We start from the raw sequence: 72,089 nt of genomic DNA, 5'->3' as shown, positions 1-72,089 counted from the left end.
ATGGTGTGCAAATTGAAGAAGAGCCTGTATGGCTTGAAACAAGCTCCAAGGCAGTGGTATAGAAAGTTTGAAAGCTTCATGCACAAGGAAGGTTTCCAGAAGTGCAATGCTGATCATTGTTGTTTCATCAAGAGGTACAAGTCCAGCTATGTCATTTTGCTACTTTATGTTGATGACATGTTAGTAGCGGGATCAGATATGACAGACATCAGAAATTTGAAGATACAGTTGTCAAAAGAATTTGACATGAAGGACTTAGGCCCAGCAAAGAAGATTCTTGGAATGCAAATCACGAGAGATAAGCAAAAAGGAGTTTTGCAGTTATCTCAGGCAGAGTACATCAACCGTGTTTTGCAGAGATTCAACATGGAAAAGGCCAAACCAGTCAGTACTCCTTTGGCCAGTCATTTTCGTCTATCCAAGGACCAGTCTCCTCAAACAAAAGAAGAAGAAGAGATTATGGCTAAGATTCCATATGCTTCAGCCATTGGAAGTTTGATGTACGCAATGGTCTGTACGAGGCCAGACATTGGCCATGCAGTGGGAGTTGTAAGCAGGTTTATGGCAAATCCAGGAAAAGCTCATTGGGAAGCAGTTAAATGGATTTTGAGGTATCTACAGGGCACAACAAAAAAATGTCTGTATTTTGGAAAAGTAGATCTAAAATTACAGGGCTACGTAGATGCAGACTTTGGAGGTGAAGTCGATCACCGAAGAAGTACCACCGGTTATGTTTTCACTGTCGGAACTACAGTTGTTAGTTGGATGTCGCGGATACAAAAAATTGTTGCTTTATCAACTACAGAGGCTGAGTATGTAGCAGTGACAGAAGCCAGTAAAGAATTGATATGGCTTCAGGGATTGTTGGCAGAGTTGGGATTCGCTCAAGAAAGGAGCGTTTTACACAGTGATAGTCAGAGTGCAATACATCTGGCTAAGAATTCTGCATTTCACTCCAGAACCAAGCATATTGACATACGCTATCATTTCATCAGATCTCTGCTTGAGGATGAGGTGCTAACGTTAAAGAAGATTGTGGGAAGCAAGAATCCGGCAGATATGCTAACGAAGGTGGTGACCATAGACAAACTAAAGTTGTGCTCAACTTTAGTCGGCTTACTAGAATAACAGACCGAAGAAGACTACTGTATTGATCAAGGTGTGAGAACATATTGAAATCTGTCCTCAAGTGGGAGATTGTTGAAAAGTCAAAAAGTGTGGCTGAAATCCTGCAAGAAATGGAGCAAAGTATGGCCATAGGACATGGAGCAAAACATGGGGAAAGTTGCGGAAAGTAAGTGGCTGCAATTTTTATTCAAAAGGCCTTTGGAATAGTGCCCATCCTTCAAGTATAAAAGGGGCATTTTGCAGCATGCATTTGAATCATCACATAACACAACACTTCAAAGCATTCTCGGCAGAGTTTGCAAATTATCACCAGCGAGAGCTAGAAAAACTAAGAGAGAATTAGTTTAGCTTCTGGGTGTAATTGGGTTGTGGGTTTTAAGTGACTGTGAGAGAGTTTTGTAAGCATCAGTGTACTTTTATTATCTCCTATTAAAAGATCTGCAGTAGTCTGGAGACGTAGGCATTATTGGCCGAACTCCGTTATCAATTTTGGTGTGTCCAATTATTCTACTTTTATTTCACTTTCACAGATCCGACTTTATGGGAAAGCTCTGCGTATTTTTCCCAACATTAACATCTTATGAGAGTGATTTCATTCTTTTAAGATATATCTTGTGGAGTTTTGTTTATTAATATTTTATGAAATTAGACAAACATAACCCAACATGTAAAATATCAACATTAAAATATATTAACATAATCTGTAATTAATCCACGTATCTCGAAAAGATATTACTTTAACAAATTATACAGTAATCACAATATTTTAAACTTTTCTAAAGACAATAAATGTATTTATAGATTTATTGTTTACATAGAAACTTCAGTATTATGAGAGATTTATTTTGAGAATTTGGAAATTTTATTTACACTTGGATGTTTTTGTATTCATATATTTGTATTTTGTAATGTTTGGATCTTTGACTTTCTAAGTATAAATATTGTGTGTTTAAATATTTGCTTTAATAATTTTGATATTATGTAAATTTTCCGTGATATAATTATTGTTTTAAGTTATTAATAAATGTGTTAGATCGTATAAACAATAAAGATGGTAAATATAAGTATCGTTTTTTAAAAAATTTACATTTATTTACTCAACTATAATCATTTATTAATTTAAATAATGAATACAAACATGAGTTCCGATTATATACAATAAAGTAAATTGAGACATAAACAATAAAGATTAATTAAAGTAGTTAAAAGTATTTAGGAATAAAAAAATATTTAAAGTTATACAAATTAATATTATTGAAATTAAATTTCATACTTCACGTGCATATAAAAAACACATACATACTTCACGTGCATATAAAAAACACATATATTTTTCATCAATATACTTACGTCAATTTACAAGTTTACTCAAATCCTGATCCCTTAATGTTCATAAATCACAAGCTTAATTTTTTCAATCATCAACAATTTTAAAGCAAAGTTTTTCTTGAAGTTTTCAGAAGAATAATTTTTAACAAATTCAATTCTTTTAATTATCTCTTTAATAATTTATTGTTTTACAAACCCAAACAAATCACTCTTCGATTCTTATTTATTACATCATAACTTGAATAAAATATTTCTTCTTTCTTTCTATAACATTCACGATAGACATTAATTTAAACTATGAATTTCACTCAAACAATATTCAAGATTTTATTTTACTTAAATATATTTTAATTATCTTTTATACACAAAAAATTAAATGGAAAATACATAATACGGGCTGAAATATTTTCTGTGAAAGCAATTACGAAAATTTGCACCTGATTCGTAGATAAACAATTTGCTTGAAATGATATTAACATCTTAATTATTTATAATAAAAAATAAAAAAATATTTTTTTTATCAAATTCCCGCGCATGTACGATACTAGTAAAACAACATGTGAAAAACAAGTAGAGTATATATAAAAAATTGAAGATGTTTAATTTTGCATTAGTAAAGAAGAGAAAAAGGTAAGTTTAATAATTAAGAAAAAAATGTATGGTGATAAAATGGACATGAGGAAGAGTTAAGTGTAATGGTGTGATTAATGATATGGTAATTGGTAGGTCTAGGAGCTAGAAAAGAAGAAGAAAAAGTCAACCTAAAGAAGAGACATTTGAAATAGAGGCTACCCTACATTCCAAACAAAAGAAAACACGAAAACTAGGAAGAGCCGAAAGTTTGTGTTTGCATTCACACTGGACTTTGCACGCCCCACGCAACAAAAACAACTGTCCAAAAAGTGAACGTTGAAAAATAGGAGGGATCGGTGGGTGGAGGAAGCAAAATCAAAACCACATCTTATATATCTATTTAATAATAATAACAATAATAATAATAATAAAAAAAATATTTTTTTAACAATTTTCTTTATAACTTTTTACAATCGCACGGGTAGTTTGTAATTAATCCGTTTCAAATATACAAATAAATAAAATAGTGATAGATAATTCACACGAATAATTTATAATTAATCCGTTTCAAATATACAAATTAATAAAATAATAATAAATAATTTGTTATTAAAAAATTGTTAAAAGAAGTTATTAAAATATCACAGTTCTAATAAGCATATCAAAACTGTGAAATTCAAATAATGTTCAAGCAAGCAAATAAATGTGGAATATAATTTATGTGAAAGGTTAAGTTTAAAACTTAAAGGTAAGGATGATTTATAATCAAATATTTTCTTTCAATAATCTTTCCATCACAAATTCATGACGGATCATTAAATATCAAAATAAAAAAGGATCTCATATACAAAATGTTAAGGATGTTAATTGACCTGAAGTGAAAACTAGGAAGATAACGTCCTTTGGTATTAATTTTACTTTGAATGAGTACTATTATTATATGATGTAATCTTTTTTATATATCTTTTCAAGTTTTTCTACATGGTGAGATGTTGTACAATACATATTTTTATATTTTTATTTACACATCAACATTTACAATTTAAAAATAATTCAATTTTTGTAATTAAATATTATTTTGATTTGATTATAATTATAATTATATAAAAAATTTAATTAAATGAAAGGCTAAAATTATTTTTTTGTCTTAAATTTTAGAAGTATTATTTAATTTGTTTTTTTTTTCAATTAAGTGAATTTTTGTGTTAAATCGATTCAATTTACTTTTTCTTCTTAAATTTGTATAAAGGAAGTCAATGTCGTCATCAATGTAATATCTTTAAATATTTTACTTATTTATTTTTATTTTATAATATTTTTAAGTTCTTTTTACAGCTATAGTATCACATGTTACTGTTAGTGTTATATATCAACATTATACGACAATGTCACTATCTTGTATTTCTTTTAGACTCTATATTTGAATTTTTATTTAATTGAACAAAATTATTAATTAAGCGTAATTAAACTTATATATAATGTTAAAATAACATTTTAAAATTCATCAAATTATTCAATTTAAATATTGAAATTAATTTTAGTATTTAATTTAAACTAAAAAATATTTATTTTAATCTTATAGTTTTTTACAAATTAAAAAAAAATTGTAAAGTGACAGTTGTAATTTTTTAATTTTAATATTTGGAATAATTTAAAAAATGTATTTTCCTTTGTTAGATAATTTATCAATTTAATTCTTTTAAAAGAAAAGTTAATTTTCACATGAAATTTAAATTAAATTCTTAATATATTTTACATCTTTTAACTTAATTTGAAAAAAAAAAGGAAATATACTACGAATAAAAATTGAGACGAAATGATTTTTGTTATGATTTAATAGTTATATATTGATTTGCTAATTAATCAAGTGATTGATTACTTTTCATGAGATTTAAATATTTGTATTAACTATTTCATTTCTATTATATTATTATTATTATTATTATTATTATTATTATAATTGTGACACTCGGACGAGGACGGTGAGTGATTGTCGGTGCAAGAGGCACGAAGTGCAAGGGGTACAAACAAGGAGTTTTCAGTGGAAGGGGCACGTGGATGAATCGAACATATACCGGAATGAGAGGGATCTAGAACTTAAAGGAATTGTCGGGGCGTTACAATAATTATTATTTATATTTGATTATTTTTCTAACATGTAATATTGTTATATTAATTTTATAGTTTCATAATGATAATATTGTGAAAAAAGATTTCACAAATATTTTAAATTTATGTCATGTCTTCTAATGGTTGAACAACATATTTCCATGGTCGTGGTCATGCTTAGTTGTGAACAGGATAATAAAGAAAATTTCAAAAAAAAGTGGAAATATAATATGAAAAAGGAAAAAAAGAAAAAGATCAAAATAATGAAAATATAATTTCTTAGTAAAAAACATTTGTGTTGTACTTATCCTACACAAAAGCATCTTAAAAATAAAAAGAGAAGAACATAGAAACACTTTGCAAAATGGTGATTTTGACTATGGTGATATGAATGCCACTTATCTTAATTTTGTTGTTTTTTTCTACATGATGAAGTTTTTATTTTATTTTTATTATAATTTAATTTAAGGTAAATTTTCTATGATATTTTTACTATATATATTGGTTAAAAATATCTATGTGTAATGTTGGTATTATGTATAGGTATAAGAATCTATTTTTCTTTTGTATTATAAAATGTATATGGAACTAAGTGTATGATGAACATTTATTATTATATAAATCTTATATAGTAAGTATTATATAGAAGTATGAATGGAGATGTTTAAATACTAATATTACAGATTATACATTTATTACAAAGGATATGTTTTAAGTTAATGATATATTAAAATATATATATATATATATATATATATATATATATATATTATGTGTAAGAATGTGAAATAAGAGTTTTGATATGGATTTGTGGTTTTGATTTTGTTATAAGTAAAAGCCCTTGTTATTTACCTTTGTTATTAGAAATAACATTGTTCACAAGATAAATTATTTACCTTTGTTATTATAACATTTATTGACGCACACATCTGACTGAAGGGTCAAAATTTCTTTTATAAACACACTTCTTCTAAGTTTGGAGCCTACCCAGATCTTGAAACATTTTAATTTGAAGGTCGAAAAATACTTAAAAGATTTTTTTGTGAATTTTTTTATGGTGTTTTCAGTTCGGTAAGGACATATATGTATAATTTTTAATTTTTCTATAAAAAGAAGAAAAGTTAATATTTGATAAATTAGTAAATTATATATATATATATATATATATATATATATATATATATATATATATATATATATATATATAACTGATAGTTGGGAAATTATGTAGGACAGAGTGAAACTACTGAGCTAATAAAATAATCGTTGGAAATTTTCTCAGTATTTTAAGTTTTTAAATTCTAATTATTATTAATATCCACAATGTCTTACCTTCACAAATTTATTAAACAATTCATATTTTATCATACATTTCTTATATAGTTGAGATAATGAGGTTTAGTGGACGTGGATATCATAAAATTATTAAATAAAATATTTTTAATTTGTGATCATGTTGATGAAAGATTTATGATTCTTTGCGAGTGCCAATCAATTTACAACATCCAAAACAATTAAATTAAATAAAGAAGCATTCAAACTAATCTCAGCAAGTGAAATTTATGAAATCAAGTTGTTGGTTTATTTTTTCTAATAAAAAAAAATTGGCAATAGGTGAAATTGTTGAAACTAAGTGGTGATTGAAACTGGTAGATGAGTTGGGATAGGATTTGTTTGGAAAAGAGCAGGCATGGTAATCATATTATTCTAACTTCAGTCTTATCTAATTAGTCATGGCTTACTTTTTATGAATGTTTTGTGGTTTGTGTTAACAGCTTCATATATATAATGACCAACTAATCTCCAGAAAACGAAGGAAAATGACCCTCCACTGAACCCTAGCACCTTAGATGCTGATGGTTGGGCTCCACTGTAACCAAACAAATTCCATATTATTGGATCAACTAAATGCCTTTCAGATAGGCTTTTTAAAGATTTGCATCTCTTTTATTTATTGTTATACTTATAAATAAATTTAATTCTCATATTTAATTTTAAAATATTTTATTAAAAAATAAAAAATATTGATGAGTTAATTTATGTTGAAAGATGATATAAATTTAAGAATGAATATCAGGTTAGATCTTGGATCACACTTATTAAATCCATCACGCAATGAGATAATTTAGATTCCATCGAGTTTTACTTAATTATAATTAATTAAATTCAATCCAATATAATTGGGTTAGACAGAATGAAATAAAATTATTAGGTAACCCAACCCAATAAACACTTCTGCAATAAGTTAATTGAACTGAAAAAGTATAAAAAGAAAAGTACGTTGGAAAAATATAAAACTATCCTAAAACAAATTGTGTAAACTTATTTTTAAATTACTGTAGTTAGATCTAATGAGACTTTAAGTACTCTTAGAAATTTCAAATCTTTGGACCAATTATGACACAAATCTTCAGCCTGAAATTTAGTCATACTTAAGTTGAACTCTTACCCTTCTTAAATTTTATTCATTAATGAATTTTTTAAAAAATAACAATTACATGACAGATGACATTAAAAAAAGAAATTCAGCATTTTATAGAAAAAAATTCCTATTAGATAGTAATTGACCTGATTTATTTTAGACATTTTTTTAAAGAATAAAACCAAATATAATTCTATTAAAGTTGGACAATAAACAAGAGTGGACTAGCTTTTTTAGGAAAAAGTACACATGCAAAATATCTTTTTGATAGGCAACTCACGTACATCATAAAAAAACAACTCACGTGCATCATAAAAAATGCTTGTGTATTTTTTTTTTCAAACAAAATCGATATTTTAAATCGGTAACATTAAGTTAACATACGTCGAACTTAATGTAATTTTTTATTGTGCACATTATTGATGTGGTGCTTTAATTAAAAAGAATACAAAAAAATTGATGATGTTATATTTAATGTAACTTTTATTATTCACATTGTTGTTGTGATGCTTTAATCGAAAAATAGTACAAATATTCTTTTATGATATTACATGTATGTTTTTCCTTTTGGAGTAATTATTTCAAGAAAATTTCCTTTTCCTTCTTCATCAATCCAAATATCAGGGCTTTTATAGCGTACAACATGAATTAAATATAAAAATAAAATCATTCAACAGTAACTTTTAGAGGAAATAAAATCATCCTATAGATTTAACTTTGATTTTAAATTTAGTTTAACTAGAAAGCTATTATTATCATTATTATTATTGAATTCAATTCCTTATTATTATTTTTTCACCAGATTGATTTACTACTATTTATATTGTGTAATTTTGATTTATTCATTAATTTGATATTAAATGTTTATACAACTTGTGTCGTATAAAATATTAACCGAGCGGTTAAGAATATCTAATTAAATATATTGATAAAGCAGTTATAAACAATCAACCGGATTTTCAGATAATTTGTTTATATCTTATTCTGTTTATATTTTATTGGGCTTATATCAGCTCAGGATCCATGAGGTAAATTATAAATACAAAGCCAGGACCGAAAGCCAAGTATGTTCCACTTACCCATTATTTACCCTAGGTTTTTCACTTAAGCATTATATACTCCCCTTTACTCTCCAAATATACAAACGGTGTCAATCAGACACTGATGATCTCATTAAGAGTAAACACTCTTCAACCATACGCCTAACTTGAGCGTCGGAGTGCCTTTTGCAGGTACATCCTCCCTCGTCAAGAAGGAGACCGATCGGTTTGTGCCAACACCGATCGGCCATTAGCAGGAGTTTGGAAGCGAGCGAGCGGCCCAGACACGTCAGCAGTTAGTCTCTCGGTCCCAGAAATATTTGCAGAAACATTTGGCGCCCACCGTGGGGCCGAGCGTCAAACCCAATGGTGACCACGAGGAGCATGGAGGAAGAACAGAACACCAGAGATTTGATAGCGCAGATGCAAGCGCAGATACAGGCACAAGCAAGAACCATACAGGCACAGACGCAAGCACAACAAGAAATGCAGCAAAGGCACGCGGAGGAGATTACAATATTGAGAGCAGAGCAAGGTCATGTCGAACGGTCAGCTCAACACTCGGAGTCCACAGCCGATCGGTGTAACAACCATCACAATGATAACGATGGAAGTCGTAATCAGCAGCCATCTCGGCATTCTGACCCGAACAGTCGGGGAAGGAGAGAATCGTCCCCCTGCGAACCGATCAACCCTCCAGTCTACTCCCTTTTACGGCGGCCATCATGCAAACTCCAATGCCCGAGAAGAATCCTCCTGTATTGGATAAGTATGATGGCTCGGCAGATCCCGACAATCATCTCAGGCTTTTCACTAATGCAATGGTGTTCTACAGGGACAGTGATCCGATTATGTGCAGAGCCTTCTCCTTATCACTCAAGGACGAAGCATTAGAGTGGTATAACACTCTCCCCCCAAACACAGTGGATTGCTTCGCCACGGTGGAAACCCTTTTTAGAAGGCAATACGCCTCCAATCGTAATCAGGAAGTAACACTAGCGGAATTGGTAAATACTAAACAAGAAAAAGGAGAAACTTTGAAGGCCTTTATGAAAAGGTATATTGAAACTGCACGGCGAGTTAAAGAAGTAAATCAGTCTTTTATCATCACCAATTTGCCTTCATGTCTAAGACCAGGGTATTTTGTTGAAAAATTGTATGCACGACCGCCAAAAACTATGGAGGAGCTCCAAAAACGAATAGCTGAATTCATCCGCATGGAGGATATGCGAATCTCACAAAGAAAGCGACAACAAGAAGCTGAGGCAGGTGGAAGTAGAAAGGACGGTAAGCGACCGTTCGACAATAATGGTAAAATCGGGGAGTTTCCCCGAACGTTTAAGTTTCATCATTGTACAACCCTCAACGCACCTAGGGCAAAAGTTCTTGAAGAAGCTCTAAACGCTGAACTTCTCACACTCCAAATGAAACCATCTCCAAGAAACGCAGATGAAAGGAAGAGCTGTCATTTCCATCAGAATCATGGACATACTACAGAAGAATGCATTACGCTGAAAAACGAAATAGAAAGTCTCATTCGGGCAGGACACCTCCGTAAGTATATACAAGAAACAAGAAGAAGTCCCGAACGGACGTATCGGAAGAACGAACGAAGGCGAGACTATAGTCGCAGTCTCAGTCGTCATCGTGAATGATCGGTTCGTAGAATTATAAACTGAAGAGAGGAATCCAAAACTTTATTAATGTCATATTTAAATTCTTGATTTAGACTTTTGTTATTTTCTTAAACTTTCATTATGAAATAAATAAAATCGAGCAATTCACGCTCAGTCATTGGTTACCAATTTCGTTCAAGAATTTCATAATCAACACTAAAGCTTAAAGTCGAACGGTAAAGCTCGTTCACTAGGAAGCACTCCTAGCTCAAAACAGAGGTAAAGCCCTCTCAACACCGAACGGTAAATCCCGTTCACTAGGAAGCACTCCTAGCTCAAAGCAGAGAGGTAAAGCCCCCTCAAAGCCGAACAGTAAAACCCGTTCACTAGGAAGCACTCCTAGGTCAAAGTCAAAAAACGAGCGATAAAACGCTCTCGGATCATGTTGAAGGCCGAGAGGTAAAACTCTCTCGGTTCATGAGGAAGGACGAGCGGTAAATCCCTCTCGGTTAATGTCGCAGGTCGAGCGGTAAAACGCTCTCGGCTCATGTTGAAGGCCGAGAGGTAAAACCCTCTCGGTTCATGTGGAAGGTGCGTGGTAAATCCCTCTCGGTTAATGTCAAAGGTCGATAGGTAAAACCCTCTCGGTTCATGTTGAAGGACGAGCGGTAAATCCCTCTCGGCTCATGTTGAAGGCCGAGAGGTAAAATCCTCTCGGTTCACGTGGAAGGACGAGCGGTAAATCCCTCTCGGTTAATGTCGAAGGTCGAGCGGTAAAACGCTCTCGGCTCATGTTGAAGGCCGAGATGTAAAACTCTCTCGGTTCATGTGGAAGGACGAGTGGTAAATCCCTCTCGGGTAATGTCGAAAGCCGAGAGGTAAAACCCTCTCGGTTCATGTGGAAGGACGAGCGGTAAATCCCTCTCGGTTAATGTCGAAGGTCGAGCGGTAAAACGCTCTTGGTTCATGTTGAAGGCCGAGCGGTAAAACGCCCTCGGTTCGTGTTTACGTGGAAAAGGTTTTAAAAAGAGCTCTCCTCAACCACCGATTAGAGCGGCAGAAGCTTTCCAATACAGCAAACATAACCTCCCTCAAACTCATAAGTCCTATAGTTAACCACGGCTAAAGCCGAACGCTTAACTCGAACTTGGGGGGCAATGTGTCGTATAAAATATTAACCGAGCGGTTAAGAATATCTAATTAAAGATATTGATAAAGCAGGTTATAAACAACCAACCGGATTTTCAGGTAATCTGTTTATATCTTATTCTGTTTATATTTTATTGGGCTTATATTAGCTCAGGATCCATGAGGTAAATTATAAATACAAAGCCAGGACCGAAAGCCAGGTACATTCCACTTACCCATTATTTACCCTAGGTTTTTCACTTAAGCATTATATACTCCACCTTTACTCTCCAAATATACAAACGGTGTCAATCAGGCACTGATGATCTCATTAAGAGTAAACACTCTTCAACCACACGCCTAACTTGAGCGTCGGAGTGCCTTTTGTAGGTACATCCTCCCTCGTCAAGAAGGAGACCGATCAGTTTGTGCCAACACCGATCGACCATTAGCAGGAGTTTGGAAGCGAGCGAGCGGCGCAGACACGTCAGCAGTTAGTCTCTCGGTCCCAGAAATATTTGAAAACACAACTATATTTACATTATCACTTCAACAAATCCATGCTAACATTGTACTGCACTCTTAGTGATTATTATTAAATGTCAGATATCAAAGTTAATGGATAAACAAAATTTGTATAATTAAAATTGTAGGAAAATCATTTGTGAAAAAAAAAAAAACTATTGGGATGAAACTTTATTAATAACAATACTAGTGCTGTCAAGATGAGTTGTAACCTGCGAGCCAACTTGACCTACCACGGGTTGAGTCAGGTTGGGTTTGAAACAAATATAATTTTTTTATGTAGATTAGTTTTCAACCCGGTTCACTTAGAACCTGGTTCATTTAGATTGAACCCGTGGTGAGCTGAGTTTGCTCACCAACCCACCTAATTTAATTTAATTATTTATTATTTTGTGTTTCAATATTATTAGTTAGCATTTTTTTATTATATTGTACATGAGATAAATAAAAATGTTTCAAGAGAGAAAAATATTATAGATTTATCTATTCAAGACTCTGATATTACATATGGACAAGTGAAACTCTGTTCATCAACTTCGGTTTCATCTAGAACCGGGCGGTAGTGGTTCAATAACGAACTCGCCGTTCACCGCCCGACCAAGTTGACAGGAGTGAAACTTCGTTCATCAATTTGTTTTTCATCTGGAACCGAGCGACAGTGGTTCACTAACGAACTCGCCGTTCATCGCCCGACCAAGTTGACAGGAGTGAAACTTCATTCATCAACTTAGGTTTCATCTAGAACTGGGCGACAGTGGTTCAGTAACGAACTCGCCGTTCACCGCCCGATGTGTAGATGCTTAACGCTTCCAAAGTCGGACGGTTGAGTTGTTGATGCCAAATTTGGTTGAGTGCCTGCAGGGCAGGGGTAGGCTGAACAATTGATGCTGAATGGCTGGATCGTCAAATGGTAGAGAGGTCGAACGGTCGACAGTGTACTTGTGAGGCTAGGTTTGATAAAGTACCTAAGGCCATCGTAAGGCCGAACGGTAGAGGCCACAGGAGGCCGAGAGGTTGGGGCCAGCGTATGGTCGAACGGTTGATGCCAAAAGTAATTAGCAGAGGCCGAGTTACGGCCTAAATGGCCGGATGGTTGATGATGAGAAGGCCAGGGGCCAAGTTTGGCCGAAGGGTTGAGGCTTGATGGCCGAGACCGAGCGGCTGAAGATGTTCACCTGAGGGTCCTGAGAGCACTGCTCACCCTTTCCTTATGGTTACAAATGGGGATGCATGCTTGGCCCCACGGTGGGCGCCAAAATATTTCAGGTATAAGGTTTGGGGATGTCCTACGCTCAAAAGACTCCATGCTGTGCCGAAGACAGGGTAGACCTTGATGACTGGACGAACTTTGAAGACTGGACGGGCCACGTAAATACTTGAAGCGCTCCAAGCTGTGGAAGACCGGACGGTTACCTGTTTGTTGAGGACTGGACGTGCTGGCGAAGACCGAACGGGCTCTCTCCTCTTCTTCGTATCCCAGGATTAGTATTTGTTCTCCCTCCTCGTTCTCCAAGTCGGACGGGCGGGCACCTGTCAAAGGCACTCCGACGCTCAAGTCAGTAAAGTGACCGAGCGGTTATTATAGCAAGTAGACCATGTATTATGCAACCTGTCCAGAAATCATACTTGAGAGCTTTATTTATACCAGTTGTAATGAGTTTTTACCTTTTGTGGATCTGATGATGGCCCAATCATACCTTAATCTCCATTGGGAGTTTTAATGAGCTATTATCGTTAGTAACCAAACCATGTGCTCGACCAAGCTGGTTGGCCTGATGGTTGATTGGTTCGACTGGTCGGCTGTCGTCCTGGACGACCGACATGGTTGTGTGCAGAAGACTATTCAACACCCTAAGTACTGTACGACTGATGGTTGGTTGGCCTGATGGTCAGCTCAAACGGTCGGCCATGCTGGAATGGCTTGATGTTCTGGTTCTGTATAGGAGACCCGTACATATACGATCAAAAATTTCTTTTAATTTGTTTCTTTTTCTAAAATAAATATATGCTAACCAATCTACATAACTAAATTAAATCAAAAAGCACACATAATTTTATAATTATATATATACACAAAATATTATAGATATATATACATGATAATTGATTAGATGTGAAAGTTAAAAAAATAGGAAACTGTTCACAAATGTAGTGGGAAGATAAGAATGATGGTATCCTAATTGCCAATATCTAAATGTGTCTTATTATTGTTCACACAACGCAACAAATATATAATCACGAAGTAAAATATACTGAAAATGAATTTTTTTCTCCACATTCTCAAAATGAACAAAATTTTGAATTGTATACAATCAAAGATTACTTCTTAATTTTTTCTTTTTCTAAAATAAATATATACTATCAATATCCACATAACTAAATTAGAGTATACACATAATTTTTATAATTATATACATACACACACCTTCTTGCACTTAAGAAAAATCTGAGAGGTCTAAAGAAATTTTAAAAACATGGTTTTTTATATCATAATTTGATTTAAAAATTATTTTTTAAATTTTGTGAAGCTTTTTAAAACCTCAAACAATTAGTGCTAAAAATAACTTTGATACATTTTTTTTAAATACCTAAAACAATTAATACTAAAAAAATATTTGAGACTGTTTTTTTATAAGCCTAAAGTAAAGACTTGAGTCAATCCTGAAAATAACAAAAGTGTGAAACAGGAGGAATAAGGTCGATTATTTTCATAAATGGGTTGACAATTCGTAACGAAAAAAATAAAAACAAAAATAAAGATAAACGTTATCTGATGACAATAGAGTTTAAAATAAACATAATTTGAAATAACATTTACACAAAAATAAAAATATAATTTTCTAATTTGAACTCAGCGATTAACATGGTTGGTAGATATATACTTGTAAAGATGTGTGGGGTTGTGTTTGATCTCAGTTACTCTCAACATGATAAAATCGTGGGGAAAAACTGTCCTAAAAAGATGCTTTGTGCAAACATCATATTAACTTTAAGAAAGCGATATTTCTCAATGTCATGTCCACTGCCGGATACGACCATCCGCATAATTAGATGACAATATATAGGAATGCTATCATACGCACATAATCATACATACCACCTACCTCCTATTATTCACACATCAATCATTAACCATCACCACATATTTTATCTTCTAAATGTTAAAATATATTTTATTCTTTAAATTTGAATAAAAGCATGCTTTTAGCTTTTAAATACTATATTCTAAATTTCGAAAATACTAAAAGATTTATTTTATTTTCTAAATAGATTTTTAAAAATTTTAACGACAAAATATAAATAAATCAATCCTCGTAATAGAAAAACGTGCACCCATCCTTATCACAATGTTGATAGGGGTAGCTGATGTTGCATCTCTTTTAAATCTTTCAGCGACACCTATTCTAATATATGAAAGAAGAAAAACTCACTTCCGTACAAAATTAATAAAATAAACTTCATGGAGACGTATAATTTCCAATCGGCACATAGAAGAAAGCAACTGAATCAGTCAAAGAAATGATATTTATGAAAACCCAAAACATTATTGATGATGAAAAAATGTTTTGAATTTTTTATAAGTGTATTAAAATGTAAAAGAAAAATATTAAGATAATTGCACACAATGTTATAACAATTATTTTTCATTCATTTTTAAATAAGAAAAGTAGGAGTTATGAAGTGAAAATTTCCTATGAAAATGTAATTAAAATTGGTGACAGTTTTGGATGATGGAGAGAAGAACATAAAGGTGGTGGTAATGGATCGAGAAGATGAATTTGATATTGTTTTTGAAGAGATTGTGAATAAAAGAAAAGAGGTAGTAAAAGTGAAGAAAAGGAAAAGAATTATGGGACATGCATTAGTTCGTAGAGGGAAATAAGAAAAAGTGGGAGAGGGACATGAAAAACAAAAGAAAAGAGGAAAAATAAAAGTGATGGAGATGGATTGGAACAGTAGAGATTGGGTGGGTGGACAAAATCAAACTCCTCATCCCTCTTGTCTTGTATTAATTCCAGTGATTCCAATGTCCTTATTTTTGTTAACACAGTGTTGGAAGATTGCAGTTTTAAAATAGAACACGGCTCCCTCAAACACTCTCAATAATTTCCAGCCTAATAAACAAATTCAAAGTGAAGCTCTGTGCAGTTTGTTCCGTTACTTTTGTGTATATTATAGGCACCATTGGTGTTAAACTAAACCACTGTCACATCTCACCTAACTTATCAAACACATCAGTTATTAAATTAATCACATGATCAGTTATTAAATTAATCACAGGGAATAAAGTCAATATACGCTATAAAGTTTAACCAATATCATATGCACGTATACATCCCCTCCTCGTGGGCTATTCCCTTCTTTCTCTCTCTCTTTCTTTCTTTCTCCCTTTCTCTGCTCAACAAATTTGAAGTTGCGTTAGATATTTCTACACATTTTGTGAAAGTGCACACATACGAAAAGAAGTTCTCCTACTTAGTGCGATCCCTTTTTAGCAACCGAAGTTCACGCTTAATGAATTTGCCAATCACCTGAGAAATTGAATTTGTTTGGGAAACTGAAATAATTAATTAATAAGAGGAAAGGGGAATAAACGATCGATACATACATAGCCTTAGTCCTTAAGCAGGAGAAAAGTGGAAAAGCAAATGGAGAAGACCTGAAACGAAACGGTGCGCAAGGGTGGCTTTAGAACAGCGAGAATCATGGGATTGGGATATGAATGAATGAGTGATGATGAGGTATTGTGGCGAATCCCGAAGCAGGAAACGTAAAATAAGAGATAAAGAGTGAAGAGAATGCGATATAGCTGGCAAGTGTGGCCCATGAATGGGACTTCGCCATCCCTTTTATCAGTTTACCATTGACGGTTCCAAAGGAAACACCAACAGTTCTTTCGCTACGGAAAACCAAGCCTCTTCTTCCGCACACATAAAAACAACCTGCTTTCTTGCTAAGTCACACTCCACTCATCCTCACTTCGCAATACGTCTAAACTAAATCACTCTTATTCATTTTCACATTTTCTTCTACCTTCCTTACAATAATCCCTTCTCATCTTTAACGCAAATAATACTATTATCAACACCAAAATAATTTTAATCTTTCAGTTAATAAGACCAAGCGAGCTACTTATATCGAACAATGGCTTCAAACATAAACACATTCACAAATATGAGAATTACTAAATATGAAAATAATGGCTTCAAACATAAACACATTCACAAAGAGCAGAACATAAAATAAAAACATTACACCTTAAGACCTACATATGCAAATACTGAATAAAAATATTATTACTCAACATGCAATTTTTCTAGCAAAAACTACAAACTTTCATACAATATTTTTCTAGAGAAAACTATGACTATGAATCCTTCTCATGTCCTTTTTGTGGACAAAACTGCAAACTCTTCTCGTGAAATTTTTTGTAAACAAAACTGTAGACCTTCCCATGACAGACAACTATCCAAGTTCCATATACACCCAAAAAACTTATTAAGTTGTGGTGACAAATTCCAAAACAACTCTTTAATTTTATAGTACTTTTATGTTGCTCTATTTTTTGTATTAATATATTTGGGATTTTGGTGAACACTCACTAAAGAACCAATATATCCTTCCTCTACAAAAAAAGCTCATATGCTCTGGAATAAACATTTGACATGTTACTAACATATGTGCTTGAAGGACTCGTCAGCAAGTTCTAATAATTGTCATTTAAAACTCACTAATACTTAAGATGAAATCCATCACCGACATGGCATCGACCAAACTTGATCCAATCACACATGCATCAACGATCTTATTGTACAAAAGGAATGATCAAGACTAATCTCTCTCTAGAGGCGCAACATGCAAAGTTGATTTTGATCAACATGTCAAACTATTCATTTTCCTCATTAGATTAAAACCTCGTCTCTTGATATCACGGTTGAAAATTATGCAATAGAGAAAATAATATCTTCAAGCGAAAGCACACCCACAAATAAGAGCATAAATTTAAATAAAAATACATAAGAAATTTAATTTGGTTCGACATCTTAAGGCTTACATCACAAAAATATTATTCAGCATTGGTTTCATAGTAAAACTGCAAACATTCATACATTTTTTTTTTCTAAACAAAACTGCAAACTCTTGTATTACAATTTTTTGTGGACAAAACTGCAAAATCGTTCTCATGCAATTTTTTGTGAACAAAACTACAAATCCTCCTCGTGTAATTTTTTGTTAACACAACTACAAACCTTTTAATAACACGCAACTATCCAACTCTTTTACATCAAAAAGACTTATTTAATTGTGATGTCAACTTAAAAAACACTTTCATATTACTCGATATATAGAACTTTAATATCACATGAATAAAACGAAAATAAATAAGAAGAGGGGAAAAATATTCATTTTAAAAGTTGAGAACAAAATTCTTACCAATACTAGATTTTAGAATGTTAGTAATTTGCAAAAAATAGTAGAAATACACTAAATGACATTCATATGCTTAAACTTCTACTTTATACGAGATAGATATATTCCAACTTATGATATTCTTAATATTTTTAATTAGCCTTTGAGCAATAAAATTTGCTTGTGGTTGGTGAGAATTGTATGTACACTAGTACAATTACAGTATACCGCATCGGTCATTTTCATGTATAGACACCGGTTCTACGACCGGTGCATATTCAGACGAAGTAAAAACAATGGATTTTTTATTGCCACCGTCTCGTCTCGTCACCGTCACCGCCTCATCTCGTCAGATCTCGTCTCATCTCGCCTCGCCGCACTGTCTTGGGGATGCAGAGGGAGAAGTCATCTGATGAGAGAATGATGGAGTTGAGGGAGGGGAGACTGGAGAATGGGAGGGGTTGCAGGAGAGGAGGGAGGGGTTGCAGGAGAGAAGGGAGGGGATGAGGGAGAAACGTGAAATGGGAAATGGGAGATGAAACGTTTAGAGTGCAGAAGTATGAATGATGGCTCACTGAAAAGGAGTAACACGTTACGCCTCGGTTATGTAATTAACTGAGGCCGTAGCTCTTTCTGTCTGCTTTACTGGAAAACGTGTAGGTCTTTATGTCTCGGTCCTGTATTAATCGAAGGAGTATCAGACTGTTATGCCTCGGTTTTTTATTAACCGGTGTCGTAAACAGTTTATGCCTCGGTTTTTTGTATAACTGAAGCATATAACTTTATCTTAATTTCCAAACTGCCACCGCATTATTAAATGCTTCGGTTTTTATAAAACCGCGGCATATATCACGATTTAAAAAGGTGTTTTTTTACTAGTGGTATTACTACACAAACTAAAATAAATAAATATAAATATACTTATTTATTCACCTATTAAATTGTGAAGCATATAAAAATAATAATGTAGCTTAATATATTTAATTTCTAACCGTTAAACAAAAAGAAAACTTTTATTATTTTAGATTTCTTATTTAAGTAAAGTATTTTTGTAATAAATTATTATAGTTTTTTTCTCTCCGGATAGTTTCTTGTACTCTTTTTATATAAGAGTTTGACATTCTAGACATTACTATAAAAAGAAAATAAGTATACAAAAGATTCCGGGAAGACTAAGTTAAAACTCATACGGAAGTAGAGTGAATCCAAGAAGAAGAGTATGACTAGTCCTGTTTCTAAGAAGTACATGAGGTATGGACGATTCACATTATCACAATAATAAGAATAGTGTCTATTGTCTAAAGAAAAGTTAGGATAGAAGGTTTCTTCTCTCTTTCTTTTTTTTCCTCTTTTATTGTTTTAAGAATGATTATTTTTTACTAGAGCACTTGTTGTTTTTTTATAGTCAAATATTGTTTTGGATTTATAATTTTTATGTTAAGATTAAAGTTTATATTCCTAATTTTCTATATTGTATTATCATTTATTTTTTTATTTGATAATTATTTCATCATAATAATTTGTATTAGAATTTGTTACATTATTCAACAAATTTGTTTCAGATTATCTATTTATTCAAGTTTAATTGTGATAGCTTTTTTTCATATTTATAGAAAACATATAAATTCCAATCTATTTGTTAAGATCTAAATCATAATACTTGATCATTTTGTGAGCGAGGAAGAATACGTCGGGTAGATCGAGGTTGAGACTGTGAATGCACTTATATCCATTCTATGTTTACTCTCTTCTTTCTCTCATTTTCTATTAATCAATATGAATATAAAATATTGAATATTATTAAGTATGCTCATTTTATAACTTAGCATAAATTTATGGCATAATATGTTCAACATATTATAACATTATAACGTAGTCTTTGATATGCGTAGTTTATTTTGACAAATTGTCCGTTACAATAGGACGGAACCTATTATGACGTAGAAGTTTTTGTACGTTATAATATGTGATCAATTATTTCGTATATATTTTTTTACGTTATATATTAGGTACATTGTTTAGTACATCATAATATATGTTTTCTTAAAAAAAATTGATTATTACATTTGACATCCAATGAAATTATAATCATATTTTTGTATTATCATTTGATCCAATCAATTTATAATCAATATAGCTTCAAATGAACAAATTCAATGGAACTAAAAATAGAATTCATTTCAAACATTAAATTGTCTAATAATATTTAATACATCATTTATACATGAAACTATATATTAAATCCAAATATTACATTAATGTACATACACTTGTAGCCAAGTTTAACACTTAAAATAAAAGAAGTCCAGTAATGTCTTCAATGTATGCAGCTTACATGTAGATTGAATCATTAAAGATCTACAAATAAAATAATAGAGTTAAAACAATATTGTAATGAATAATTGGACAAGTATTTAGTTAATTTTTTAATACCTTACCTCATGATTCAGTAATGTTTGTACAAAAATAATGGTATGCATGTGTTTCATTATATAATACCCACACTCATAACTTATCCCACTGTTTAAATACCGTTTTTCTTCAATGCTAGTGCTGTTTTTTAATTGAAAAATTAGATAATAAATAGTTTTAATTAAAAGTCAATATGAAGAAGACCGAATTTTAGGACTAAGTATAGAATAAAGAAGAGATGATTTCTTTTTCTTAAGATAAGGAAGATTAATAATTGATGATTTCTTTTTCTTAAAATAAAGAAGATTAATAACTGATAGATTTTTTTACAATAATTCAAAAAACTGATAATGAAATTAAAATATTCAAATTGATTTGCTTAAAGGATTACAACTTTTAATAATCTTATGGGTTGATAATAATAAAATTTTGATTGAATAGAAATAAATCGTAACTACACATCAGTTTAATAAACTTTCGTACTCAAATTCTCCTATTATTAGTTACCAATTTGAATCATTATGGGTTTATTATTGATTTTCGCTTTTTTCTTAAGATATAAGTTAGAACGTGATTCACAAATATCTGCATCTTATTATCTATGTGCCATTATTTCCTTTTAAAAATATTTATCTAATCATTATTCAGAAGTCACATTTTTTTTTTCAATACTTTCAGAACGTAAACAATAAAAAACTAGTTCAACCTTATTTTAAAGTCTCATACAATAAAAATAGGGATAGAAGAGAGAATAAGTAAAACGATACCAATTATCTAAATTAACTTTTAAGTTATTCAGCTAGTGTAACAAATATATTATGTTCAAATTAAGACAAAAAACAGATAAACAATCCAAATTGAGAATTTAAATTCTTAAAGTTTGAATTGATTTATTAAACAAGTTATTTAAAAATATAAAAAATTTATATGAAGTAATTCAAATCTAAGTATTTTAAATTTTTTAAAATATTAAATTGCTTTTAGTAAATCTGTAACTCATTATTTATTCAAAACAAACAATGCATCAATTACTGTCATTTACTTCAAAAGTGCTAATTCAACAAATTTGAAATAAAAATAAAAAAAAATTATACAATTTTCTGTTTTAACCCACTAACATGGCTAAATTAGCTTTGCTAAATAAATTATCTTTGCTAAATAAATTTTCTTTTTTCTTTTTTCTGAGTTTGTATCTGCCTTGAAATATTTTAAAATAAATGGACTCCCGAATCTGAATACTAATTAAAGAAAATGTAAAAATTATCAATTTAAAGAAAGTTATTTATTTTTCATTTTATTTGTGAGGGTGAAACCTATTTAATAAAAAATATAATAAATTAAGAAATTATAAATCAAAATCTATCAAATTAAACGAGTTGACTTCTATAGTTGATTACTTGTGTAGCGGTTAAGTTATAGCTTCACGTATACAGGCTAATTCGTAACCCCACATATTATATCTACAAACGGCTTTAACGAATCAAACTTGTAAATTAGTTAAAATTAACGGACTTAACAGACCAGTTTACGTAACCCACCCTTGGATAAATACAATGTTACTGTCATGTATTTATGACCATGAATGAGTCTTAGGCATGTAGGTAGGTCATACATGCCTCATTAATCTAACCCATCCATTCCAATAGCTTCAGTTAATTAATCACGTTAGGTTGGATTTAAATCTCAACCCACTCTTAATTCACAAATTCATTAGTTTCCAAACCAATAAACTCTATCAATATAAATAATTATAATTAATATTTTAATATTTGAACCAAATACACTAATATCATGATTTAACTACTAATTAAACTTTGTCTAATTTTATGTGTTATCATATCAATAATGCCACTCACTCCAGTCCACATCATCAACTCAGTATATTGTATTTGTTTTTTTAGATAACCTTTTCTGTTTATTTTGTAGTGATATCAAACATTTGGCTTTTGTTCATTAATGTCCATGTTTTTATGTGTAGACTCCATTTCTATTACGAGAAATAGTCTGTTTTGTTGCTTATAACACTAAAACTTATTTATATTTATCATCTGAGGCTAACTTTTAAGTCTTCTCAAATGAAATTTTTACTTTTTTAATTTTTTATGTTTTAATTTCAGAATAAATTATTGATTATGATTAAGATAAAGTAGGATTATTGTTCTAGCCAAGAAATAAGAAAATTTATCTAACAACACTCATCATATTCTATTTTTGTTTTGGTTATATAAAGTATTTTCTGGGTTTGTTAAAGTGATTTGCATCTTGATTAGTTGTATTAAACTTTATTACATTGTTCTTCGTATTTGTTCGAAATTATATATTTAATTCACTTTCATTACGATGAAATCGTTTTATATTTATACAAAATAAATATATTTTTGATTTATTTAGTGATTGATATTTATATTTTATTATTTTAATTAGTCTTAAATAACAAGGTCGAAATCTAACTTATCACTTAGTGGTTTGAGAAAAACAGTAAAATGAAACCTAATTTAATTATGTTTAATTAGGTTGGATATTAAAATTTTTCAAACTTAACCCAACTTCAACGATTTAAAAATAAGTTTGAAATCTTTGATGAGTATGCATAAGATAGATGATAACGATAGCATAGGGTAATACCATTTGTATTACAGTGAAAAGAAAAACATGTATCCTATTCGTGTCTGCACAGGTAATAACTTTAATCCTTATTTAGATGATCGTTCCTAAACTTATCGAGTATCTACATATTGCTACGCACACTTTATTTACGATAAAGTCAATAAATTAATTAAAAATATCAATTAAAAAATCCTACACATGTTCACCCTTGGACGAAAGAATAAATAAGTTTTTTATAGTGTTCATGCTTACAAATTTATCCAAGAATTTATGTATTTTTATTTAGTATACTTAATTGTAGTATTATGGTTCAGGTTCAATCCTATAACGGGATTGTCTCCACCTGAATGGTCTTTATTTGATAATATTCTATTCATCTAATAGTAATATATTTAATAAATAGTAGATGGTGGTGATGGTGTATCTCTTTAGGTCTTAGTTTAGCATCTTACTATTTTGTTATCTTTTTGAAAAACTATATAGTCATCACTTTTTACACTTTATGCTTTTTGAGTTGTATATGAATTTATTTTGGTTACATCATTACGTTTTTTTAATGACGGTCAATCAAATCATTTATATATTATGTTTATTTCTTGTTAAATAACATTTACACGGTATTATGTTTTGGTATCAGAGTGACATTCCTTATAAAATATTTAGGTATCTTTAGTTTTTCTTTTATATTATGTTCTAGGATAATATGCCAGTTTCTTTTGAGTTAGATTAATGATTTTTTCTATGTGAGTAGAGTTATGACACAGACCACTTGATTCTCTTCCTCTAACCTCATATATGCTCAATTAGAAAAGGGCAGAAAAAGATAGGTGATAGACCTCAAGCATCAAAGGAAGTTTATGTTATGCTCAAAGTAGAGACAATTGATTCAAATAACCTTATAGTTAAATGTTTTGTGATAGCTGGTAGGAGTTTGTGTATTCTATATGATTCCAGAGCAACACACTCTTTTGTGTCAGAAACTTGTGTTTAAGAGTTGGGTTTTCTTATGACAGAGTTGTAGTATGATCTAGTGATATAATATGATCTAGTGATATCTACTCCAACTTCAGGTTTCGTCAAGATGTCTTATTTGTATGTTAGATGTCCAATGGTAGTAGATGGGTGTGTGTTCAAGGTTAAGCTTATATGTTTGCCTTTACAGTGTTTAAATGTGATCTTAGGAATGGATTAACTATATGCCAATCACATTATTATTGATTGTAGTGAGAAGGAGTTATTGTTTCATAATGTAGAAGAATCTGAGATGTTGATTTATTATCAAGTTTTGAAGGAGACTAAAGAAGGACCATAATGTTTTATCATCTTGACTCATTTATAGGTTGATAAAGATGATAAAGGTGCATAGATAAATGTTGTAAGGGAGTTTGAATATGTCTTTCTAGATTAAGTATCAGAGTTACCTCCTAAGAAAGAGGTGAAGTTCTCGATTGATTTGGTGTTAGGGGCATTACTAGTATTAACAACCCCATATCGTATGGCTTCAACCGAGTTGGTTGAGCTAAAGAAGTACATGAAAGAGTTGTTGGAGAAACAAGTTTTAAGGTAAAATATGTCAGAGTGGGGAGCACTGGTGTTGTTGGTAAAGAAGAAGAATGGTAGTTTCAGGTTGTATGTGGACTACATGCAGTTGAATGAGTTAATTATCAAGAACAAATATCTCTTGCCAATGATAAATTATCTAATGGATTAGTTGCATAATGCAATAGTGTTTTCAAAAATAGATTTGAGATCGAGGTACCATCAAATCCAATAAAGACTGAAGATGTGCAAAAGATAACATTCAAGTCCAAATATGAACACTTTGTTTTTTGTTTGTTGAATATCATTTATATAATACTAGTTTTACTTTATTATTTAGTATGGTAAAATTGTGATTAAGAAAAATTATTTAACCATATAAACTTAAATTCTCCTTGAATCTAATATCAATTTTGTTAACATTGAATATTATCCTAGAACACTATTATTTTTATCTATAGAAGTTTTGAATCCAATACTTTGAATCAAGTTCTTTAACTTGGATTCTTACTTTTGTAGATCCACTTAAGCATTCTTTCACAAATTTATTTAAACTACATCCTACTTGCTGCAAATTCACAACATTGACTCAAGAATTTATTTTCTATGTTAAATAATAAATCAAAGGACTAAACTAAAAACAATATACAAATTTAAGCATCTAACTAGAGAAAGTTTAGAAAACTTAAAATATTAGTCAGATGAAAGACCTATGAAATAATTTAGCCAATACCTAACCGGTGAAATAAAAATAGTTTAACCATTTTTTTTTCAAGAATGAAAGCAACTTATATATCATCACTTATTAATAAATAAGACATTCATTTAATAAATGTTAATAAATATTATAAGAAAAAGATAAAATATAATGAGATAAGTTAAAATCAATTTAAAATATACATATTTTTCTTATTTATAAAAACAAATTTTAACTCATAAAAAACTAATTCACTTTTTCCTATTATCTTCTTGTTCTTAAGAAGATTTTTCAAATAGTTCCTCATATTTTCTCCAAGCATGTTCTTCTATTAACTTTTGAAAAATTCATTAAACCATAGTTATTTAATATAAATTTAAAATATACTAATCATATTTTTTAAATATTATATTTTCATTAAAAAATAATTTATTTATTTATCTATAAAATAGTATAATATTGTTTTCAATTTCCTGTGTTTATGTAGATGGGATACACATAATGGGTGAAAATTTCTTTTTCCCCTTCTGTGTTGAGTTCCTTCCCACTTTCTAAAAAAGAAAATGACATACACATGCATTTAAATAAGAAAATTATTTAAAAAAAGGGTTGTTTGGTACAAAGTTAGAAAATGGAGAAAGAAATGAGAATGCTTAAAATCTAGAAAATGAAATTTTAATTTTACAAAATAAAAATACTTCTAATTTTTGTTAGATAAAATAAGAAAGAAATATATTATTTTTTTCATTTATATAAAATATAAAAAGAAAGAATGAAATAGATGAATGAGGAACATTGAGGATGCATCACGTGATGCGAGAAAGAAGGGATAAATGAAATTATTCACCTTCCGTACCTTATTATCGTCCGGTATTAGACCGTTTTGTTTTCCACTAAAACCAAGACACCCATGAATCGACAGCACATAGCCAGATTCAACGGTTTTAGACTTCACTCATTTTATTAAAATGCACCGCCTCTGGGGCACCTTTGTAATTTACCACTGAACCTTCAGTTTTTTCTGCCTCTTCCAGGGGAGCAAAAGCCACGTGTGTCTACTTTGCACACAACCTCTACTCACGTGACTAAGCCACTCCCTCACGTGATGTACTGCAGATATTTTTCTAAAACATTAGTTAATGACGTCATATTTCTATCTTATGAAAAAATATTGAATAATTTGAAGTTTGACAAGGTAAAAGTCATTAAATTTATTATTCAAAGTCCCTCTTTTCTTCTAGATGAGAAAAAGAAAACTTGTAAGAAGCACATAAATATAGAAATAACTTGTCAAAAAAAAAAATATACACATTATATTTTTATTTTTAGTATAAAGCATCTGTATTATGAATAATATAATTGTAGGTATAGTAAATATTAATAGATATTTTTTCTTATATTAAATTGTAAAAATAATAAATAAATAAAATAATAACAAATAATCAAGTTGAATTTTCTATTTATTTTTATTTACACTATTTAATTTAAACAATTTTTTTATTTTGTCACTTTCTGTATTTTAATTAAAAAAAGCAATTTTTTAAGTATGTTTTTATTCAGTGTTTAGTAAATTTAAGAAGTTATGAATTGATCTAAAAGATTTCTTTAATGAATTTTTGTTTATTAATTATCGAAATTGTCCAGAGAAAAAAAAAGGGACTTAACCGTACTTTAAGGCTTCATAAGCAGGTGTTAGTTAATAAGAGGAGCGTTTAGTATTTATATGGTTGAAAAGGTGAATCACACTGTCCTTGTTCTTAATAATTATATTACAGCTGTCTCGGCCCAACGGTTAGGATAGTGTAAAAGTACAACCCTCCGTATTTTTCTTGTTTTGGGAAATGCTACGCCAGCCAAAAACTTCTTTTTGAATACCCCTCTCATCGACCATTATTTTCCTCACCCTTTCGCTCACTCAATACAGCTGCCAAATGCCATTTCAAAATTATGCTTACTGTAGTAATTATTCACATCACTTTCATTTTGCTGTCCACTACTCACTCACCTAAATATCCATTTACATTTTTATTTATTCCTGTAATAACAGTTGGAACATTTCAGAGACAACAAACACATTTATTTCATATTCTACTAATCCTCAGTTTTTAGATCAAACACTAACAACAGACATGTTGTTAATCAGGCTTATAAATAATCAGGTGATTACTGAAAACATTTATTTATGTTGTATAAATTAAAGAGTTATTTATAAGAGTTATGTCAGAATGTCTAGATGGTATCCAGATTTAGAAGGACATTATAATATGGTATTGGTATAGATACGAGAATTAAAAAAAGGAGAAGGGTATAGTGTAATGAAGAGAAATGTAACATTTTGATAAAGATAAAGAAGGTGGAAAATAATAAATATTATAGTGCATGGAGACAGGAGCAGTGGGTAGGAGGTACAAGTAACAGAAAGGGGTTGGATACGGATCTGTTGGATCATATCTTTGGCATTTGAATAGTGAGTACCATACCCCCATCCTACCCGACAACTTTCTCTCTCGCCCTTTCCCTATACCTTGCTTTAATTATACATCCCCTAATCCCCACTTTCTGCTTATTAATTCATTATTAACATATTTAATACTATCATTTTTTTTTTCATCTAACTGACATATTAATTTTAAATAATTCCGGTTTTGTAAGAGGTACATAATAATAATAATAATAATAATAATAATAATATATATTAAGAATTATTATTGACGAGGAAGATGAGAGGAAGCGACCGACAGGTGTATGTGGAGGAACACGATAGAGGCAGGTAAAGAATACAGGCTGGACTGACAGGAAAGCAGTAATGATTCGCGTTCCGATTCGGCGATTGATCTTGTCGTTTTCTGCCACCTCAGCATACTATGGACCCTTCCCCTATTTTTTTCCTACGAAAAGGACCAAACTTGAAAAAAAAAATATCCCACACGAAATGCTCTACAGCCTGGAATAGTCCTCAGTCAAACTCAAGCAAGCAAGGAACCTCAGCCATCATCACCCAACCGTTATCATCGTTATCTCTCTTTTTTTTCCTCTTTTCCGTTTCTCCTTCTTCTTTTTTAAATTTTTTCATTTTATTATTATTTTAACTTTCAGATTTATGGTTCTCGGCGTTTTCTTTGTCCACATTAATTTAACTTCCACAACTGTTCTATTCTATTCGTGTCCACATCCACCTAGCTCCCAGACACCTCAAACACGTTTCTTTTTTTCTAAACTCACCTCTCATTTCTTTAATGTCTTTCTGCTACTTTCATTTCATGATTTAAGTTTAAACTTTACATTAAATATTAACACATTAACTGTAACCACAGTTTAATTCCATTAAAAAAAAGCTGTCGAAAACGCTAAAATAAACTAATATTTAAAAATTCATCCAAATTCTATTCATCTTTAATGACATAAAACTGGTACAGGAAAAAAAGAAGTCAAAAGTGAGTTTCAAGATTGGAGGCTATTATTGAGTGGAGCGTCGTCTGTGCAGTGGACGCGCTGTTTTGCATGAAGAGAATAGTTAAAAATTACTAGAGCCAAAAACAAAATATTTTTAATTTTTAATTTATTTATGGTTATATTATTTATTCATTAATTTTACTGATGGAGAAGATGTACAGGATCCATTATGTATTTATATAACTTTTTTCAGTTAAATTAATAAAAAGGGGAATTTGAAAGGATAAATGAGTAGGGGGAGAAGAGATGACTTGTGTAAAGGGAACAATCTAAGAATGGACGCGTGTCCAATTACAGCTGTATCCCAACTCCAGAGGCAACCGCTTCCCAGGAAAAACCGGTACCATGAACAATACAACCGACGCTGAAACCCGTAAAAGTGGAACTCCCTAAACCGGTTGCCCCACACCCCATCTCTCACAGATATAAGAAAGCGCAAGCATGCTCTAACGACCCAATGCTCCACCACAATAACTCAACCAGAGAAACCCTTCTTCATTCCCTTCATCAAGCCACAAGACAGTAATATCATGATGGCCGTAAGCCGAAAGGACATGGACCGGATCAAGGGTCCATGGAGCCCCGAAGAGGATGAGGCCCTGCAGAAGCTGGTGGAGAGGCACGGGCCCAGAAACTGGTCGCTCATAAGCAGGTCAATCCCGGGCCGCTCTGGAAAATCCTGCAGGCTCCGATGGTGCAACCAGCTGTCGCCCCAGGTTGAGCACCGGGCTTTCACGCCCGAGGAAGACGACACAATAATCCGCGCTCATGCCCGTTTCGGCAACAAATGGGCCACCATAGCCCGCCTTCTCTCGGGTCGCACCGATAACGCTATCAAAAACCACTGGAACTCAACCTTAAAGCGCAAGTGCGCCTCCATCATGATCGCCGAAGATCCCGCCGCCGCCGCTGCCGGTTTCAGTCCGCAGCCTCTCAAGCGCTCCTTCAGCGCCGGCGCTGCCCTGCCCCCGGGAAGCCCCTCGGGATCCGATGTGAGCGAGACCAGCGCCCCTGGTGTAGTCTCCCCATCGCACGTGTTCCGGCCCGTGGCGGTTCGACCCGTGGTCGAAACGGCGTCGTCGTGCGACGACGGTCCCACCACCTCGCTGTCGCTGTCTCTTCCCGGCGTGGAGTCATCGGAAACCTCGAATCGGGCAGGCGCGATGCAAGCTAATCCCTTCACTATGGCGCCGGTGACGACCGTAGCGAGTCCGGCGGCGGAGGTTGGAATGGGAGCGTTGAATTTGAGTGCGGAGTTTATGGCGGTGATGCATGAGATGATAAAGAAGGAGGTTCGGAGTTACATGGAGCAGCAGAGTGCGATGTGTTTTCAGGGTGTGGACGGTTTTAGGAACGTGTCGGTGAAGCGAATTGGGATTAGCAGGGTTGATTCCTAATTATGACGTAATTAGTGTTGAGAAAAGGAGGTTTATGAGTTATGATGAAGGATAAAAAGGAAGCTGTTTTCCTTTTTATTTTAGGGAATAATATTGGTTAGTGTACAGTTGGAAGAGAGGAGAGAAGACAAAAGTAGCATGGAACGATGAAAATTGAAATTTCATGGCAAATCTGAAATTTCTTTCAACCTCTTGTGCTTCAGGTTTTGTTTAGAAAAAGATAAAAACAAGCGCTACAGAGAGAGGGGTAGGATTTTAAAATCAATGGAATATCCTCAAATTTTCAATATTAAGTTCAATTTATTTTGTTATTTGCTTAAGCATAATGTAAATATTTATTTTGGTTGAAACCCAAAATTAGCAAATAGCGTTTCACGCTCACCAACTAGAACAGAAAGCAAACCGGTACTTTCAAAGTAGTTTTTGTCTGTTATCCTTTTATATATCTCAAATATTGTTAGTTAATCAGTTTATCTATCATTATTTTTATTTCCTTCTTATTCCAACCCCATTTGACTTCATGTAATGAAGCTATTATAATTTATGTTAATTCACTTCTAGTCCTTCTTTAATTTAATTTTATTATTATTATTTTATTTATTTTCTATTTCAATTTTTTAATTTCATTTTCTATAAATTAAACAACGATGTCATTGATAATAATAACGATGCATTTATACCGTGTTATTCAATAATTAGCACAAAGTAAAATTCTATACAGTTATTGTATTAATCTTTTATTAATGTAATTTATCTACTTTTTGGAAATAAAGTTTAGTAATAATGACATAAACCGTCACTATAATATATTAATAGTTTTAATTTTAAATAATTTATACTTTATCTTTTGTTTACTAGTGTTATTAAGGCATTTGCCGCTGTTTTATATAAAAATACGATTTAATGTTTTAATTCTCTTTTAGAAAAGTAAATTATACCCATTCTAAGGTTTAGTTTAGTACATCCAATTACTTTTAGATCATATGATCGTTAATATTTGGTGAAATGTTTTTCAAATTTTCTCCGGCTACCCTTTACATGAACATGTCACTAGGGTTTAAGTAGGCCGTGTTACTAGGGTTTTTACGGTTTTTCTTTCTGCACCGACAAATAAGTGGCAAAATATCATTGTACTCTTAATGAAAATTAAGAAAAAAAACTTAAATTATTTTTTAATCTGTAATATGGATAACATAATTCATAATATATTATTTTTGAGTTAAATATGTTTTTGTTATGTAAACTATTAGGCATTTTTTTTGTCTCTTTTATAAACTTAATCCATTTTTATTATTTTTTAAAAAAGTGATGAATTTAGTTTTTTTTAACTAACATGTTAATTTTCTTCTAACATAGTAAATAATAAGACATATTTTAAACCTATTTAAGACAAGTAAGACATATTTTAAACCTATTTAAGACAAGTATACTATGTCTAAAAGTAGACAAGATAGTTCGATGGCAAATAGTGTGTCATATTTCTAATCCGGTAAGGTCAACAAAACATATGTATTGAGTCCTTATGTTGACAAGATATTTGGATAGTTTGGTGAACTATCCAAATAACTCGGATAACACATTTTCGAGCTCTCTATACTTTTGATAGAGCTATCCTAGTTGTCCATGCACCTTACCGAGCTATCTGAGTCTCCATTTATCTTACCAAGATGTCTAGACTTCTCATAAAGCTATTTAACTTGATATACCTTATTGAACTCTATGAATGTCTTATCGAGCTATTTGACTTCTCACCAAGCTATCCAAATGTCTTTCTAACCTGAGTAGACAATACACATGTCTTGTTGACCTTACTAAACTATGAACGTGACACACTATTTGTTACCAAACTATCTTGTCTTGAACATAGTACATTTGTCTTAAACAAGTTCTGAACATAACTTACTTTTTGTCATGTTAGAAAAAAAAACTAACAATGTCAACGAAGGAGAATTAAATCCGTAACTTTCTAAATAGATATATAAATAAAAAATATTTTTAGAAATTTTGTTGTCCCATTACAGATGTGGCACATCTAAAAATGGATACCGTGACTTTTAAAACACACCAAGAATTGAACAATAAAATTGTCCAATTATATATGTATATATATATATATATATATATATAATTATACATAATAATAATAATAAATTACAGATATGGCACATCTAAAAAACTTTAATCAGTACAGTTTTGTTGATATTGTCACATTATCTGAGTTGAGGTTTTATTTCTAGGTAAAATAATGATTACATCAAATGTGACCGTAAGCATCCAACATAAAACTTCAATTTTAATTATAAAAACAGTACGAAATACATGAATTAAATTTCATGTAAGTTTTCTCGAAGTATAAAAGTTATTTTATTAGTTTTTTAAAATGAGAAAAAATCATATATAATTTTAAAATAGAAAGCAATTTATGGAAGAATTGTCAAGAAGCATAATTAGTTTGAGATGCAGTAGCAGCAGGATAGTATAAAAGCAGCTACAACCAACAATGCTTCAAACTCTAAATGGTCAACGACCATAAATTTGGGGCTATAATTGCTTTCAGATGTAGCAGTGAAATTAACTGTAACGTAACGCAAGGCTCTGCCGTGTTATCAAACCTTCAATTAAAGACTTACATACATCTAATTGGAAACAGCCGTTATTTTCGAGGCATGTAGATTTAAAGTAGGGTCATGTCTAAACTTATATTATATTATAACTACTAAATATATATTATATTAAAAAGTATTTAAAGACTGAGAAAAAAAAATTAATTTATGATTAAATTTTAAATAAAATCAATGTGAAAATTATTTATAAATTAAAAAAGTTAATATATGTATATATAGAAATATAAAAAGTAAATTTCGTAAAATAAAAAAAATATAACGTGTAAAAAAAATATAAAGTAAACTCTTTTAAAAATACATAATAGATTATATAAAAATATGTTGAGTATATTAGTTATAAATACAAATATATTGGTTTAATGTGTATCAGTCTAATATATCTAATGTTAGAGTAGTCTAATCAGTATATGAACACACTCATTTATCTCATTTAATGTGTATTACTATACTAATCTAATATGTATTACAAGATACATATAATCAAAGAATGGTAGAGTTGTCTAATGTGTATTAATAGACTCGTATAATATATGTATAAACATAATCGTCTAATGTACATTACTAGACTTACTTAATCAGTGTATTGACAAACGCAACTAATGTGTGTTACAAAACTCATTTAACCAGTGTATGGATAGACTCACCTAATGTGTATTATTAGACTCGTGTAATAAGTGTATGAAAAAACTTGTCTTATGTATATTCATAGACTCCTCTAATCAATGCATTGATAAACTCTTTTCATATATATTGCTAGATTTGTCTCATAAGTATATGGACACAATCATATAATGTGTATTACGTCTAATCAATGTATGTTCAAATTTATCTAATGTGTATTGTAAGACTTATTTAATCACTAAGTGGACAAACTCGTTTAATGTATTGCAAGACTTCAATAATAATTTCATGCACATGTGACATCAAAATAAAGTAAATAAAAAATTAATTTAGAAATAAAATACAAAAAAAATAAAAAGATAAAATAAATTCTATGCATATGTAAAAGCAAAATAAATATAAATAAAAATATTAAAAAGTAAATAAATGAATAAAAAAGATAAAATAATTTAATGTGACAACAAAATAAACATAAATAAAAATAAATAAATAAATAAAATAACCTTTATGTACATATGGTAACAAAATAAATATAAATTAAAAGTTAAAAAAATCTAAATAATAAAAAAACTAATTTTGAAGACACTTATAATAAATAAAATAGATTTTAAAATAAATTTTTAATATCTTCTTTTTTTAATCTTAAAATAAATTGCGTGGATCATTCAAAATAAGTGGCATTTTTTTTTGTCATTAGGCACCGTTACTTAAACTGAAGGTACTTCCACACAAATTAAAATTTTAGGTTTTATGCGAAGCACAAATTAAAGTTTTAGCAACAACCCCCTTTTTTTTCACGTTTTATGTTTTCATTGTCGTTTTTTCTTAAATTCTCAGGCCACTACAACAAATTGTGGAAATTTGGTAAGGGATTGTGCAAGAAACTTCACCACTAAAGAGATTGATATACCTGGATGATCAGTGTAAATTACTATTCAGACCATTTAAAATAATACATTTTTTTTATATTTTCAAAAATTGAATATTATAAAACATTCTCACTTAAAACGTATTACAAATCTTATTCTAGTTCACAATTTTATGATTGTGAAAATATCAGAATATAAAAAGAAAATGCTAAAGAAGCACATTTTTTAGATAGGGTAAATAATATAAAACATACAATGTGTATAAAAAAGTTATCTTGATATAATGGCTAGATTGCTTTTTTAATCTGTATAGTCATCCTACAGAAGGGTGATTTTAATCTTGTAACTTTAATGATTAAGTCTTTACCACCTTTTCATAACAACGAAATCTAATTCAGCAACTAATTCTTTGTTAATTTTTAACTTTTAAATTGACATATTGCATTTTGTGACATAATATGCCATAAAATGGACAAACGAAATCGTTGTAACGTCGCAAAATCCCATTATCATTAGCTCATTCGATTAATAATTAGACTAAATATATACTTCCAATGAACTATCATTTCATGACGTTATCACATAGCAAAATGTCGTCTACACGTCAGACCATAGATTCAATGTTATTTTCGGTTTGTCCAAAATGAGACATTTACTTATTATGGGACAAAGAATATATTCACACATAGAATAAACCAACTGGCCATTTACTTAGATCAGTCTTTAATTATTTCATACATTTACCATCAAATTAAAAACATAAAAAGAATAAATGTAAATAAAATGTATCAGCGAAATCGATCAACATCTTCAATAAATAAATAAATAACTTAAATGTCTTAATTAAATGACTTGCCGATTTAACATCACAATTCTAAGAACATTAGTTGCACACACATCATAAAAACAGTTGAATTTACTGTTTGGGCAACGAAAGAAAAGGAATATTGTAATTTCTAAAAGGGTTTTTTCTTTCTTTTTTTCTGAAGAGGCTATTATTATTCAGGCCACGAAAGAAAAGCCTTTCGTCGCAAAATAAATGCTTAAGATGTAATTTCTAAGTAAATGAGTATTAGTAAAATGTTCTTTGCGTCGATATTTCTTCATGTCAATATTTATTTTGTGACTGCGAAATGTATATGCACGTTTCACCCTTAAATTCCATTTTATTATTCCATTTAAATGGGAAAACGAAGATTAAATAAAGAGAAACTAACAGAAGGCATTGTTCAATTTTCTGAGATGAGAAAGATATACAAGAAAAGGGATATTGACACTTTTTTCAATACACTAAAAATATGCAATAAGCTACAACACTACGTTACAAATTCGCCGTTATGATACTGTTTGAGCCCGTGATATTTGTCTTGAGAGACAGAAGACTAGATTTAATCTGGCTAATCAAATGTAAGATATCATGCTTCCATGACCAAGATGGCTCATTTAGAGCACGTACGGAATTGAGACACACAAGCAAGGTTCCACCTTCATGTAAAAGAACCTGCATATGGGTAAACAAGGGACATGATTATAGAGCAACCGAAGAAGAAAATCATGCAATTAAGGTAGTGGGAGGGACCATTCAAACGATGAAGACAGTATTCTGAGACATGCTATATTACAAAGTAATTAAAAGCCTATGCTTCTCTTTCAGTTTGAAAACTCAAAAACTATTTTTAAATCAAAAGATACAATTGAGATGCTTCTCTCAATGGAAAACCAACATACATTCCCTGGCAGGGAACGACAATCTAAACAATCACTACAATAAGTTAAGCCGAGTATACTTTAATTATAGAGGTAGCACCTACTAAATTCGATTTACTCATTTTTAACGCCTAGGGTGGGGAGTTGCCTAAACGAAGTGATATTGGTATGGACACAGCCAGTGACAATCTCTACTAAAATAATCGTAATTTCAGAGATTTGTTACCGCAACCAGATAAAAATATGCTTGTTCAAGTCATTCGAAGTATTTGCACATGGTGCCACCAAAGGCATACAAACGTTCTACAGCAGAATAGCAAAAAGATAATTTAAATTGAATTTTCATACCGTTAACCACAATGGCAGAAATCCCAAAACTGATGGAAGGGAAGCTATAACTATGGACGTCAATGCCAGAGCCACATTTTGTTTAATCTGCACGTACATTCAGATATTAGTCAACCGCATCCAAGAGCTGATGAAATAATGTATTGTAACTACTGATATAAAACTACCAGTGAAGTTGTCTGGCGAGACTTTGCAATACAAAATGGCACGGCAGAAATGTTTTCTCTAAGCAACAATACGTCTGCAACAGCTATGGCTGTTGCACTAGCACGGTGAGCAAGAACTATCCCAACAGTTGCTGCAGCTAGTGCTGGGGCATCATTGATGCCTTCACCCACCATAATTAGGCCTCCTCCTGTCAGAGGTATAAAAAAATGGCTTAAGAGAGCAAAACATACGTGTAAAAGACATCCAAGCAATGCAGTTAAAATATTATGTAGGAACCTATTTAAGAAAATACTCTCATCGTAAACAAAATGATAAGTCTCATAACTAATCAACAAAGGTACCACAAAACGAGACTTGAAAGTGAAGCGTGTAAAAGTAATATTTTAAGCTTGAGCTCTGCACAATTTACTTGTATAGTTGAAGCAAAAAAACAAACTTATATTGGAAAGGAACCATTAGTGTGCAAGTACCCCAAAAAAATAATAAACATGAGTAAGCATTACAGAAGACAATCCACAAAAGAAACAGTGAGGAACTAACCCATATCCCTTGAGGTATCCTTCACATGACTCAACTTATCCTCAGGCTTCAGGTTGCAATGAAACTCATTGATGCCCACAGCACTTGCAACTCTCCTCGCACTAGAGTCGTGATCTCCGGTTAACATCATCACGCGAAACTTTGCTTCATCTTGCAATTCTTGAATAACATTAAAAACCCCAGGACGAGGTCTATCCTCTAAATGAATCAATGTTACCTGCATCAAGTGACTAGTAAGTTAGGTTCTGGTGGATACTGTTGAGAGGGAGACAGTAGCATGTCAAATGTGGAAGGCTCAATGTGTTTAACTTAATGGAGGGTGGGTAAGCTGTCCGCTTCTCCAGCTGGACAGAACTATGAAAAAGCTTAAAGCATCATCCCTTCTTTCCCAGAAAAAAAGATTAGTAGATTACAGTATAGCACCTTCTGATTAACTGAAAGGGCAGCATGAACATATTCACTTCCATAAGAAGATGTATTAACCGCTTCCTTGATCTTTTCTGACTCATCTTCAGATTGACAAAAAGAAGTGATGAAATCTATAGACCCAAGTGATGCTTTTAATAGTTTGGCATCTCCACTTCCTGACTATAATGAAATGAAAACAAAAATTGAGTCATTTTACTTGTTGTTCACAAATAATATGAGAAAAAAAGATATGGCTCCGCCAGTTGCTCAAGCATTTCAATTATTCAATGAATAGTCTTCCAAGAGACCAAATTTTTCTAAGACACTTACATTTTTTTTAAAACGGGAATCAGAATCAATTCCTCGTTTTCCACATCCATGTTGGGTGTAAAGAAATGCTTGCACAGCTATGAAGTTTATTATGTAAGATACAGGAAGTTCTGTGTTTTTATCTACATGAATGGGAATTCTGAGTATGAATTAATATATTTCTAATTAACCAACATTACGATTTCGTTTCAATAAGCTTCTCCGTAAAACTCAAATAAATAACAAAGTGAAATAAGTTTCTCTCATAAGCTAAAATTATAGCTTCCACACATTTAAAATCAACTTTTTGATAAATTAAAATGAAAAAACTTCTGCAAATTAGTTTGATATACATGCTAATTTTAGCATATGGAAAAATTCATTTCATTTTTCGTTATTTTCTTCTCCTATAATTGTTTATGAAAAAGCTTATCTAAATTACACTGAAAATTTAATCATTACCATCTACTGGATCCTGTAGCATTGGAAATAATATTCCATATGGGATTGTTTTTGCTGTCAAATCACCAATTATACCCTTTACATGGTTACTAGACACTACTAAAGAGGCATATTACAACATTTGTATGGTTTTAGCCGAAATCTTACAAAATTTGGAGCATACTGGTTGGGTCAAATTAATATGGAATTATTGTCTCGTGCCCATTTTATATTTTTTGCCCCTAGTTAATGCTTTCTGGTTCAGTTCAAATAATTTATGCAACTTCAATATTTATTGGTCAACATAATTTTAAAAAAAATGTTTATTCTCCTTGGTATATCATGAGTTTCTTAATTTTTCTACATAGGATACACAACTTAATGGGTCTGGCTCTTTATTTTCGAAAACTCTTTACAGATTCTCTGGTTCCACAGATTGCAATTTTCATCCACTTAGCCCCATGCTGCATTAAATATTTTCTCAAAGGACTTTCCCATTTGCCCTCCATCCTCAAGAAGAATATACTGCATTTTGCATAAATGGATGCAGCATGTGCCTAAGCTTTAGAAATGATGGAATCCCTCCCAATAATGAGGCTGTAATCCTTGATTGTGAGTTACCTTACCTCATTCAAGGACCTCAAAAGAAATAATAATATTATTTCTTGATTGAAAATAAACAAAAGGAACTGCCCACTTTTTTCAAGAGCAGATTAATAGTTTTGAGTTTATACAAAGCAGAACGATGCTCCTTTCTACCAAGGGATGACAATGAAAAGATTTTAGATAGGATACTACTATACCTACGTATAAAAGAAAATGTACTGATTTCAAACCCAAACTTAAGTGGACAGCAACTTTAGGTCCACGAATACAGTTTTAAAGTGCTTAAGTGCTAATTAGGTTTCAGAGCTAGTAGTCAATGTTTTGAAAAATGTTACTTGCAGATAGTTCTAAATGGAAAAGGATTCCAAGCAAACCAGAAAGTTTAGTGAAATATCATTGAATGCAGCACCGTAGAGTGAGTCGGTGATACTCAACTGTTGGGAATAATGGGACTTTGCCTACATCCTACATTGGGACTTCAATATTATGATCCACTGGTGTGGGATGTTTTGGTGGATTATTAGGTGCTTCATTCTCCCTACATAGCTTTTAAGAATGAATTCCATGAGTTATTGGGTGCTTATTAGATAAATCATATGCTCGTATCTAAACCCATTGTCTGCATCCATGTTATCACCAATAAAAATGCAATAATAGAGAACAAACCTCATGCAATATGCCTGATGAGTAATAAATACAAACTTTGCCTTCATAGACCTTCCTTGGAGCCCCCTTAATATATTTCAGAATGTGGATTATTGCATCCCACTATCCTAAAGGAAGACTTGTGAGATAATTTAGTTTTTAAATCAATCTTTCCTATATTTATAGATCAGCTCTGTCTAATTAAGCAAAATTTCGGCATGTGATCCATAGGAGTTCCAACATGTTGAGTGCTCATTAAGTTTGTTTTATCTAAAATACCCATTGCATACTTCAAGAAATCACATTACCATTCTTGGATTATACTACTTCGAGAAGAATTAAAGTCAACCACCAAGATCTTTTATCTATAAGGGGTGACAAAATCATGTTTGATTGGAGTAAGGCCACTGTAGTCAATACCCTATAATAACAATGTTGTCAACAAACATAATGAAGTAAAAGCAGTCTATAGAAAATGTGGCAATTTCAAATATGATAGTTTACTTCACATTGAGTCATATAAAATTACTAAACAGTGCTAACTCTATAAATCTCCATACCCTTAGATTTTTGAGAACATATAAGAACGAGACTGTAAAAATGTTTTGAAAACCATTATTAGCCTATTTACTTTACTCTATGTGTGTAATTTCCAGCAGTCTTAATTTATAAGCACTATTTTTTACTTAAGTTTATTATATATCAAATAATTAAATATGTTTACTTCACATTGAGTCATATAAAATTATTAAACAGTGCTAACTCTATAAATCTCCATACCCTTAGATTTTTGAAGAACATATAAGAACTTAAAGAGACTGTAAAAATGTTTTGAAAACCATTATTAGCCTATTTACTTTACTCTGTGTGTAATTTCAGCAGTCTTAATTTATAAGCACTATTTTTTACTTAAGCTTCTTATATATCAAATAATTAAATATGTTGGCTTGTAGTGAGCTGTGCACTAAAATACCCAAACCCGCACTAGTTTTAGCAACTAATTCATCTCTTCGTTGTGCACAATTTGTAGGTGCTAATCAAAGTTTGAATCCAATTGTAATCCCTATTTCCGCACCTCCTCTGAGGCTAAACCTATACCCTATCCTCTCTAACTAGCTAACTACCACACCAACTGGAATGACAACAGGTATGGGTAGTAGATACTCACTACCAGGTCCGCATGTAGAGAACTATCAATGAGTTTAAAAAACACTTGCAGATATTTATGGACATTCAAAGAAATTAAAAATAGATACTTTTTTCTTTTTCGATTATACAAATAAAACATACGTTCAAAAATATAATTTTAAATGCAAATTAGTCTATTAAATTCCAAAAAAATAAATTTAGGTAAAAAAATTTCTCATTAAAATGAGTAAAATAAACTAACAAGCTACATCAAATAAATAAAAATTATAAAAATTTCAATTGATATTTTCCTCATCAATAACTTTGAGTTGACCACCTTTAATTTTGAAAGAGCCTAAAAGAGAAAATAAGTTAAAACTATCTTATTGAAAAGTTTCTAATTGAAAAGATTAATTTAGTTACCTCAATATAAGAGTATTTATATTACTTTATGGGCAGTGGGTACCCAATACTGCGGGTTCCATTATATCCATCCCCACCTGTTCAGTATACAGGTAATTTAAGAAAACACGTGTTCGCTGATAAAGGTACTTGTCTAGAAAACCCATTAAATTCCCATTACAGGTTCTACTAAATACCCATGACAGGTTTATTCTCATATATGGCTATTTTTCCCATCCCTACTCACTAATTGTTCTAACTAATTATAACTATTCATACTTTACTATTACTAACTTGTAACTGACCATTGATATTTGGAAATCTCTAAAATGGGTCCCATTATAATATATCCAGTGCACTTGCTCAAGCGTCCAAATATAGGGTATTCCATTTAGTGAACACATTTTATTTTCCTGGCTTACTCTTCAATAAATATTAATGTTACAAATATTTATATTTCAAATGCTCTAAGAAACTGTCACATCACTGCCTTAAAAGTAACATCCTCTCATCCCATAAATATTTCAGTATTGTTGTCCACATTTTTAACTAATCTTAACTAGTAACCTTCTTAAACGTAACCTCACACTACAAGACTTCACTTCTCTGCCATTTATTCAACCTTTCATCTCTCTCTTACTATTTTAACTTCTCATTTTTCATTCATGTAAGGACACCGGTATGTTTCTCTTCCTCTCAATCCAAAACCTTTCTAATTGTTTTTGTCTGTTACACATAAAACTAATATTGATATAAACATTAAATTTTTAACTCAATAAAATAAAATAAGATAGCATGAACAAAATGCAGACACACGGGCATGCAACACCTGTGTTTCCGCTAATATAAATATAAGGAAAATCAGTGCAAAATAATGAAACTCAAATGGAGGTCTCTGAGAAATGTATGCAATATGAGCTTGAGATACTAACAATACATGGTCATGTCTACTTCAAAATCTCACTTTGTGATGTAAAATGAATATTTAAGTATCCGGTTAAGCAAATAATAACATCATACCTCAATGTTGTTAACCGTAGCAGTAACGCCTCTACCAGGAAAGTATTCAAAACTCTCAACGGAAATAGATGGGAGGTCTTTGCCTTCACTATGGTCAACCACAGCCCTGCAATTTATTTTACAGAAAAAGAAACGCATAAGGACTGAAAAGAGATTATCAGTTTAATATCACACTTTATTGTTACATTTAAGACAAAAAAAAACTTGAGATTGAAATTGTAAAATAATTCTTGAGGGTTTGATTGATCCCTCTCATAATCTTCTATTTATAAAAATAAATTGATAAAGAGTACATGATAATTAGGGCAACCTTAGACACAATATAATCATGATAAATAGGATAACCTAGATACAATATAATTATGATAATTAGGACAACCTTAGACACATTATAATCATGATAAATAGGATAAGCTAGACACAATATAATCATGATAAACTGGGTAACCTAGACACAATATAATCATGATAAATAGGATAATCCTAAACACAATATAATCATGATAAATAGGGTAACCCTAGACATAATATAATAATGATAAATAGGGTAAATATTCTAACAGAACCAATCCACCCATCCCCTCTTGGTTTTGTGTCCGATTACACGCTATTAAACATTCTGAAAACAATTGGAACCATAGAACCCTCCCCTCTTGGTTTTGTGTCCGATTACACGCTCTTAAACATTCTGCTACGCAATACCAATTCCTACAATTGGAACCATAGACAGGTGATAATCCAAAACCACTTAATTTTCCCTAGTGTTGGGCCAATTAAACTAAGGAAACCCAAGTAAAAACAATAGAGTAAAATAAATAAACAGGAGAAAATAAACACATGCAAAACACTTACTGCTGACTTATTTTTATTTTTAAAAGGTCATGTGAGATTTTAAGTGTTTACTAATTCAAACATAACCGACTGGAGACCCACAAGGCCCAGTTCCATCTATCTAATTTTGTTTTTTTAGACTAGAGACCTACAAACCGTATTAGACCCTTTTTTCGATTATGATTCATCAAAAGAGCAAACCATTGATTCCCACCTGATCTAATGTACTTTGCCTTTGTGAATAGTTGAAACCTTGCCACCTCTTTTATGCCCAATCTACGGCACAAGACCTATGATGTGCAAGGTGGACATAATGGAATTTCTTGTGGCTCCCCAACGTGATGCTATTGTAGTTGGTTAATACTAAAACCCACCAAACTATTTCACCACAATAACCAATATTTAAGCTTCATTTTGCTTAGGGTAAGTCGTTGACTAACTTGGGAAGATATCACAGGCTAGTTGATAGGCTAAGTTATACTACTGCAAGAAGTCCAGATATTCTTGTGTTGCTTCAGTGAAATTTCTTCAATCTCTTTAAGATAGTCATTAGGATGCAACTATTCATTCAACTAATCAAATGATCTTTTGGTCAAGGTTCATTATATGAAAATACACGTTGGGTCACCTACTCAAATGTTGATCAGAATAGAAGTTCGTCATTCCACCCCAATATAATGTGTTTATGTAGGAGGTAATATTGTCATAGGAAAGTAAGGAGCAAGAGATTGTAGCTAGATCTCGTGTTAAAGTAAAGTATCAGGCTATGGCCTTGATCACCTATGAACTTATTTGGATAAAGCAATTTATTCATGAATTAAAATTTGTAGAGGTCTCTCAAATGAAGTTTGGTCATAATCAGATTGCTTATCGTATTACTTCCAATCTGATTGTGATCCAAGTACTACGGATATATGGAGAAGCCTATTAAGATGTATATCCAATGCTCACCTTCGATAAGAAGCAGAATGGGAAGGAGTTAGCTACAGGAGAGAAAAGATAATGGAATCTATTATATAAGAAAATAAACGAATATTGAAGACAGGGTTTTATTTGAATTGTAATTGGAGCTCAAAGGGATTCTTTGGTTGGAAGCTTAGTCCTTTTCTTTTTGCATTGCCTCTTACTGCATGATATATTGAATTTGATAGAAATTTCCTATCATAATCCAATATTTCATGAGGAGCAAACATATTGAAGTGGATTGTTAGTTATTAGAGAAAAAGTTATTTTTGCTTGTAATGTACACTAGTTCTATTGAACAACTAGCTAATATTTTCACTAGGTCTATTAAGGGCTCCTAAATTATGTTTGTGTAACAAGCTTTATAATCTATATGCTCTAGCTTGAAAGGTGTTAGATATATTATCTTTATTTTATATTTATCTTTTATTTTTAGTTAGTTTGTTATTATTTTTTCTTTGTATTTTGAACTTAGCCCATATTTCTTCTATTATAAATAAAGGACTCTATGTGTATATTCAACACAAGGGAGCTTAATATCATATATAGTTTTCACTATATTCAACTTGGTATTAGAGCGAGTCGATCCCGCTCTGGTTTCTGTCTAGCCACCGCCGCCACCGTTGGCCGTCCACTGCCGCCGTGGTAGTGTTAGTGTACTATAGTGGTATTTGGGCCATAAACCAATTCTCCTATTGTCATTAGCCGAATAAAATTCAATTCCTAGAGGACTCACAAGAACCACAATTGTAGCTAGTAAAAGGACTGCTTATAACTTAAAAAACCAAAGTTTATTCAAAATTTTACCTTCCAATAGGGTGTGTAGTACCCTTTTCCATAGCTGCAGCAACCGCAAGAGCTTCTTTTTCACAGGTGGGAATGCAACAGGAAGAAAATTTTGATTCATTGTTTCTAAAATGATGACCATAAATTGGTTCAATTGCCTTGAATACAAGTCCACCAGTTGTCAATGTCCCTGTTTTGTCAAATGCAATAGTACGACAAGAAGCTAGAGCATCTAGAACATGCCCACCTTTGAGCAGTATTCCCTGCAAGTTGAGGTAACTGTCATACCCACCATAAAAAAAAGCATTCCATACTTAAAATTTTGGAATAATTGGATCAACTTTCTACTTTACTCGAACCAACATATAAACCCTCTAAAGGAAGGACTTAATTTGTGTAATGAAATGCTTCCATTCAATTCACCTTATTATTGACAGAACTCATAAACCATCTTTAGTCAAGCAGTAAAAGTAAGTTTCCTGATCTTAAAGACTAGATTTTTTTCCTTATTATAGAACAAAGCAAACTTGTTCATGGCTTAGTTTTTCTTCAATCACAATTCACAAGGTCGGATCAAATTTTATGCTCATATTTAGGGCTTACATGATTACTTATAATAATGTGGCTGTGTAAATTGGCACTAGAAAAACAACTCCTCCATGTACAATAATTGACATACAAAGCTTTAGAAGCTAGTTATTTGTGTGACAATTAATGAAAGCTCTTTCATCTTTCTCAAAATGGGTAAATAGAAATTTAGATGCTATGCTAATTAGTTAAACTTATTCTAAATAAAAATATTGCACAATCTAAATTAAAATACAAGTCTACCTCTCCAAATCCAATACAATCACAAGCAAAATATATTCAAAGTCAGAACATTCAAAATGCATGTAACAAATGGCACAATACATGTCCCAAATAACCTTAACAATTACTTTCTTTACATAATAAAGATGAATATGGAGAGTTTGACACTTCAAATCTTGGACAATTTGACAAAAATGATCAATAGTTGTGTAGATTAGGGTTATGCAAACATAATATACTAATAGAATTAGAATAATTATTAATTTATTATTAATGTTGTAAGTATAAACATACTAGAAACACATTCTTCTTTTGGACTCACCCTCTTTCATTGATTAAAATTTATTAGAAATTACAGAAAAAGTGATTCACATCTAATTCAATGATTTTCTCATTTGAATAGTTTTGAATAATTTTTAATCATTAAGACAGTGCGAGAAAAATTGAATTCCTAGCACTCTTCTTATATGTATATTGACTTAGGTTGAATTAATTGGGTTTCAAAATCATTAACCCAACACATCCCAATTATAATTTCATTGGATCATCCAAAATAAACCTAGATCAACCAATGACGCAACCCAACCCATATTATGTTAATGAGTTGATTGGAATCACAGGTTGACACCTCTAATTTATTACATGATGTTAAACTTTTAAATATATTTTGACATGAATTTATATAATCGAGTGGATAACTGGTACCTTTTTGGCACACGAACTGATTGCTATAGCATATGCCAATGGGGCCACAGCCAAGGCACAAGGTGATGCTGCCACCATAAGCCCTAACGCTCTGTAAATTGAACCTCTGCAAGCTACATCAACCAGACACTAAATAAGATGAAATACGGAAGTTACATCATATATAGATATGCATCAACATATTTTTTGGACACTAAATCCTTTTAACAAAAAGGATAGCAGAAAAACATGGGAATTGAGAACTTTATAAATTCGAGATAGTTACTATAGCATAACATCAATAAATAGGAGACTTTAGTACGACTTGTTAAACAATGTCACATATCTTGCCCAAGTGCATCGAAGACAAATAAACAAGGGCTACACCCATAATTAAGATGGTTCTGAAGTTGAAGGGAGGATTGCATGTGTATGAAATGAGGAACTAAGTGGGAAAGGTAATTGGAGTGCCTATCCTCACAACAGAGAAAGATACAAAAGAAGTTGCTAACAACCTGAGTAGCTAGCACAATATCAATTAGAAGGAAAAAGGGGAGTAAATAAGTCAGTTACTAAGGTAGAATAAATCTGAGGAAGAAGAGTGAGAAGTTGTAGAAATGAATTGAAAAATGGTGAGGTTTTGGGAAGCAGTGAGATATTTTGTGCATTTGCAGAATCTCTCTAGTAAGTTTTGCATTTCTTTTCCTGCTCTTCCTTTGTGATTTTAGTAAGCAAAGGCTACCTTTGCCTGTAATGTAATTTGTAGGCAGCTTGATCATTGCTACTTTAATTCCAAGTTTCTACGAAATGATTATTGAAGGAAAGGAGTGAATTGCATACTAACTCCCACACAAAAGAAAAAGTGACAACAGGAAAAAAAATAATCAGTAATCAAATTTTTAAATTTATTAACTATATCAATCAATGCAACTATAGTAAAAAAATTCAAAAATTACCAGATGTACTAATGAACGGCCACTTAAATAGAAGTGGTCCAATAACAGCAATTGCAATGGATAGCACCACAACAACTTGGCTATATCGTTCACCAAATTCATCCAGCCACCTTTGAAGTTTAGGTTTATTTGACTGTGCTTCTTCAGTCAACTGAACAATTTTGCTGAGAGTCGATTCCTTCCAAGTTTTTGTTACCTGCAATCAATTTTTTTGTATTATAAGGTTAGTTTCCAACAAAAACCCACTTAGAAGTTTAAGTGTTGAACAAATGCAAACTATTACAGAAACACTAGTACCACAATATCTAGTAACTTGTCCATATATATCTGTGAGAATGACTCATTGCCTTAATTTTCAATCCCCATAAATGGAAAAACTAGGTAATGACATGTGATACCTGTAATTAATTACTTTCAGAATGTGGATTTTGCCCTAAATCCTCCCCACAAAACCAACAAACATGATGGTTATCCCCCACTTACATGCTTTTTTTGTTTTATCTATAGTCAGTAAGAGGCTTGGATTATTTTTCCAATACTACCAATATTATTACCACTTTTCCCAACGTAAAATATAAACACAACACTTTGAAATTTAGTAGAATATACAAAAATTGCTGAAATCCCTAGAGATTGATGTACAGTTCAACATACCTTCAAAATTATCCTCCCATCCAAGTTCCTTGCACCACCAGGAATTCTGTCTCCAACTTTGGCTTCCAAAGGTTTCACTTCCCCTGTCAAGTGCTCGATGGTAATTGTGGCACTGCCTTGGAATACTTCACAATCTACTGGTACAGACTAATCACAACACCATCCCCATTATACTTCAACAATAATCTGCTGTCTAAAATTTGAAATTACAAATCGTGCATGTATGAGTTTGTATGAGTTTGTGTGAGTCTGTGTTGTTTATTAGAAGATACTTAAGGTTTGACTACAACTAATTATTTTTCCTTATGCTCTTTCAGGGGGAGGAAAGGGAAACGTGAAAAATCATCATTGAAAGGAGACAGAGAAAATGAGACCAGGAATGCTCTTTAAACGATGAAAGATACAGAAGCATTTTGAATTTTTTTAATACAAAATAATATTGCAAGGGAATTGACTGAAAACAACTACTGAAGAAAGTGAGAAGATTATAAGCCAATCGTTCCAAACAAGTTTTCAACATTTGATCCGTAACATTATCAGCACCCAGTGACATACTTTGTTACAGAAGAGTCGGGTGTACTCTGGATCAAATTAAGCTGCAAAATAAGTTTGGTAGTATGAATATTTTTCACACTATTAGGAATTATTCTAAGGACATTATAAAAAGAATTGAAATCACGATTTATTTATTATAAATATTAATTCATTATGCAGCAAGGTAACAAACCATATATGCAAAGGTTAACTATATCCAAATCACCAAGAATTATTGTGAACATCAGTAAATGATTACAGTAAAAAATGGTTATCCAGTTAAAAACATCAAAAGCAATCACAAGACATCAGTCACTATTTAACCTCCTTCTAAACTATGAAGAGACCAAAGTTCCACTGTACGCATTCAAACTTCAAAATTATGACGAGGCAACAAATTAAAAAAATAAATAAAAAATTACCTCGCCGGCTCCAACCAGAATATATGATCCTACAGTTACATCATGCACGGGAATCCTCTTGTATGCCAAGTCAAATGTATTGGGGAGTTTATCATCCTTGGTATCCAGAACAAGGGCAAAATCTGGATTATTTTCTTTCAACTCTCTGACATCAACCATCGATCGGCTAGTGAAATACTCTTCCGCTGCAGGATCCATCACACAGGCTATTCAAACTTCTTGCACAACATGAAACTTGAACCTCGCTTACTGAAACAAAATTTAGCTCACCTATATGCGCCAGATTAAACATGGCAAGTAGCAAGCCTCCTTCCAAAGAGTTTCCCATAAATATCGATGCAAAGGCCGCCATTGCCATTAACACATGGATGTTCACTTTTCCACTACTGATCTCAATAAGAGCATCGAGTGATGCAGAAACCTGATAGGAACACACATGCAGAGAGTAAAAATAGTCTAGGAATAGAGGGAAAATGAGAAGGAAGGGGGGGAGGGCAGAGATTGATTCGTACCCCAACCAAAGGGAATGCGATGAAAATGAGAGAGTTTTGAAAAGGCCTGACGAGTGGCTTGGGCAAGGTATGAGGGCAAATGGCAGCAGCCACAAATAAAGCGGTGGAGAAACAGCACAGATGCAAGTGCTCTCTCAGGATATCTGCCAGGTCCATCCATCTGGTAGCTTTGGCGAACGCGATAACCGCCTTTTGGGGCCCGGTGAGATTAGCAGCATCGATGCCGTGCGAGTGGTGATGGTGGTGGTGGTGGTGGTGACCATGATGGTCGTGATGGTGGTGATGACCGTGATGGTCATGATGGTCGTGGTGGTGGCTGTTGTGGTGATTGTCGGAGGATTCAGCGACACAGCGAAGCCTGTGACGAGGGAGAATGAAAAATTTGGGGGAATATAAAGGTTTGGCTGAAAATCGGGTAGGGCGAAAAGGGAGCCTGGAGGATCGAATTCGTGAAGCACCGGTGTAAATATGAAGGGAGTGCAATTTGGTGGAGGGGATCGAGTAAGGAAGCGTTTCCATCTTGAGATAGGAAATTCTAAGAGGAGCTTCCGACCATCATCAGAGTGTGCTGCGCTGGGAGGTGTGGCTTTGTCGTAGAGACTAATGATTCTAGTTCTGGTCTGGTCCTTCTTCACTCTGGGTCACTATAGAGTGAAATTGAAATGAACCATTCAGTTCGTCGTTATGCCATTCCCACCACATAATGTGCTCATTCCCAGACTTTGGTTACACTGCTAGTAGGGTCGTCTTGATTGGTAAATAGATTCACTTGCTTTAATTAGTTAATCGATGTCATATTCTCATTCCATGATATAAAAAATAATAATAAAAAAGACAATATGTTTTATCTATCCTTTAGATTTATATCCTCAAGTTTATATTTTATTTTTATGACAGAAATATCGTCGTGTTTAAAAAAAATTAATGATGACTAAAACAAATTCTAATCAAATAGCAAATCATGAAAAACCAAAATATTTTATCCTTAAAATAAATTTCCATTCATTGATAAATTTGAGCGTGAGCTAACCAAGTGAAATTCAAATAATACTTATTCATGGATAAAGAGAAACTTATTTTTTTCATCAAAATAAAATATTTTCAATCAACAACTTTTGTAAAACCAAAACCCGTGTTTCTATAATTCTAATTAAAAATTATAAAAACAAGAAACAAACTAAGTCTTTTAGTTTAATAATCATGACATGACATGATGATACATGATTGAATAACGGGGTAAACTATTTTTGTCAGAGTATAACCTTTCTTGTCTTTCGTTTAACGTGATTAAAGAAACAGGGGGATAGCCCAACCAACTTCCCGGCCAGATACATGCATGCATGAGATCCTTCTCGGCTCATCCCTCCTCCCACACCTCAAGAAGTAACATAAGAATAATATATACCTCAGCCACCAAGCGTTTTCATTGTATTTGTATAAACTTTAAAAATTAAAGAATGAATTAGTCAATATTCTTACAACAACAGTTGAGTTTCTTCCCTAAATTTTTCAAGGGAAATATGATATTGTTTATAAGAATTAAGAATACAACAGGATGACCACGGACTCAACGTTTCTTCTCATTCATCATTCACCTTTCCTTTTCCTTCAGAGACTTTGGTGCCCTCGTACGCTGAGAGAAAGAAAGTACTTTGATTTTTCTGCAAAAACCTGCAAAATGTTTATTTAACAAAAACCATCAGCAGCAAAACCTTCAAACACAACAATTTATAATAAACATTACCCTGTTTCGACTGACAGCAAAAGAAATACTTTCCCCAACGGAAAAGAGATCCAAAGTGAACCATGCCGCGAAAGTAGACATACTTATTTTAATTTATTAACTTAATCACCAAAAACATATATCGGTAAGCCAAGTGTAACTAAAAAATGAATTTCTTTTGATCTCTAGATGGAAATTAAATTCAATGTGTTTTACAACATGAGAATGTGATCAAAGTTATGAAGAGGTGATATATTAACAGTTAAATACATTAAAAAAATGTTTAGTGTAACAATTGTGTCATTATTTCAGATTATATAATGCAGTATGTATTGGAACACTTTGAAAAGTAATGAGATTCCATTGTAATAGTTTCTAATTTCCTAAATATAATGAATAAGCTGGGTTTCGGTTTTTACTTGAGAAAGTCGAGTAATTTCTGTTGCAAGCGATTCAATGTTTCCTCCTCAATAGTTACATAAGTCAAAAGCTCAGGTAACTTAACTGCAAACACAAGAGAAACAATACATATCGTTTTGCCAAGCTTATTATAAAAATCGATAAGATATGCTGAGCAAGGGTAACATTCAAATGCTATGCTCCTAATAGTACCTATATTCCACCATCGTAATGACTAGAAATACAAATACAAATATACATTAATGGAATTGAAACTCAACTAAACCCTTGCAACTAGGCAGGAAATATTAAATGACCAGAGAAGTCTACATTTTTACAGGCAAATAAAAAGTTAGGTAACTTAAAACATTAATGGAATCGAAACTTAAAATCATATTCTATCAACTAGAAATGAAACCTTAAATAGCAAAAAATGACAAAATTTCAACTTTCATCACCCTCAAAATAAAAAAAATGAGGGAGAGGGCATATATGTATAAAGAGAGGATTTGGGGGCGAGAGGGAGAATGAATAGTAATTGTCTATTAATTTAGCAGACAAAGAATAACCTATTAGAGACACTCAAGTTAAGAGAAAAATATAAGTGAGGATAAGAGTAGCGTGTCCCAAGACAATGCAAACATAGGGAATCCAAGAACACAACAATATCTTTTTTTTCAAATATAGTTAGAATCAGCAAAAAGTAATAATCATACCAAACAGGCGCAATAAATGCTCAGCTCCATAAATGGTTGAGGGAGATACATTATCCACAATAGCATCATTATATTGCTTGCGTTCTTTTTTGTACAAGAGCATCATAGGCAATGCTTTATCAAAATAACACCTTATTCCTTTCAAAATTTCTCCTATTGAATCGGGAGCCCTGTTAACACACAGCAAGAGTACATGGTTTCCTCGTTAGTATAAGGTGTCCCAAGCTTGCATCTAATAGAAACAACTAAATGTACGAGATGAATAAATAAAAAAACTGCCAAGCCGGAATAGAAAGGGAGGAAGGATATGAATTTTTAACTATCAACCAATTCTTACATGCCATCCTTCTTTGATTTGTATTCAAGGTACTTTGTCAGAATTTCATCAACAGTTGGTGAACGAGGAAGTTTTACAAGCTACAGGAACCAACAAAAGAAAATATTATGGAATGATTCACGCACTAAATGGACTATGATTTTTTAAGTGATGATTAAATAAGTCAAAGTGTTAAACAGTCCATCTAGCATATTAGCATCAATACCAAAACAATACATTCAACAAACTTTGCAAGCCAAAAAAGAAAAACTCATTATATTGTTCATATGATAATGATACGATACTTATAGCACTCAGAAAAGCATGTAATATATTGTATCATATTACTTCAACCGTGGAATCGAGTGCCATAATTATCTTTAATTTCCTCAGGAAATTAATAAATTAATAAGGCATAATATCAGAAGTTTATAGAACAAAGAAGATTGCATTCTGGACAAAAGTGAAATGATCATAGATGGGGCAACAACGAAGAGTCTTAGGCTTACTTCTTTCTAAGCATATTATTCCCTATCAGAAAGTAAGGCCAAACAAATACGGGAAAATTTGAGAAGACACTCATGGTATCCACGAGTTGAGAAGACACCAGTGCTGGTGTCTATAAGATCATTGTCATGCAGTTCAGTTAAATCTCAATGTTAACTTCCAAATCAACTCTCGTTACTATACACCTTAATCCTCCTCTACAGTACACTTGGCACTTCAGAAGAGCCAACAACACCTTAAGATATAACGATATTATCAATAAGTTACTATTACTAAGTAAGACAAGTTTCATTGAACTCTTGTGTATACTACAGTCTGTCCTGTTTAGGAACCCAAAACTGATTATTGCTGAATGAAATGGAACAGATTACAGAAAATGGGAGAAAGAATTCTCTCTTTCTCTTCCAAGGGCTTATCCTTGTGAAAGGACTAAGACATTGCTTTCTCTTAAATTATAAAAGTCAGACGAATGACTCTGCCCTAACTAACCAACTAACACTAACCGCCCCCCTGAAACAGTCAGATGGCTTCAAAATGCTGTGCGCATTAAAACATGGCTCGAGGATTCAGGGGCTACGGAAACCTTAACCATAAACATGCGTAAATTCTAACTCTACAAATGTGCATATTCTTAGCAAATATGAGTGGACAACTACAAAGAGTGAATTTAATAGTTTTCCTTGTACCTTATCCTGCTGCGTCACAGAGTCCCAATCATCAACAAGTTGTTTCTTCAATGTTGCAGGAATTTGAATCTTGACAAGCTTTTCAACAGACCCGCTGCCCTTCTAAAAATTAGAAAACAATAATTAGGAGAATACCTTCAACTAGAAATAGTGGAAAAAAATTAGAAATTTCATAAACATTAAATCAAATGTCAAACAAACTCAGGTATTTTCATTTTTAAGGAAACAAGGAAAGATTCAAATCTTAATCTCTTCATCTTATTATTAGTTTTAGTTTTAATCTTACTCCTTTAAAACACCAGGTATTTATTATGGCATTTTGATTTTATCATATGAAACAAAAAGCAAGCAAACCAGTTAATTCATATATATGAATAGAAATTGAAAGCAAATGACAAATCTTTCAAGGTTAAAGAAAAAAAAACATGTCAGGAGTGCAATTAAACAACAAAACAAACCAAACCTCAGCTCCAGCATCTTGCTTTCGTTTCTTCCCTTTAGACACTGCAAAGAGTTTGATGTACTAAACTTATCAGTACACACAAATTCTAATGTGCAAGAAAATATAACATTTTTTAAACTCAATAAATCGACAATCACATTGCATTCAGCTGAGAAGGGGTCCAACTTTTAATTACTGCCATATGTTGGGCTTCATTGTAAAAGTAAATATATTGGACTAGTGTGGGCCCAGCCAAGCCTAAATAAAAATGGGATGGCTGTAGGCAAAATTAGAAATTTCAAAAACAAAAAAAGGTGATGATTTGCTACATAAAAATGCAAAAAAATACATGTGTGTGAAGCAAGCCAACACACACAAAAAAAAGGAAAGTGAAGGATAAAATTTAATGAATACCATTGTTCTTGACATCCTCTTTATCCACTTTGACATCTGCAGAATACAAAGCAAACGTAAAAACATCAGGCAAACAAAAATTAGTCAAAGTATACTCTTCCCAACATGCTACAGAAAAAAAGATTTGGTGCTAATTATGTTTAAAACAGGTGAAATTGGATTTCAATACCAGATGGTTGAATATCCTGTAACAACGTTGAAATGATATCATAAAAATGCGTGTGCTTATAGGAAGGTCCAGAGTTACTTTTGGTCAGAGGTAATACTCACTTTCTTTTCCTAAAAGTAGAATGTTAAAGGAAATCACACGTACTTTTTAATATTACCATTTATAAAAACCTAATGAATTGTTTATATAGTAGAAATTTGCATCCAAAGCATCTCATAAGTCTAGATATTTTATCTTGACTCTTTTTCCTTTGAACAGTCTAAATATCCGTTTACCAATAAAAATCAACTATGTTCAAAATAAAATATTGATCAAAACTTTCATAGGTCCCTTTGCAGACCTCATCAGTCATTATTGATCACTCATTCAGAGTGTAAAAAAGGGGAAAAAAAAACACAACAACTGAAATCATAAAATACAATAAATACACAGTCCAAATGTTCAAGTGAGCTACAAACGGAAACTCTTTAATATTTTCAATAATGAACTAGTGGACTTCAGATTCCCTTGCCAAAATAGATTCATTATGAACAAACTAGATAAGCAAAAAGCTTCAAGAAATCAGCATGGTAAATTATCACCATATGAAAGAGCATTGATTACCTGTAGACGGTTTGCCCTTTGCTTGTGTTGAACGCCCAGACTTAACATTCTTGTCCACATTTTGCTTTTTGTCTAGGGCCAACTGTTTCATTACATTCTCTTCTGTATGTTTCATTAATCGGTCCTCACCTACCCATTCGTCCCAACTGTTGGAAATACCAATAATAATGATTCTTTGTAACCTTTTGCATGTAATAATAATAATTTATAGCAAATACTTATGGTCAAAAATATGAAGATGATTCTCTCCAAAATTAGTAGATTAACTATTACAAAACCCTTCCAACAAGTCGTAATCTACTTCCATTGCCATTTAAAATGAGAGCTTCACTCAAAAAATTTGCAAGTACTAACTCTGATTCTCACTTGATGCTTTCTTTCTTATGCAATCTTGAGTCACACCATGTACAAAATAAAAATTACAATATTTCATAACAAATTGTAATCTGAAAGGTTGCCTTCTCATGGAAAGGTTACCATTTGTACCTCGTTACATTAAATGAAACAAGTAAAAGATAAGAAACTCACTTTTTACTCCAGCCCTGCAAAAATAGTAAATGAAAAAACCAAAATCAGTAGCATATCCCATAATCACTTGAAATTTTCAAATGTATAACATTAAGTGAGATTCAGGGCTTCTAATCTTTCAGGCTAAAACTTTAATCAATTTGAAAAGTTAAATCAAGGAACACTCGAGAGATGAGGTAATCACTAGAAATTACTAAAGCCGTTACAGAATGCAGTAAATTAGGCTGCAGGGGAAGAAATATTATGGTTGAACTTACAAGGTAGTGAACAAAGTATTTCCATTCACTCTTTCTGATCTCAGTTTTTTGCACCTGACATAAATCAGGCAGTAGATTAGGTCACAATAACAAAAAGACGACGGGAAAGAACAGTATAAAAAGCACTCTGTCTGCAGTAAATTATCACAACTACAATAAAAAAAGGGAAAAGAACAGTAACACGCACTCGGCCTGAAGAGTGATTAACTGCTTTTACTGCGAAGCCTTACATTAGGCAAATGTAGCAACAAAAAGACTGATTGGAATAACCCTAACAATACTCTTAATTTAATAATGCTAGGAAAAAGTGGATATCACAACATGAAATCGATCACACCTTAGAAAATTACAAGCTATGCGATATAATCAACCATTCAAGTTTTATAGATTAATTAAAATGAACAAAAGAAAATAGGGAAAATGGCGAGAAACTGTAAAAAGACCTTTTAAAGTTTATCTTTAAAATATCAAGAAACACTGCTAAGTCACAATTCGGTCAAAGAAAGGAGAATTGGCTAACTTAACATACATAAACAAAACGATGACACGAAAAAACACTACCCAAATCCCTAGCACAAAAACCCCAGTGCGGAGCGGTTACTGAGCATTTAGAAGCGGCGAAGTTTGCCTTTGTGTCGGAAACCGTAAATATAAAATTCCAAAAGGAAAGAACAAAGAGAACTGGAAAAATCAATAAAAGAGAACCGTTGAAAAATAAAATTGAAGAAGGTAAGGGGACAGGTGAACGGTGCCTTGGCTTCGTAGATGCGAGGACCATGATAGGCGAGCACTTTCTCGCCCTCTGAGTAGACGCCGGAATTGGACGGCTGAACGTCGCCAGCGGAAGCGTCGGCAGAGGTGGCGGAATCGTCCTTGGACGAATTTCCCATGGTGGAGTTAGAGCGAAATGGAACTGGGCGGGAACGGGAAAGGACACGCTCTGAGTGAACAAAATAAAGTGCCTACCGAGTTGGGACCAATTTTTGGAATTTTCAATTTCTCCCTTTGTTTTATATATAAAATATTATAAATAAATATATAATACATAATGCTCTAAGATATACAGTTGGCCATCGCTTCCTCTAATTCCATAATTACTAACTGCACTCCGTATCAGTATGCAAAGTCTAAAAAGTCCTTCACCACTGTATCATGGGTTGAGGCCCACTTCGCAATAACTAATTTTTTGTTTTCCCTCTTTATTTATTCTTTTTGACATTTTATTCCTAAAGCTTTTTAATGGTATATAGCTTAATCTTTTTAGTTCATTATTTATAGATCTTCCATTATGGTTTGGTAATTGTGATGTGGTCAATTTTTTTATCTAAATGACAGTGTAAAGTTTTAATGGGTGATGTAAATTAATTGGAGTTAATTTTCGAACCTATCCAACTAAGTTCAACTTCATTATCTTTTTAGTGGTTGGATTCCAATTCATGTATCTAATTAAATTTAAGGTGCATAATATTTTTTTTAGTGTTATACAAGATAAATTTATTTCTTGTATTTTAATCATTGTAAATTATTATTGTTAGTTTAAAACTTTTGTCATTTTTTAATCGTCTTTTTATTGTTATTTATAGTTAATTTCATGTTAAAAATAAAAAATTAACATAATAAATTTAAGGAATAGTATTTTAAATTAAAAAGAGAAATCATAAACCCTAAACACATATCACATTCTAGCATTTTCTTTTTTATTTTTATTTTTAAGTAATATCTTTTTAAATTTTAATTAAAAAATATATGATGTCAACGTATTAGTTTAATATTTATACAAATAATAAATTTAGTTCCAATTTATAAAGGGACAACATTGCTCCATATATAAAATATATGTACTTGAATTACGAATTAAATTGAATACATGATACTAATATATACCATAGATTTGACACTTGAAAAAGGAATATTAAAAATTAAGAAAATTTAATTATTTTAAAGAGAAATAAAAATAAAAAACAAAAAATAGAGATGTTGACACATGACATGTGTTTAATGTTGTTGGTAAGATACTAATTAAAATGAATTAATTGAGTTCATTTTTCAAAATTTGATTCAACAAAAATTCAAGTGGAGACAAATTTGAAAATTTTTAACTAAACTTGGAAAGAATGATTAATTAAGCTTTAATATAAATAAAATAAGTGTATTTATATTAAAATGTAAATAGTATATCATTATTAAATAAATAAAATTAAGTAAGAAAAAGTATAAATTATTATTCTCTACTTCTAGTCGAACTGAAATGTGAATATCATAGTTTTTATTAGATAGATTATTGTCTACTCTCATCCGAGTTGAAATGTGAAGATAGTAGCTTTTGTTAAATATTATTTACTCTCAACCGAACTAAAATGTGAAGATCCTAATTTTTATTAGACAAGTTAATGTTTGTACCTACTTAAAATTTTTGAAAATATAACTATTCTGAAAATTTATGAAGCTTTTATGATTCATTAACTTCACTATTTTTGTTTTTTATGATAAATAGGTAAAAATAAATTTATAAAAAAAACTATATAATATATTCTAAAAGAATGATCATGGTAGTAAATTCATTTATCTTTCATAGCAATATGTAAAACCCATAATTTATTTTTTTTCAAAAAGTTTCTCTTCTAGTTCCTCTTCACTTTCTTTAACCTATGTTCCTCTTCTTCTCATTTAGACAACAACAACCTAAGGGAGAAGAGCCCTCCCTTACAAAGTCTTTCCTAACCTCTTGTGTAACACTACTTTAAAATGAAAAAATCTTTATCTTTACCAAGTTATTTCAAATAGTAAGTCTCCTTTCTAAGCTCTTTACTTGGAAAAAAAATATTTCTTCATGCATGTGCAGTAGTGGGTGTACATGTGCTTCTAGTACATCTTCTAACTTTTCTTGGTTTGTAGTGAATCTAACATACTCTTAGATTATGAACTTGAGTTCCACTTTGCATTGGTTTAGGGTTTTCGAAAAAATCTAGATGTAGGAGATCAAGAGGAACTTCTACCAAGGTGAGGAAATGTAATTCATTTTAGTTTTAGTAAATATGTGTTGCATGTTGTATTTTGATCCATGAAATTGCTTGAATTGTGGTGGTGTGTAATTTTTGAACTATGAGTACTGAGATTATTAAGGCATAAAATTTTGTTATTTTTTTTGGGAAAGAGAAAATCTTGCTCAAGTGACCATAGCCTAGGATTTTAGCTTGCATTATGTCGAGTTGTCACTCAAGTAACTTCTTACTTAAGTGAGAAGAGGTTTCTCCTAAGTAATAGGCTTCTCGCTTAGGCGAAAAAGTCACAGGTGACAACTTAGATACTCAAACGAGAACCCCTTTCACCTAGGAAAAAATGCTCTAGAGGCTCATTTCATTTTTTGTAATAGTGTCTCTCAAATGATAGAATCTCACCTAAGCGACTCCTTGAGCTGTTATAATTCTTTATTTCTAATGTGATTAAATGTGATATTATGAATATGTGATGAAAGAGCTATATGTGGTTGTTTTGTTATGAGGAATTGAGGTGTAATCACAATTATGATAAGGTGATGAGGTTACAAGTCTAAAATTGAATCAATGGAATCGAATGGTTAAAGTGGAATTGAATACTTGTATTGGGTCATGACCTATAAGGAAGAAGTACAAACCTCACTAATTTAGTATTATGCATTAACTAGAGATATGTTTTAGCTAAACGTTATCCTTATTCTATTAGGCTACAAACCCACATAAGGTGTCCTAGCCCAGATGGTGAGAGTTGAAGGAGAAAATACGGATAATCTAGTTTAGATTTCATCTTTGTCAAACTTTATAAATTGTTTTATGATAAAGACACTTGTTTATATTGTTATGTTGAATTTAAGTGCTATTAATAATTCTTGGATTGTTAGATTTTATGATATCCAGTTGTCATGGTACTACTCACTAGGTATGTTAAATATATCCAACACTAAATTTAAAATAGCAGTGAAGATCACCTTAATAGATTAAAGACTAAATTATATTTTAACATAGAGAACTATGGGATGGACATTCAATGAGATAAAAAAGAATGAATTAATTGAAAAATTTGTATGTAAATTAAATTAACTTATTAATCTTATCGTTTTTTATTGATCTTTCAACTTAATAAAATGTTTAAAATAAATTATATTAATCTTATTTTTAAATTTCTTCTCCGCGTGGAATTTAATTCTAGCGTGCGGGTTTGGTTTCCTTCTATTACGCCTTGAACCACGTCCATAGTCTGCACGTGGATGTGACTGGTGAGTTTGAACTTTGAAGACAGTTCCATACATCTTATCGCACCAAAACCTTATGCACTAGTGGTACAAGCAAAATGGTTGACAAATTTGAATGTAATAAATAATGGTACATGTGAATTGCATTACTCTGTTCTTACTTTACCACTGTCACTACGGAAAATAACAACAATTTGAATTCTGAACTATAGTCCATCAACAGGAACATTACAATATTACAATATTACGATCCGAAGAATGAAGTGAAATGAAAAATTTAGACAGAAATTAAAGAAATGAAGGAATCAATTAACCTGAAACCTATTTTCCAACTAAAGGAATCTTTTTGAGAATTATCTGGCACGTACTCCCTAAAACGGAGGGTGTGTGTGGAGCATGAAGATGTCAGTGTCCTTGGCCAGGGGTTGGACCGGAGTCTTTAATTCCACCGAGGGTGTCGCTGTTGGTAAATTTGTGACCCTCTCCTCCGGAGCTTGGACCCGAGTCCTTGATTCCACCAAGGGTGTTGCTATTTGTAAACTGATGACCCTTCCCTCCAGGACTAGGACCTGAGTCCTTAATCCCTCCAAGACCTAACCAATCGAAGAAACCCACCACTTGAACCGCTCCTCCAGTGGCGGAGTTTCCCGTCTCAATGATACTCAGAGGACGGGCTTCTAAGCCCATCAAAGCAGTGCTCACCAGTAAAACGAGAACTGCAAAGGCCCGAGTTTTCGTGATGCTTGTCATCTTTAATTTAGAAAAAAAAATGTAGAGTTGGTGTGTTTGTTGGGGAATCTGAGAGAGCGAGAGAAGAAGGGGAAAGTTGTGTTTGATAATTGTGTAGCATTGAGATGCAAGAAGTCCTTTATATAGAGGGGGAAGTTGTCGACTAAAATGAATCTAGCATGCAGAGTCAAATTGTGTACATGTTTTTTCTGCGGAGGAAGCAACCTACGTGGTTCCGAAAGATTATAAGTCAATTTGGAATATTGTAGATTTGGAGAAAGGCTTGCATCACTGCACACTTATGGAAGAAAATAGCACGAAAGAATTAGAAAATGGAATAATTCCGGGTCCAAGTTGTGTAAGTTAGTATCCTTGGTGCCCACTGCTTTGGAGGTATGAGCTGCTTCAAGTCGAAGACCATGACCAGTAAGAAGTAGCCTAATACTTGAATTCAAACACCTCAAACCAAATAGCACGTTAGATTGCATATATTGAAATATATATAATGAAACATATATAACAAATTTAAGAAAATATAAAAAAGTGTTTTTTTTTTGGTGAAGTTTAATTTGTGGTAAAAGAATTGAATTTGAGTCAGCAAAACAATTGAGTGTAGAAAGTGTAAGAAAAGAAAATGAATAAACATGCGTAAGAAAAGAAAATGAATAAACATGCGTAAGAAAAGAGGGGAGAAGGTGAGGGCTGCGTTCGCAAATGTCGCACTGACCAGTCAAGACGTGATGTATAATAGTATACTACTACAGTGTTCGTGGATATTATTAATTAATAGATATCACTTTCAATTAATTATAATATCCACCATCAAGACTACACAAAATCACTTTCAAATAAAACCATTCTTTTTATCTAATGCTAAATAAATTTTAGTTGAAAATTTATTTAAAATAATTATAATTTTACTATATATATATAATGAATAAAATAACTTATTAGCCCAAATTATATTGAACTGTTACAATTTATTTCAGAATGAGCCAGGCAAAAATGGTCGAGCCGAAGTATATTGACCTTATAAGAGTCTAAAACATTTTAAACATGAAAAACGAAAAAAAATAAAAACACCTCTCTTCATTGCACACACTCTGGGAAAGGTGGTAACAAAATAAATGGGATGATTGGAATCATAAGGGATGTGAAATGAAGACTTGGAAAATCATTATTATTGTGTAGAATATTATACTATATATACTTTGGAAATATAAGATATTTTAAACTTATTATTTAAAAACACTATGTGTAAAACCTTTAATGATTAATGTATTAAGTAGTTTTTTCATCAGCAATTTATACTCGAGTCTTATTCTCAAATTTTATTGGCACTCGTCAGGAATAAAAAATTAGAATTAGATTTAGAATTTTAATTTTGCAACCTAATTCGTAACAATTCAAACATTAAATATTTAATTCCAAACCAATTTCATTTAAGTATATAAACAAAAATTTAAATAAAAATACTGAATAATAATTTCACTACGACCACCCAAATGAGTATTAGTATTAGAAAAATATGGATATTATTTCGAGTGTACTTGGAAGTATAAGTACCTTTCACTTATTATTACTATATAATTATGATAAAAACTATTACAGTATAATTGAAGTGCGCAAGTACATCATCTACATAAGTTTAGGATGATATGTAATTATTGTTTGAGTTGTGTATTAAGTATTGATATGTTGTAATAGAGATTTAATTTTTTTATCGGTGATGTAAGTCACATAAACTAATATATCAAGTAATGAAAAATAGAATGAGGAAGTTTCACAACCACAACTTATATAGATAATGAACTTATCTTATTACAATTTAGGTTTATATACGTATTTATTTTCTAAATTCTATAGTAAATTTAGAATTCGTCCTTATTTTAAATTTTGATATAATTTAGTTTTTAAACTTAAAAATTAAATAAATATAATTTTTTTAACCTAAATGCGTTAATTTTTTTTATATGACAAATAACGTTTCAGACTGAATGGTTTGGATAATTTGATATGGTTAAACTCAAATAATATCTTAAAACACCATTTAACCTGTAAAAAAGTTAACTTTAGTTAAAATGACTATAAGTTTAAAAATAAAAATATATTAAAATATAAGACAAAGTCAAAATTTCTATTTCAACCTTAGACCATTTCACAAAGAGTCGGTAAAAAATTGTTGAGCCCAAATATATTGACCTTAGAATCTAAAACATTTTAAACATGAAAAAAAAAACACCTATCTTCACTACACGATGGTAATCTGAATAAATGAAGCAATTGGATTGATAAGTAATGTGAAATGAATACTTGAAAAGTCATTATTGTTGGTAGAATATTATACTACATAGGAAATATAAAATATTTAAAAACAGTGTATTAAAACCTTTATTATTTATACATTAAGTAATTTTTTTCATCTGCGATTAATAAAAAGAATATAATTAAACTCAGAATTTTAATTTTAGAACCTAAATTCATAACAATTCAAACATATAATTCCAAACCAATTTCAATTATAAGCAAAACTTTAAATAAAAATGCTGAATATTCACTATAATCTTTCAAATGAGTATTATAGTATTAGAGAAATATGGATATCATTTTATTTCGAGTATACCTGGAAGTATAAGGACCTTTCACAAATGATTATTATATGATTATATGATAAAATTATTACGGTATCTAGTAAGACATAATTCAAATTATAGATTCTAGTTATTTTCATTTTACAACCAAATCGATATCTGCATAACATTTGCGATAAAGGTTCTTACACGTTATGAATTGAGTAAAAATTGTGTAACGTGAATTACAATGAATTTATCTTAATTTTATGATTTTTGAGTTTGTTTTTAAATTCACGTCTTGAATGAATCAAATATTAGTATTTAATAAGACATTCTTAATATACATTTTATGAAAAATATTAGTCGATATTTCATTTATTAAATATTTTTTGACATATATAAATCATATTTGGTCTGTGTTATGTTTGCATATTATATGTAATTGTAAATTGAAGTATTTATAAATATTTTTAATTAAATTATTATTTTTATATTATTTTTTGTTGTTAAGAATTTATTTTTAATACTTTATTCTTGTGTTTATTATATGTATAATAACGTGCTATGATTATTATACTATATACACAAACAAACAGATGGCGGTGGAGGGGAGGAGTACAACAAATATCTTATTTTTTATGGCTTTGTATGTAAATAATATATGTTTTGTGTACTACTTTAGTGTTATTTTAAATATTTTATGCTATATATAATATCGTGTGTTTTATATTGTAGAGAGTTAGTGGGGTACTTAGAAATTTGTTTGGGTTGGACCGTGTTATGCTATGTTAGGCGGATAACTTTACCTATCATAGATTCAATATCTAAATGCATCAACTTTAAATTTTTACCAATTACATGGTTTTTCGGTTTTTATATTAACTCAATCCAAATTTATATGGAGACCAAATTGGTTCACGTAATGTTAGTAATACAAAAATACGTCAATTTTTTTTTAAATAATGACTAATTTTAGTGATAAAAAATTATTAATTATTATAATAACTAATTTAAATATTAATTTATAAATTAAAGATGATTAATAACTAAAATAGTTTTTAAATTAGTTATTATAGTGAAAAATATTAGTTACTAATATTTTAATTGTTAAAAGAATTTATTTTTAAATTAATCTCTAATTAAGATAAATACAGAGATCAATTTTTTATTGTAGCTAAAATATTGATAACTAATGTTAGTGATTAATTTATAAACTAATTCATGACTAATTTAAAAATTATTTGAGTTCTCAATAACTTTTAGTTTATAAATTGATATTTAAATTGTTTACTATAGTAATTAATTATTTTTTCATTAAATATTATCATTATTTAGAAATTTTTTTATAATATGTTATATATGAGTATTTTGAAATTTCAAAAGATTTATTTAATGTAAATTGGATTAAAACAAGTTTTTATAAAAAAATTATCAAAATAGTTATTGAATTGAAGCAGTTAACTTTTGATATAAATAGAATTTAATCATGATTTGTTGATATTTGCGTATATAACTTACCAGTCAAGTGATGAATATCACTTAAGCAATATTAAAGTGGTGGACATTTATTAAAAATGAGTTCAGAGACAAATAAATTTAAGAAATGGAGTTCATTCAACATTGTGAGAAATATTTTTTCATGAGATACCAAAACAACACATCATTTGGTGTAGATTAATCAAAAGTGTATGCATGGATTGTAGTTCTAAATTGAAAAAGATCAATGCAATTTTTATCTTCTTAATTAAATATTTAAAATAATAATCCATGTAAGGAGAATTAAAGACATTATTAGAGGTATTAAAGATTATTTATTGAAGATTGATGTGAAATTAAAAGAGTCTTATTATAAATTATTAAGCTTACTTTTAATTATTATAATACTGATATTTTAATTTTGAAAATTTTAAATAAAAAAATTAAACAATTTTAGTTTTAAATAACTAACAACAAATTAAACAAGAAACATATATATGTAAATAAACTATAATTTTTATTAAATGACCAATACACATTGCACCTTAAAGAGAAAAACATAGGGTTTAACTGTTTTTCTATGATCTTTAACTAGACACAGTGCAGGAGCTATAGTGAGAGAATGGGTTGTAGATGGTCAAGCCCTAGCTGGATTCTCAACAATCAGTTCAGTGATGAACTTATTAATATTCTTGGTAGAGGTACCATCCTCCTGTAATGTTTTCCGTGCTAACTCCTTCATTTTCATTGCTCTCTTCTTAAACTCTTCTGCTCTTGGCCCTTCTGTAACATCCTTAATGCACCTTTCAATCTCTTCTGTCTCCACAATCCCATCTTCCCCATACTTCACCCTAACACCATTGCGAAAAACCTTCTCCATGAGCATGGCATTGGTTGCCTGATCCGACCAAAAAGGCCAAGCAATAACAGGCACACCGGTAACCAAAGTCTCAAGCGTGGAGTTCCACCCACAATGCGTTACGAAACAAGCCACAGAACGGTGCATCAATACCTTCTCCTGAGAGCACCATCTCACCACCAAACCCCTCTCCTTAGTTTCCTCCAAAAATTCAACTGGCAATTCAGCAACATTGTTGGACTCGCCATTACTCGGCTTAATCACCCACAGAAACGCCTTGTTACTGTTCTTCAGAGCCATAGCTATGTTACCAACCTGCTTCTGTGACAACGAAAGCAAGCTACCGAAGGAAACATAGATAACTGAAGAATCTGGCATAGTCTCAAGCCACTCTATGCAGGAATCCTCAGGAATCCACATATCCACACTGACATCACTTCTTTCCTTTTCTCCCAAAAGAAACGGTGACACCAATGGTCCAACAGCGTAAATAGGGGTTAATGACGCCATCGAATTCACAATCTCTTCCTCGATTTCGTAACACGAAGTACCTAAAACCCAAGTCACCTTATCCATAGCCTGGAACAATTCTTTTATAACAGTCCTAAAGTGATAAGGGGTGGAAGGGAGTATAAAAGAAGGACTATCCCTAACCTCAAACGGTGGCAGTCCTGGCAAATGCACCTTCTCATCGAGGTCATCCATATTTGGAAAAGGATCAATATTCTTCAAGTAACGATAGTAAATGGAATACGCAGCACAAGCCTGGATCCAAAGCAGCGCACATGGGATACCATGCTCCACTACCACATCGATAGCCCAAGGCACGAAGGGGTTGACAATAACACATGAGTAATTATGAACTTTGGTGAGGTCGGTGATGAGAGTGGAGAGGTTTTTGGGACCATTTTCACGGATAGTATTCACCAGTGACTCCGTGTCGGAACGGTCAAAGTCGAGGTCAAGGCCATCAGAAAAGAACACGAGTTCGATTCCTGAATCGTTTTTGGAGTTATGGGAATTGTTGATGTTTGTGCTGTTTGTGAGATTGGAGGGTTTTGTGTTCTTGAGCATGCCGTCGCGGCCATCTTCGGTGGTGGCGATTGTGACATGAACGCCCTTTGAGAGAAGGTGCTTGGCGAACTTAAACATGGGATTGATGTGGCCTTGTAGGGACATTGACACCATTAGAACATGAATTCTTTTGTCTTCTGACATGGTTTGAGACTTTTATCACTGTGAGAGAAGTAAAAATGTCTTCTTGAGAGTGTAAGAGAGGGAAGGGAAACAAACAGTACTCTTTTGGCCAATACTACACTGCGTTCAATTCTTGGATAGATAACCTGATAAAAAAACATAAAAGGAAATAAAAAATATATTTAATGACTGTATAATATATTTAGAAATTTATTTCAATATTTAATGACTGTATAATATATTTAATGCCATAGAGTTGATTGTAAGAATATATATAGATAACCTTTTGTATAGGATTGTTCCTTCTTATTTATAGAAAACACCATTCGTTATGTTAAAGAGATTAGTTAATTAAATTTCATTAATTGCCTAATATTTTCTATGCTATCATTCTCATAAAACAAAGTTTCCATAAGAATAATAATAATAATAATAATAATAATAATAATAATAATAATAATAATAATAATAATAATAATACAAAACCAAAACCAAAACCAAATGTCAGATATTAATCAGAGTTAATAAATATATATATATATATATATGAGAGAGAGAGAGAGGAAACACAACGGAAGGGAGAATATAGAAATAACAAATAGTTTTTACATATTATTAATTAATATTTAATTTTTTAACTCGCTGTCGATTGCTTGAAATATATTAGTTTGATGTGTACACTTAATTTAATGGGTTTGGTAACAAATGAATGAAAAAAAAAGTAATGTTCAATTCGTAGAGAGATAATGAAATAAAAATAATAACGAAGCATTTATGCATATTAAATAATTTATGGCATAAGAGTTGGTAAGATGAATACTAGTAACAAAGAACCTTATTCTATACACGCGTGTCTGAGTGTATATATATAATGAGTTTAATGAAATACGTTTGATATAATTAATGTTGTTGAAGAGCTTTATAAATCAGAGATTAAGTACAAATCTTATCTTATACATTAATATTATTAGGTTTATAGTTTATTATTTTAAAATAGTATCAGAATTAATAAAGTTTATATTAATTATTATTTATTTGGATAAGGAATTTCAATAATTTCAAAGAAATTAAAATATACAATATTTCAATTATTTGTAATTAAGTTTTTCTTTTCTTTTTTTTTCAATATTGTTTGGAGAGAGTAATTAAAATATCTTATATTTTAATTTTTATATTATATAATTATATAAAATATAATAAGTTAATAATTATAGTTATGTAACATATATAATAAGTAATTTATATATTCTATAACTGAAATTAATTATTTAGCATTTAAATATTTTTTAATTTTAAAATATAATTAAAAATATGAAATTTACATATCAAATAGACAATCCTTTATGTATTATTATAGATTAAAGTAAATAAATAATAATAGTAAAGCTTGAAGAATAAAGTTGTAACAAAAATGTGTGTACTTCAAATAAATAATTACAAAGAAAACCTCATTTATTAGTTATATAGATCAACAAGGGAAACTTAAATGAATTGTTTTGGATAATATATGTATAATATAATAATGAGTCCGCTAATATATATAAGTGAAAACATACATTACGTATATATATATATATATATATATATATATATATATATATATATATATACTTTTTTATTTATAATAACAAAATAATAAATAATGTTAATCTTTCATTTATTTTGTAAGTATTTTTTTATTATAAATAATTATTTTAGTTTAAAAAAATTTAATTTTAAAAAAATATCAAATAGAAAAACAATTATTCAAAAAGTAAATTTAGTAAGTTAATTATTTTAATTTAAGAAATGACTACTAAATAAGAAAATCGTAAATAAAATGTAAACACCAAAAAATTATAATCACTCCACTCGTCTTCTTGTATGCCAAGCATTTCTCCACTTCATGCTCTGGTAACCGATTGGTGTATGAGAATGATTTACAGAATACACTCTGATGCTCAAGTCATAATCAGACTCAATTCAATAATGAATAAAAAGTATATTTACCTCGAAATTAAAGCCTTGTTTATAGGGTTTAGAAGAATCAGACTAATTAATTTACGTCTTAAGGGTCATTAATGCAAACTTTAATCACTCATCAGTAGTTGTTGTAATATTAACTGCGCATTAATTCTGCTCAATTGCTGTCGGGACCGTGAGACGCTTTCTTATGCATCAATCGCTCGGTCATGTCCATCCAGTCTATCACCGTACTCGATCAGTCGACTATAAACTCATAATAACACATATTTTGGAATCCAATCATTTTTTGTAAAACACTTTATTACAAAGAATGTGATTTATAAAATCATAAGTATTTCTTACATCAATGTCCTAAGAACATAAGATTATAAATATTTTTATAATTAGATATAAACATAAATTGTGTTTTTATTACATGACATAGAAAATGAATGGATATTTTTTTAACCATTCCTTCCTTCCAATCATATACGTTGAACAATTTGAATCCAAGTATCAAACTATATCTTCTGACTAATTTGCATTTATGCTAGCCATCAATATCACTGACATATGAATCTAGCATATCATCATGTGCCAAATGAGCTTTGTTTTTCGATTTGTTTTTGGCTCTATCTTCTTTCCAACATTCTTTGGCAAAATGGCCAAATTTTTGGCAATTGTAGCACCTCTCTTTTCTTATCAAACTTTTATTCCTTTTCTCCATCAAAATTAGTACAAGACTTGTGATTCTTACGTGGACAAGATCACTAGAATCTTCACTCTACTATTCTTATGATTCCTTATGCTTGATATTATTTTTGCTACCCTGATTGGATCCTTTCTTGTCTTTGTACTAGGATTGAGCCTGGAGCACTTAATCTTGACATTGTTCGCACTCGTTGATACAATATTCATGTGCCTCAAACGAATGTTGTAGTTCCTAAATCTCCATGGTCTTCAAATCACGTGTTTATCACATGATCAAATATTGGTGGTAGCATTCTCAAAATCTTATCCACCATATATTGGTTTGAATGTCCTTGTATGTCTGCATAAAATTGACATGTTCTTGCACTTTGTCAAAATACTTTGTCATGATTTCACTCTCATCCATGGTCAAGAATTTAAACTACTTTCATAGTGTCTGCAACCTCACCTTCTTATTCTTGTAACTATCCCCATACATTTTCATCAAGATTGATCCCAAACTTCTTTACTAGTGGCTGCCTGAGATTTTGTTGAAAATCTTTGAACTTACACATTAATAGATAAGGAACAATGCCTTACTATCAAGTTTTTGTTGCCTTTGAGATTTTGTTGAAATTTTTTGAACTTACACATTGATAGTAGTGTTGTCAAAATGAGTTGTAACCCGCGAGCCAATTCGGCTCACCACGGGTTTGAGCTAGGTTAGATTTGAAAAAAATGTAATTTTTCATGCGGACTAGTTTTCAACCCGGCTCACCGGGTTGAACCCGTGGTGAGTTAAGTTGGCTCATCATGTTGAACCCGTGGTGAGTTAAGTTGGCTCATCAGGTTGAACCTGTGGTGAGCCGGGTTGACTCACTAACCCACCTAACACTAGTACAAAAATGGTTTTTTATACCTCTTAAAAAAGGCTTTTTATACCTATTTTTTAGTAAGTATAGAAACAAGGGGTATAGAAAGTTTACGATCTTTTATACCTATTTTTGAATCGGTGTAGAAAGTTTTACTTTTTATACCTGTGTTATTCATAATAGGTATAAAAGTCTTATATTTACACCTAATATACTATGGGAGCAGGTATAAAAAGTCATCCTCGTTGCTAGAGAGTAAATTTTCTTTTTATACCTACTGGTGCTATAATAGGTATAAAAAGTGACGTTTTTTTTTTAAATATTTTATTTGTATGTACTACTATCCATATTCAGACCTGCATAAGATTCAATCCCAAAATACAGTTTAAATCATCAATAACAAGTAAAATAATCAATATTGTTTTCATCAACACATCAAAATGTAATATCTACCTAACAATGTTCCTAACTATATTTACCTAACATAGTTACTTAACATATTACACATAAAATAGTTCCTAAACTCAAAATGTAATATTGAAACATCCAATCATTTACAAATGGTTAAAAGAAATGCAGCCCATTGCTCCCGAACATCCTTTATGACATGTTGTTCCATTGGAGACGTGTCATCAAATATCTACACAATGAATAGTTTGAGTAAAGTTATAATATTAATGGCTTAAGATCTTAGTTATAAAATGTTTACGTTACCAATTTCCATGAGTCAACGACATTTGCGGATATAATTTTCTGCATGTGCCTCATGACATAATATCCGCACTCAAAACTTCCCGGTTGACGTGAGCACTACAAGTTAAATTTATAAAGTATCATAAAATTTATAATTGTATTTATAGTTTGAAAGATTAACTACTTACAGTTGGTGCAATAAACTGCAACTTCTTTCTAGAGACGATATGTGTTCCCTGCAACCTTGAATATGCCTCAACCACTCTATAAAGTTAAATGTACATTGAAATGAGTCCTAAGGAACTTAGTAAAATCAGATATGTCTACACTACAAATAAATTATTAAAAACTTACAATATTAGTGTATTTTTAATTGCCAAAGTGTGAGGTTTTTTGTGCAATGAACATAAGAGAACTACAAGAAACTGTTGAGGAAGAATTAGTAACAATTGCCAGTGACCCCTGTAGATTCAAACAATAATAGTGTTAAATAACATTTACATAAATAAAATTTTATTAATAAAAATTATATACTTACTGTTGCAAATAAGGTGCTATGTACACTTGCTTTTTTCCGTTTACAAAAGCCTCTAAGAGGTAGTTTTGGACCTCTTCAGCTTTATTCCCAACTCCTTGAATGGCAACAGGGTCAATAAAACCATAAATGTGATCATTCTTCTTTTCAATGGTCAAC

At 31.4% G+C, this 72,089-nt stretch overlaps 5 protein-coding genes across 5 annotated transcripts; 1 reads left to right on the top strand and 4 right to left on the bottom strand.

Annotated features, from left to right (window-relative positions):
* The first annotated feature begins 29,251 nt into the window (after positions 1–29,251).
* LOC108331165 (transcription factor MYB44) lies at positions 29,252–30,706 on the top strand. Its single transcript, XM_017565809.2, has one exon. The coding sequence runs from the start codon at positions 29,520–29,522 to the stop codon at positions 30,384–30,386; it is 867 nt and encodes a 288-aa protein (XP_017421298.1). The 5' UTR covers positions 29,252–29,519; the 3' UTR covers positions 30,387–30,706.
* A 4,980-nt stretch (positions 30,707–35,686) lies between these two features.
* LOC108347086 (probable cadmium/zinc-transporting ATPase HMA1, chloroplastic) lies at positions 35,687–50,121 on the bottom strand. Its single transcript, XM_017586208.2, has 13 exons — positions 49,375–50,121; positions 49,133–49,283; positions 48,863–49,047; positions 47,907–48,053; positions 47,253–47,448; positions 46,318–46,430; positions 44,824–45,065; positions 42,223–42,328; positions 37,687–37,851; positions 37,264–37,480; positions 36,723–36,910; positions 36,556–36,642; positions 35,687–36,001 (listed from the first exon to the last, which is right to left on the bottom strand). The coding sequence occupies exons 1-13, from the start codon at positions 49,891–49,893 to the stop codon at positions 35,822–35,824; spliced, it is 2,496 nt and encodes an 831-aa protein (XP_017441697.1). The 5' UTR covers positions 49,894–50,121; the 3' UTR covers positions 35,687–35,821.
* Positions 50,122–50,782: 661 nt separating this feature from the next.
* On the bottom strand, positions 50,783–57,122 carry LOC108323521 (protein MRG1). The gene is made up of 11 exons (XM_017556030.2): positions 56,887–57,122; positions 56,135–56,188; positions 55,878–55,891; positions 55,350–55,495; positions 54,578–54,613; positions 54,185–54,225; positions 53,722–53,823; positions 52,550–52,629; positions 52,213–52,382; positions 51,517–51,601; positions 50,783–51,045 (listed from the first exon to the last, which is right to left on the bottom strand). The coding sequence occupies exons 1-11, from the start codon at positions 57,022–57,024 to the stop codon at positions 50,955–50,957; spliced, it is 957 nt and encodes a 318-aa protein (XP_017411519.1). The 5' UTR covers positions 57,025–57,122; the 3' UTR covers positions 50,783–50,954.
* Positions 57,123–60,450: 3,328 nt separating this feature from the next.
* LOC108340885 (PAMP-induced secreted peptide 2) lies at positions 60,451–61,216 on the bottom strand. The gene has a single exon (XM_017578454.2). The coding sequence runs from the start codon at positions 61,110–61,112 to the stop codon at positions 60,768–60,770; it is 345 nt and encodes a 114-aa protein (XP_017433943.2). The 5' UTR covers positions 61,113–61,216; the 3' UTR covers positions 60,451–60,767.
* Positions 61,217–65,777: 4,561 nt separating this feature from the next.
* LOC108328923 (UDP-glycosyltransferase 84B2) lies at positions 65,778–67,217 on the bottom strand. Its single transcript, XM_017562833.1, has one exon. It carries the CDS (start codon positions 67,215–67,217, stop codon positions 65,778–65,780), a length of 1,440 nt encoding a protein of 479 aa, XP_017418322.1.
* Positions 67,218–72,089: the final 4,872 nt, after the last annotated feature.

Source organism: Vigna angularis, chromosome 1 (genome assembly GCF_016808095.1).
Source record: "Vigna angularis cultivar LongXiaoDou No.4 chromosome 1, ASM1680809v1, whole genome shotgun sequence".
NCBI classification, from domain to species: domain Eukaryota; kingdom Viridiplantae; phylum Streptophyta; class Magnoliopsida; order Fabales; family Fabaceae; genus Vigna; species Vigna angularis.
The sequence above is the reverse complement of the archived record's forward strand: the minus strand, read 5'-3'. Positions and strand labels throughout refer to the sequence as shown.

What these genes read in the sequence shown, in the direction of transcription:
- LOC108331165 (XM_017565809.2), top strand. Translation starts at nt 29,520, where the DNA reads ATGATGGCCGTAAGCCGAAAGGACATGGACCGGATCAAGGGTCCATGG.
- LOC108347086 (XM_017586208.2), bottom strand. Translation starts at nt 49,893, where the DNA reads ATGGAAACGCTTCCTTACTCGATCCCCTCCACCAAATTGCACTCCCTT. An exon ending in TTCTGGTTGGAGCCGGCGAG is followed by an intron (nt 48,054 to 48,862) that starts GTAATTTTTTAT and finishes TGTTGTGATTAG; the next exon opens with TCTGTACCAGTAGATTGTGA. An exon ending in ACTACACACCCTATTGGAAG is followed by an intron (nt 42,329 to 44,823) that starts GTAAAATTTTGA and finishes AATAAATTGCAG; the next exon opens with GGCTGTGGTTGACCATAGTG.
- LOC108323521 (XM_017556030.2), bottom strand. Translation starts at nt 57,024, where the DNA reads ATGGGAAATTCGTCCAAGGACGATTCCGCCACCTCTGCCGACGCTTCC. An exon ending in AGAGGATGTCAAGAACAATG is followed by an intron (nt 54,226 to 54,577) that starts GTATTCATTAAA and finishes AACTCTTTGCAG; the next exon opens with TGTCTAAAGGGAAGAAACGA. An exon ending in CTGTGACGCAGCAGGATAAG is followed by an intron (nt 52,630 to 53,721) that starts GTACAAGGAAAA and finishes TGGTTCCTGTAG; the next exon opens with CTTGTAAAACTTCCTCGTTC.
- LOC108340885 (XM_017578454.2), bottom strand. Translation starts at nt 61,112, where the DNA reads ATGACAAGCATCACGAAAACTCGGGCCTTTGCAGTTCTCGTTTTACTG.
- LOC108328923 (XM_017562833.1), bottom strand. Translation starts at nt 67,217, where the DNA reads ATGTCAGAAGACAAAAGAATTCATGTTCTAATGGTGTCAATGTCCCTA.